The sequence below is a fragment of the Eschrichtius robustus genome, chromosome 1 (genome assembly GCF_028021215.1).
Source record: "Eschrichtius robustus isolate mEscRob2 chromosome 1, mEscRob2.pri, whole genome shotgun sequence".
In the NCBI taxonomy this organism is placed as follows: domain Eukaryota; kingdom Metazoa; phylum Chordata; class Mammalia; order Artiodactyla; family Eschrichtiidae; genus Eschrichtius; species Eschrichtius robustus.
This window is the reverse complement of record NC_090824.1, coordinates 6,705,291-6,777,379: the sequence shown is the minus strand read 5'-3', so window position 1 is coordinate 6,777,379 and position 72,089 is coordinate 6,705,291.

The following is a 72,089-nucleotide window of genomic DNA, read 5'->3' as shown; positions in this document are numbered from 1 at the left end:
CAGACTCATCTCACAAGCAAGAAAACTGCCTGGTTCTTAGAAAGCATTCAGCCAGCATTTGCAAAACATGGATAAGACTATTCAGGGGAAACTAACTCCGAGACCTCGTTGTTCCTCATTGCTTTCTCACTGAGGAACTGAGACAGACTCAGTTTGCAGGGCTCTTTTTTTTAAAACAATATTTAGGGCAGGTGGTACCCCACTGAAAGGCTAGCAGAGCAGTGAAGCTTACTGACTCTGACTCAAAGGCCCCGCACTATGGCTTAGGGCAAATCAATTAACCTCCATAAAATGTAGTTTCCTACCATGTAAAATGGACCTAGTGAGACCTATTCAGATTTGCCAGGGACATTTAATGAAAACAATGAAGTGCTTGCTATAATAAATATAGTAAATGTGAAATGAGCTGTCTCTCTTATTATTATTTTATAGGATACATATTACTAACAGGAGAATAGTCACAGATATCACCCTTTTCAAATTATACACACACAAAGGATCTAATGACTAGACTCCCCAATTTCCTCCTTCCTACAGGAAGTTTCTTTCCAGTTGAGAGGAGGGATAGGTGGGTCTACATTTTAAGGGCTGAGAGATCTGAAGGAGAAGGGAAGGCAGAAAAAGAGCCACGTGGATAAGGGACAGAAGACAAGATGTTTCTGTGTGTTTATTGTGGGGAGATGTGTTTAAGAAGAGTGACACTGCAGGACCGGGAGGCGGGGGCAAGGAGCATGCTCGTAACTGTTTCTATGGACTGTTGCCACATCCCTTTCAATAGGCTGCAGGAAAATGGAGTAGAGAATTGGAATCCTTTTAATGACTTCTGTTTCGTAAACGTTTTGGACATACAAAAACTCCATGGTCAAACTATGTGTGCCCAGCGCAAACAGGGTTATAGTTATAACCCATCAGTTTTGCGAATAGAGCATGTCTAGTAACAATAGACACTCGTGGTTTTGTGCCTTGGGATGGAGAACTCCTTATCTCAAAGGCCAGCAGTTTTTCACCCATCTTTTGTCCAACTGATATAAAGAGAAACCCTTCCCAGGCTACAGATTAATAGCAATTATCTCATTCAGTCTAAAAACAAAACCAAAAACAAACAAAAAACAAACAAACAAGAAAGCCCTTCTAACTCAAGCCCCCGCCCCCAACTGCAGTTCTTCATTGAGTGGTCCTCACCTGTCTGGGCTACTAACAGCTAGTCAACTTCAGGGATGGGATAGTAAAGTAGAATTTTAAGGAAACACATCTCAGTAAACAACATCTGGACAAAGCAAAGAAGAAACGGGAGTGTAGTCGGGCATCACCCGTGCAGTGACAGATTGCATCTTTAATAAGCAGGCACTTAATTAGAAAAGTAATTTGTAAGAGACATTAACGGAATGTGAGTATTCAACTTTGACCAACACACTTGCATTGAAGTCTAGGCTCCGTCACACATTGAGGTGTATGTTTCAAATCTGAGGTTGATGCCCCCAGTCCGTGAGCTCTCAGTGTGGACTCATAACTGTACGGGTTGAAGAATAATACCGAATATTTGCAAGCACTTTAAAATTTACATCTGCTCACTTCCCTTCCCCCAGCAGAGAGCTAATCAAGAGATGAAGAAAGACCCTGGGGGCTGAGGGAGAGGAGAGTGTCCCTTACCCACAGTCACGGTATACGCAGTTAGGAGACAAATCACAGCCTTACCCGAAGGATTTCCTCAGCGTTGCCAAAAGAGGATACCTGAGATAAGTTGTCAGTCAAGGGACAAGGCGAATTACAGACATCAAGGAAATGGAACAAAAACCCAGGCTGAAGTGCTACAACAAGAAATAACAAGAAGCCAAGGGGGAGGGGACAAGGAAGAGGGATGGACTGGGAATTTGGGGTTGGTAGATGCAAACTATAACGTTTAGAATGGACAAACAACAAGGTCCTACTGTACAGCACAGGGAACTATATCCAGTCTCTGGGGATAAACCATAATGGAAGAGACTATTTTAACAAGAACGTATATATGTGTAAAACTGAGTCACTTTGCTGTACAGCAGAGATTCACACAACATTGTAAATCAACTATACTTCAATTAAAAAAAAAAAAAAGAGAGATTTTTTTGGGGAAAAAAAAATAGCAAGAAGCCACAGGCCAGGACAGGAAGCTCCATCCAAACAATTGTTTTGAACCCTGGTTGCACAGTAGAGTATAGTTTTTAAAAACACTGATAGCAGTATCCCATCCCAGACCAATTTGGTGAGAAACTTGGTCATTGAGACCAGACTTTGTTTATTTAAGTTCCCAGATGATTCTAACGTGTATCCAAGGTTGAAGACCATCAAATGAAAGTATCTGAGGGTAGCATGGTGTGGACATGGGAAAGCAGCTGTGGAATTGGCCAGATCTAGTTTAATGTCCCATATTTGTAAAAAAAGGTTTTTTGTTAATTTTTGCTTATCATGCAAGGAAGGAGGCTTTAAGCAATTTTGTCTGAGCCTTATTTTCCCCATCTGTAATATTGAAATAATAATGTTGCCTACTTAAGGTTTTTACTAGTACTAAAATTCTGATATCCACTATGCCACTTAATCTGCCCTCTGGTAGAAAATTACTGTGTCAATTTCATAAATACGTATTAAACACTAAATATGTGCTCAGATATTCCCGGATGAATAAGACAGAAATGGTATTTATCCTCCAGAACAGCGGCTCTCAAAGTCAGCATCCATCAGAATCACCTTGAAAAAAGACTGCTGGCACCCACCCCAGAATGTCTCCTTCTGTAGGTCTGGGGTGTGACCTGATTATTAACTTTTCAAAGACATTTCCTAGTGATTCTGATGCTGCTGGTGAGAGGGGACGCCGCTTTGTGAAACATTGTCCTGGGAAATGACAAACTATTAGGAAGAACAGGCAGTTGAAAAATGAGATAAGTGCTATGAATAGAGAGTATCTGGGTGGCAGATGGGAGCCTAAGGAGAAAAGAGGAGGTGACTTGAACTTCTTCCAGGGAGTGAGGACATCAGGGAAGATCTCCTGGGAAGAGGTAAGGATGAGAAAGAGTTAAGGGACAAAAGAGATAGGAGAGTCTCTAGGTGGAGGGAATCGGAGAGGGAAGAGCATACTTGGAACACAGGGGGACCCAGAGAAGGTGGATGAGTTTGGGGTATGGATTGTGGGGGGCAAGGGTGCTGAGGGCAGACAGGTAAGGGGCAAAAATGGGGAGGGACCTTGATGCTTAAAAGTCATTTATGCAAAGGGCGATTGAAGGTCATTGAAGAGCACAGATGGTCAGGATTGTTATGAAAAGATCTCTGTGGTTGCCCCCTCCGGGGTGGGGAGAATAATGGGATGGAGATTGAGACTGGAAGGTCCCCACTCTGGGAGGGTGCTTGGGCTGAGGCTTGACTCAGACGACTTCTTGTTATTAAACGGAACTGGCCTTGTGTGAAAGATAAAGACTCTGGTCCACCAGACAAGGAAACTTGGATATCCAAAGGGGAGTTCCTTCTGAGCCTTGGGACCTCAAAATCTTCATGGATAAGTTCCGAGAGATTTGAGAGAAAAGCCAGGGAGGAAACCTGGAGAAAGCACATATTTCCACTTGGAAGGTGGCTGTGTGAGTTTCCTGCAGCTGCTGTAACAAATTCCCACAAACTTAGTGGCTTAAAAACTGTACACATTTCTGGAGGTCAAAAGTCCTAAAATCATGGTGTCACAGTACTGCATTTCTTCTGGAGGCTGTAGGGAATAATCCATTCCCTTGTCCTTTCCAACTTTCAGAGGCTTACTGGGTAACCCAGGACAATCTCCCTGTCTGAGGTTCTTAATTTAACCACATCTGCAAAGTCCTTCTTGTGACGCAAGGTAACATATTTATTTACAAGTTTTAGGAATTAGGAGATGGACATGTTTGGGGGCCTTTATTCTGCATATTGCGGTGGCAAAATAGTACATGGGTGATTGTTTGAAGGCACAATTTGCAACACAATGGAAGACAAGAAGGGTCAGAATGCTAAAGATTAAGAAAGAAAATTATAAAATGAAATGAAATCCCTTCCATGAGCCAGTTTTGTGTCTTTCTTTTTAAAATAACTCAGTAAGACAGACTTGAGTCAAAGTCTTCTCTGTAATGACTGATGGAATTATTTTATTTCTTCTTCATTTATTGAATGTTTTAAAGCCCACTTTTCCTTCCCTCCCCCCTTTCCTTCCTCCCTCCCTCCCTTCCTTCCTCCCTTCCTTCCTTCCTTCCTTCCTTCCTTCCTTCCTTCCTTCCTTCCTTCCTTCCTTCCTTTTCTGATGCCCTTTCAGTGGGCTCCGATTTCAAAACTTTAGAAATAATACACCAGTAGCTGTGTGACAGCTCTGAGATAACAAACTCATTTTCCAATCATACAAATGTTTTTAAAACTCCCTGAATCATCCCAAATTTTACTTGCATTAAAAAAAAAAGGAACATAAAATTATGGACTTTGTCGTTTCATTTCTTCTCCACACTGTTCTCTTATTTTTGAAGTTCACTTTCATGTAGCTTGAAAGGACTTATTTTTCCATTGGAAATTATCTCCTATATTCACTAAATAATACGATTTTAAAAATATATGTATTTAAGTCTTAAAACAACTATCTTTATACAGTATTTTGATGAATCCCCATGGTTAAGTTTCATGTGAAGTGTTTTTCCACTTCTAAAATAATTTTGCTAAAGAAAATAAGACAGTACTTTTTTCCCCTTCTAATCCAGAAGTACTTTTTGATATATGATAGGAGTGTGGCACTGGAATAAATCAGGTCATTTTAAGTTCTGTAAATTTTGAGGTAAATATGCACACACTTGCATATGTACAATGTCATTCCCTTTTATCCAGACTCCTCTGATGCCAAAATAGTATTATATCCATTTGTGAACAGTTTAGGAATTTCAGTTCTTTGCAAGCTAATGGGAAAGGATATCTATCTGTTGGAAGCATAGGATTGTTTGAACAGATGTGAGTTTCTCACTTAAGATGCACACCCAGAGGAAGTGAATTCCACACTTAGCCATGTTATAGGTAAAGAAAGAAGGCTATAAAGACATTTATCTCCCATACAGTGTCTCAAACAATGTACCAACCCCAGAATCTCACCAAAAAACAAATAGAAAATCATAATGGATGTAATCTAGAAAGAAGATATGTGACGTGAAAAACAAAAGACGAGATGCATCAAAAGACAAACATTAATAGAGGACAAAGAAATACGTAATAAATAATAATTATTGACAGTAAGGAAATGATTCTACAGTGGAAGCTTTCATAGCTACACATTTAAGACTGATAGGCAAAAAAAGGAAATAAAAATAATGTCTCAATACCACAAGGTTTTATTTTTATTTAAAATAAATTTATTTTTACTTGAAGTTTTTACCTGAAAATGGTTCATTGCCAAGTTTTTGGGTCGAGGTTTTCTAACCTGTGTGTGTCTTTGCTGAATAGTTTTCTATATGTTGTTTCTGACAAATCACGTCTACTTCACATCGCTAGTGTTTTTTCTTTTTCTTTTAATTTCTTTTAATTAGAGAGAGAAATAATTAATTTGACAAGAAATCAGAGTGTCGGATCTTCCTACTATTTTATAAATGTTTTCATTCTTTTACATTTATCTTATCTACATGTAATTAGACAGCATTTTAATGTTACTCACCTTTTTCAAATCATTCAGTGTGGTTTTCATGGAAACAACTCTTTTCCTGTTGCACTTAGGTTCCATTGATTTGTGTAATATTAATTAAACCATGTGGTTTACACCTGGTATAATCAGTTTTGAGGAGAAACATAAGTGGCGCTTTCTATGGGAGCAGAAGAGCAGAGGCACACAAGGCAGCAGCTTTGTCCCATGGCAGTGGCCTCCAACCTGCATTTTACAGAGAAAATGCAGAGAACCGGTTAACCTGGCAGGTCACTTAAGTATAGGTCAGCTGAGAAAGGCTCTGCTGTCCAACTGTAGCAATTACTATGAAATTGTAATTTATGTGTTTAATAATAAACTGAAGCTAAATTTTTGGTAAAAGGTAACATAGCAATAGTGAAGAGTAAATGAAAGTAAAAGGAGATTAAAGTCTGTGTCTTCCTCAGGTACATGGAGAACACAAAGATAAATGTAGGCTTTTAAAAAATTTTTATTGGAGTATAGTTGATTTACAATGCTGTGATAGTTTCAGGTATACGGCAAAGTGAGTCAGTTATACATATATCCACTCTTTTTTAGGTTATTTTCCCATATAGGTCATTATAAATGTAGACTTTTTCAGAAGGAAAAGTTAAATGTGAGTGTTAACATATGAAAGTAGCCATAAAATTTATTAAATGAATCTCTAACTTCTATACCAAAAGAGCAAAAGTGTCTTTCTAATACAAGACTGAAAAAGATAAAAACCTAATAACAGAATAATAAGAAAAAAAGCAAAATAATATAATTTCTTTGTGTTCAAGTATATATTAAGTACAATAAATAAATATAGGTTAGACTCATCTGTTAAAAAAGAGACTAAGATTTAATTTTTTATTTAATTCAACTGTGCTTACATTTATGTGTCATAATGGCCTTGTGGTTATATAAGAAACAATTCAGTTTTAAGAAATGCTTACTGAATATGTATACAGAAATGAAATATGTGTGAATTTGCTTTCAATTATTTCAGTTCAGACAAACAAAGAGGCTAAATGAAGTAAATACGGTAAAATCTTAGTAACTGTTGAATCTAGGTGAAGAGAGCATCGAAAGTCCATTGTACTATAACCTACTATTAATACACTTGATATTTTTATTAAGAAAAATCTTGAGGGATTCAGCTAAAGTGGTGTTCAGAAGGAAATACAAAGCTGAAAAGCATTTATTAGAAAAGAAGAAAGTTTGAAAATAAACAAGTGTTCAACTCCACCAGACTTTTTGGTCACCATTTAAAATTATAATTTGGTAAGTTTTAAGAAAATGCATACAACTGGAACACTTCACCGAAATTATGATATTAAACATGCAAGATTCAATATTTAAAGAATGTTACTTATCTCTCATTTAACCTATAAATTTATAATTTAATGCAATCCAATCAAAAGCCCAGTAGCATTCTTCAGAATATATGACAAATTGAGTTAAAAATTTCACATGGATAATAAATGTGCAAAATAGACAATATAAATTCACAAATTTTAAAAAATATGGTTGGATTTTCTCCACCAAATACAAAGATATATTATACGTTATGGAGCTTAAAATGACAGAGTATTGTCCAACAAATGATAAATAGATCACTGAACTATAAGGATGAGTACAGAAGCAGACCCTTGCTTATACGAGAACTTAGCATGTGTGGAGGAGATATGACTATCAATGGGTGTGACAGAAACTCTGCCAGATATTTGCCAAATCATTTCATTGTTTTCCTGGGCACAAGGGAACTGACATTCCCCATCTCTCCTTGCGTCTAGGAATGAGTCAGTGGAATATAGATGGAAGTGATATACGGCATTTCCAGATATGGCCCCTAAAATGTCCCAAGTGATTAGTCATATTTTCTCCACTCTGCATGATTGTAAGTGCAGGAATCCAAGATGGTAGAAGTTTAAGATGGAATGAACCTGATCTCTGTGACCTTCCATGGAGGGGGAGATTCCAAGCGGAGCAAGAAGCTGATCTGCATTGAGCTGTGTAAGTCAAAGAGAAACAAGGATTGTTACAACAGTTAGAATTTAATCCCTAATTAGTACAGTACAGGAAACAAATAACAATGTGTGGCATGGAGGAAATGCTCATCCATTATAAAGGAAAAAAAGAAAAAAAACAAACTACAATATAACTAGTATGCTCCTTCCTAGCAGAGAAAAATATTCAAGGAGGAATAAATACCCAATAATTTAAAAATACTTTTAAAAGTATAATAGGTGAATACCCTGTGACTGTGGAATGAAGAGGGCTTCCTTAAGCAAAGCACACAATGGAATAAAACAAGAATCTTAAAGAAAAAAATGACATTTAAATATATCAAAATCCTAAAAAGAAATCTCAGATCAAAAATATCAATGAACACAATACAAGACATAACACTAGGCACTAGGAGAGAAGACATTCACAATATATAAAACAGTATTATTATTCAAAATATATAAAGGATGTCTAAAAATTAATGTTGAAAATTCATGTTGAAAATCATGAAAAGGAAAATAAGTGAAAATTATCAGTAGAAGAGGAAATTCAATGGCCCATGCATTGAGGAAAAGATGCTCAGCTTCTCCAGCTATCAGGAAATACAAATTAAACCAGAATGAATTGCATTTATCACATGTTACATTGGCAAAGATTAAGTGATTTGATAATCCAAATGTTGGAGAACTCATCCACCACTGATAGGACTCAGAGTGCTGGAGACCTCTTGGAGCACAATTTAACATTACCTGGGACAGCTGGGCATGCCCAGCAACCGAGCAATACCAATTGTAATTGCTTTCCTAGACCAACATTTGCACATGTGCACAGAACCATGCAATATATCCAATGCATCACAGTTTGCAAGAGCAAAGGGATTGGAGATTACCTTAAAGTCTATCAACATGGGAATGGTTAAATAAAACATGGTATCTACATCTGGTGGAATAGCTCTTAAAGACACAAACAAGATAGATGGATTTCCTCCTTAATACATATCAAAAAATATAATATTTTGTGAAAAAACATGTTGCAGGACACAATATCTAGAACTCTCCAATCTATCTATTGATTCATGGTTAATTAATTACACAGATCATATACATTATTTTTTTCTTTGGATTGCATGTAAATGTAAAAGTATAATAATGGGATTACGCAAGCACACACTATTGTTGGAGTTCTAACGGATAACAGATGGCACGCTGAAATCGGGGGAATTTGAGGGGCGTTTAGTCTGGGACAATCTATATTTCTTGTCATTTTTTTAAAATTTATTTACTTTTTTTATGGGACAATTCATGAAAGTGTGGTCAGCTTCGGTGAAATTATCAAAATATAGTACAAGAGCTGGGTCTGGTAAGAGCAGGAAACTTGGGCCACCCCTAGGCCTGAATGGGTCCATGTAGGGAGTAGTTGCCGGAGAGGAGGTTGTATGGAGGGGGACACAGCCAGGCCATGGCAATCCTGCAGGGATGGAGCTAAGGGAACAAAAACTACAAATTTAGTACTTTTCTCCGGAAACCTTGATAAAATTCCTGTCTACACTTCCTTTCTCCCTTTTCCTTCTTTCCCAAGTCTGTACAATATGGATGGTTCATTGTTCTGATTCGTGATGAAATTTTTATTTTGGAATCTGAAAAAATAAATACTTCCTGCTGTTTCATTCTAATCCAGTATCCCTGTATTACATTGCATTGAAGGACTGGGAGACAGAAACGTGGGTTCTTCTTATCTTGTGTCTGCTTCTCATTAGACATGAGAAACTGAGCAAGTCATATCCCTGTTCTGGACCTCAGTTTTCTCATCTCTAAAATAAGGATGATAATAGTGACAGCAAAGGGTTCTTGAGAAGGTCACGTGAGATAAGATGATCCTTTGCCATCTGAAGCAGTGCTTCTCAGACTTTAATGTGTATATGAATCACCTGGGGAGCTTGTTAAAAATCAACATTCTGATTCACTGCACATAGGCTAGGGCCTGATATTATAGTGCCCATGATGTTGGTGCAATGATCATACCTCTCATGGCAAGACATTGGACATCGAGATGAAAGTGTTGCATCCCAAAACAAGTTTACGAAATCCTAATGGCAAACGGGTATCTTTACTGCTGGACTTTCCAATAGCTCAGATCTACTCGCTGTTCACAAGGACCCCTCAGGGAGACTGATAGTGTTCACAGAAGAATCTGAGAAAGGGTGGTCAACAGAATAGATCCCTAGCATGGAACTTACAGACACCCATGATTCAAAGCCTACTTACCTGGCCAGACTTAGATAAGTCAAAGCAGAGAGTAAAATATGCTGCATGCAGTGAATAGATTTCACCGTTTAATAATCAAGCCCTTAATTAAAAATAAGTAATTCATAAGAGTGATTAATATTAGGTGACTAAGTAGGTTTGTTCAACGCTCTTGGCATTTAAATAGAGGATGAAGATTAGAATTTCTTTCTTCTCCCAAAAAACATTTCTTTAAGAAACAAGTCTTGAGCAAATGCATTTTTTTTACTTAGTTTGAAGAGAAATATAATCCCTACACTGGAGGCCACTATAATGCTAGGCTACTGGTAAACTCATCCTTGGACAGGACACTTTTAAGGATTTACTTATTCAGTCAACAAATATTTATTTATAGTCTACTAAGTCCCAGCCACTGTGTTGCACGTGAGTTATACTGTGGCAAAGAACAGCCATGGAGCATATCACTGCCCTCAAGAAACTTACATTCTAGACGTCCAGACACTCACGTATGATATAAGTAAGCAGGGAGTTCAGTGAAAAAATAAAACAGGGTGATAGAACACTAAGTCACTGGGGACGTTGCTTGACTAGGAGGGCCTTCCAGAGGAGGTGTTCTTTAGGAGGAGATCTGTAGGATGAGATGTGGGAGCTTTCCAGCCTGGGAAAGGGTGGCAAGGCTAAATACAGTTTGGTTGGCTAGAGTACTAGGAAACAAAGAGGTAAGTGACATTGCATGAAGTTGGGAGAAGTACGTAAGCAGAGACCAATTTCTGTATCCTGTATTGTGCATCATAATGAGGGCTTTGGATTTTAATCTTACGTCCGTGGGAAGCCATTGGAGTGTTTGCTTTTTAAAAAAAAATGATTGACAGGTTTAAAAATGTATCCTGGTTCTCTGATGGGCTAGTCAGGAAGTGACCAGTTGGTAGACTACTACAGTAAGCACAGCAAGAGGTCATGGTGGCTTGAACCACCAGCCAGTATCATGACATTGGATTTGGGGATTGGTGGGGGGATTGGAGATGTAAGTGTGGTACAGGAGTTGGACTGGGGTGGGTTATTGAGAGAATAGAAAGCGCAAGGGACTCCTACCTTCTGATATTAACACTGGGGTGAGGAAGACTAGGGAGGGGAAGGCAATCCAGGAAGACTAGGAGGAAAATACGTTTAGGATGGAAAGGGATTCATCTTGAACAAAGTATTTTTGAGGTTCCTATCATATACCCAAGTGGAGAGGTCAAACGTCTAAGAGCTCATTGAAGTCTGAGAGCCTTTGGTTTATACAAGCTATTTAGAGTCATGAAAAAGAATGAGAAATTCTGAAGAGAGATTAGAGAGAGAAGAAAGAAGATGATCCAGACCCCACGTGGTGTGAGGGTTCACCATATCTGGAGGTTGGGAAGGAGTATCCTGTGTGCAGGAGGAGCACTGGGAGATGGTGGTGTCAGAGAGTTAAGTGAGGATAGAGTTTCACGAAAGGGGGACAGATCAAAGCATTGACTATTCAGCCAAGGGGCTGAAAAAAGGGCAAGCAGAATTGTGTCCCAGCCCTGGGTTGCGCTGAATGGTGAGAAAGCTAAGACAGTCTCTGCCTCAAAGGACTAACCGTCTGGAGGGGACATTCGTGTCCACAGGTGATGAGTTTGCATCTTCGAAGTTCAATGGTGATGCATTACCAGGGGTCGCTAGCCAGTCATCCACTCATGCTCTTCTGAGAAGGTAATAGAGATTTACTTCCTTCTACTACATTTTTTTTGCTTTTGTTTGTTTGTTTTATCTCTAACACTAGATTATAAACTCCCCAGCGCCATCTATAGCAGCTTCAGCAGAGAAAACACTCAATGAATGTTTACTGAATAATGAATAAAATATGTGGAAACTCTCGGAAAACTTTATGTTTTTAAATACCATATGCATACAGTTATTTTATTATTCTTATAGTGAGAATTGGTAAATTAACATCTTCGTGGGACCTAGCACGATATCTGAGAAAATACTATAATAGGAAGCAGATGACAAGCACCACAAATTTCCCCACCCCCCTCCCCAAATATAAAACAGAATTTGAGGCGAGGAAGAAACGACACACTGAATTGTTCCTTCCTCAACTACTTGTGCTTTTTCACTTGGGTTATTCCTCCTCCAGACTTCCCATCCCCTTTTCCAATGAAGGAAGATAGAGAAGAAGGAAGTGGGACATAGTCAAATGTGGAATGTGGCAGGAGAAGTGAGCCAGAAAATCCACAGAACTGTGTATCATACCAAGAACTGAGGAGTGGAAGTAAAGAGGCCAAGGGAACAGGAGCTAGTAACCTTGAACCTACCTCTTCATCAAATACTGCTTCCAGTTCAGATCTGCTTGCTGGCCAGCCCCTTTGTCAACACACCCTGATGGCCCTCCCACTGTGCTCACCCATTCTGCTCTCCAGGCAGCCATTGGAGTGGCCTCAGGGGACCCAAAGCTTCAGGTTGAAATAATAGATTTGACTGTAGAAGGTAAATCCAGCTACTCCTAAGGCACAAAACCAAACAACCCATCCCAAATAAAAGTCATCATCCACTGCTTCAGGACATGTGAAAAATTCAACTTGAGAGCTGAAAAAACACAACTGCAAAGTCTTTGGGAACACTGCAACATTTGCCACCACCAACAGAGGGGTCAGCAGACTGGAAGGTCTATGTAGGGAAGGTGCCAAGATGATGACTTGTTTATTGTGTACAAAGTGACCATGGAGATGTGGATAATCAACAGCAATAACAGCAACAACAATAAGTTTACAGTTTCTATAAACCGCTTTCTTGCGTGCTCCTCTATGATATACTTTGAGTAAATGATCATCATCTCCACTCTACAAATTGAAAAACTAAGTAAGAATGAGGAATGCATGTAAAACCATGATAGGCTTCCCCTAACCTGGTCTGTCCTACCACAGCCCCATCTCAGGCTCCAGGCACAGGCTTCAGGGTAAGGGTGGATGAGCATCAGTGTCTGGTGTTCCTAGTTGGAGACACAGTGTGTGGAAGACATACCTATCCTAGAAGGAAAGGGTGAATTTGAGTGATTAAACCAAGGAAGCTTACCAGAGACTGCAATGGAAGATGCTAAACAGGGACCAGGTGCTGTGGTGAGTCTACTGTATGGCATATATACTGAGCTTGGAAAGGAATGGAAACCAAGAAGGGAGACTCATGCAAAGGCAGGCCAGTGAAATTCCAGCAGCCCAGCTCCTCTGCTTAAAGACCAGGTGCACACCCTGGTTGAGAGCCTAGAGTTTGGAGCCCCTCTGCTCTGACTTTCTAGAAGTTCCAGAAGAGCTTCTAAAGCTTGTCATACTTTGGTTCCTCTGTATCTTTGCTCACGCTGTGCCCCTCACCTGGAATGCCTTGCCCTCTTATCCCTCTGGCCAACTCTTTTTCTTCTTCGCTGCCCCATTCTGCTCAGGTGGCGCTCCTCCCAAAAGCTGCCTGGGAACAGGTGATCTCAGCTATTTGGGCTGTTCCTCCACCTCCACGTTGAATGGCCTCTAGGTCAGGGCCTGTCCCACCTGGGGTTGTTGCCAAGCACCTCCAGCCTCCAGGTGGTTGGTGTCCTCATCCCCTTGGTGGCCCCAGCCCAGAGCCCAGAACAAGATTCTGCTTCATGAATATTTTTGCACTAAATAATACATGAATAAATGAATGATTTTAATGATCATCAAGTTTACACGAGCTTTCTAGACCCCAGCTAGACCCTGCTATTTTTACTATTTCTTTCACAACACTGAGATCAGAGGCGATACAGCAACATCTTTAAAATAACAGCTTTTGGTTCCAGATATAACTGGATTGAAGTCTCTATTTGACTATTAACTAGCTGAGATTTTTAGTTATTTAACGGATCTAAACCTTATTTGTAAAATGGATTACTATGAAGGGTATATGAGGCCATGGATGTCAATTATTTATCACAGAGTTGTAGTAGTAGTAGTAGTAGTAGTGGTAGTGGTAGTGGTAGTTGAAGTAGTAGAGCTAGTAATCGTCATCATCGTCGCCATGGTAGCAGCAACAGCAGCAATAGTACTATTGGTGATAACAATAGTAGTAGCAGTGGGAGCCATCACAGTAGTAGTATTGGTAGTAATATAAATAATAATATCAATAGCATTAAAGGTAATAGTAATAGTAGTAGTAGGCATAAGTATAGTAGTAATTATTAAGTTGATGGTTGAGAAACCTTGCTTGTTTTATTATCTCCAGACATAGACACGGCCATAGTTTTGACAACTCAGGGAACTATCAGGAGACAATCAGTCGCATAATGGAAAAAAAAAAAGTAAATGTTTTAAAGGGGTTTCCATTAATGCCAATCCAAAAAAAAATCAGATCTAAAATTATGATAGTGTTTGTAGAGTTTTCTACTTAAAAGTTCTAAGAAATATTAAAGCAGTACATCTGAAATGAGAAACCAAATTTCCTATTTCAGGGAGAGCCACGAGGGCTGCAGGACCGCTAGTGGGGTGAGGCAGCTGCCCAGCTTAGGATTCAGCAGATAAATGGGAAATTGGCTGTCCTGCAGGGCACGGGTTTATCCTCAAAGCTGGACCTAAAAGAATTCAGATCTCAGTGGTGTCCGCAGGCTGTGCCTCTCCCTCTGGCTTTCCAACTTGGCTCGTGCAAACAGTCTCATTAATCCCCGGTCAAGTGCAAGCATGCAAACGCTCGATGAAAGAAAATGAAAGAAAGGATGGTCCTTGGATCAACAGGAGCATGAAGATTTCCAGGATGCCTCCCTTCTAACTTTAACAATAGCCAGAGAGTGCTTGACAGAGCAGCAGAGGGTGACGTTTTTGGTCCTAGATGCCTGTGGCCCCACTCCCGCCGGCCAGACTCTTGGTTTGGAAAGAGCCTCTGGCATACTGATCTGATGTCGTTAAGAGACCTCTGCTTTCTAATGCAAGATGCATTCAAAATTGTTTGTGACAGTCATGCCTCCACCCTCGTAATTATTTAATTCTTCTGGAATGTGGAGAATTGGCATGAGGCACTGGACTGGGAGTCCATGACAAGTCAGCTTCCTTTTCTCTTGACACAGGACATCTTCCTACCTGGAGCTGCAGGAATGGGACAAAAGTCCATTGGAGAAGAGCTTGTTCGTTCTAGGTGGAGCTAAAATCAGACTTGACTGACGTACTAAGTGCTGAAATTACTTGTGTCTACCTGGGAGACAATCAAGGGACGGAGACCAAACTAAATGGGCTTGTGATCCTCTTTCTCTCTGCTTCTCTGTCTCTCTTTTTTTTTTAACACACTAAAACTGAAAAGTCAAATCCATTAAACAATTCATACTTTGGTTTTCAAAAGACAACAAACATATCCTCTGAGCAAGGGAAGCAAGTCTTTTCTTGCATCTGAGTTAAGGAACACTGAGTCTTTCCATTCAGGCCCTTCAAGGTGCATCAAGTTGAAGGGTGATCTAATCAGCTTTCAAGGCAAAAGGTGTGTTCATTGTCTGCACAGTTCTATTCAATAATTATTCCGCCATTGGACACACATAGACTCTTCATTTAACCTTGAACTTACATCTGCAAAATGAAATCAAACATCCTATTCAAAGAGCAAACACAGAGAAACTGGGTGCTCCCAACATAAGACTTGACCCTGTGTAGATGCTCAAAAGTATCTGTTAAAGGAAAGAGTGCATTTTACTAAGTGAACAAAACAATGATTCATAGAAGTGAGAGCAGAAAAGGAAGTCATAATAAATACAGTTTAGCACTCCCACTTCACCAATGAACTAGACCGACACAGGTGTAGTAACTGAGCCAAGGTCATACGGGTGTATCACGGCAGAATGCAAGAGTTCTCCAAAATCCTAGACTAATGTCTATTAACTACAGGTCAATGGATAAAGTTGCTGCTAACTAAAGGGCAGTTGGAAATTCCCCTTTCTCTCTCTCTTTATATTTTTTCAAAAAAATTTAATAGTGGTAGTAAGAATAGAATTAAAAGAATAGCCTTCTTGACTACTTCTCGTTTTCCTGCAATCTTTCAGAAACAATGATGCCGATGATACAAAAAGTGATGCTGGTCCAGTGGTGCTTGGAGTTCAGTTCATGGACTGACAGCCTCAGTACCCCTGGGTAGATTTTCAGCCTGGGTAGGCCCAAGGAATCAGTATTTCGACAAATTCTCTGGGAAATTCTGATTGATGCTACATTTTGAGGATCACTGATCTATAGACTGATGCCTGTAAAAGCACCCATAGCCCTGAACAGCATGCTGATGATTGTGGCAAGGGTTGTTGGTTGATTACTTATTCTCTTCTCCCTTGTCTATCCTCTAGTACAGAGACTTAGAGAGTCAGGTGTTTTCTTGCAGCTAGAGGTGGTCATGAAACTGAGTTCTCCCCATTGAGATGTAAGTAGGGATCTAGGGGTGTTTGGGAAAGATATTTCTTTCCTGATCAGAAAAAGGTACATGAGGAGAAACCTCATGTCTATGTCAACTTATGTTCCTGACTTTGAATGCAATGTGTGTGGATCTGATGCTTGTTGTTCAGCAGCTATTTTGTAGCCAAGAGAAGGAAGTCAAGAGAATGACAAAGATGCCAGCCTAAAACAGTGACTTTGAAATGCCAAACTATGTCAGTATATCCTTGAGAGAGAACAACTGTGTTTCTAGTTATACATATATTATCAAAGCTACCATTTTGCTCAGTTTGCCTCCACAATAACTATGAGTAACTATTATATGACAAAATGAAACATAAATTTCTGCATAACTTTGCATTAAAATGAAATACAATCAACTCATAGATTGAATGCTGGCCTGTAAAGAGGTACTAATTATGTAGCGAAAGGAAAAGAGGGAGAGAAGCAAAGAACGACAAGGCATGGGCTTGTTAAGGTATCTATTTCTTTTGTAGGGTGGTCGTAGGAAGCTACTCACAATCCGAGTAGCTTAAAGAAACAGAACTGTATTCTCTCCTGGTTCTGTAGGCCAGAATTCTGAAATCCAGGTGTCAGCAGGGTTAGTTCCTTCTGAAGGCCCTAGAAGAGATGCAGTTCTCTTCCTTTTGTTATAGATTGAATTGGTCCCCCCCAAAAGATGTTGAATTTCTCAGTCCCAGTACCTGTAAATGTGACCTTATTTGGAAATAGGACTTTTACAGATGATCAAGTTAAAATGAGGTCTTTAGGGCAGGCCCTAATCCAATATGACTCTGTCCTTATAAAAAGGAGAAATTTGGACACAGAGATAGACATGCATAGAAGGACGACAGTGTGAAATAGGGACAATGCCATATATAAGCCAAGGAACACGTGAGTCTACCAGAAGCTAGGAGAAGGGCATGGAAAAATACTTCCTCACCGCCCTCAGAAGGAACCAACCCTCCAGCACCCTTCTAGCTTCTAGTGGCTGCCAGCTGTCCTTGGAATTCCTTGGTTTGTAGATGCACCCCTCCCATCTCTACCTTCATCTTCACATGGCTTTCCCCTCTGTATCTCTGTGCCTCAAATCTCCCTCTCTTTTCTCAGGAAGGATTTGTCATCGGATTTAGGACTCATTCTAAATCCAAGATGAGTTGATCTGGAGATAGTTTTTTACATCTGCAGGATCCTATTTATAAATAAGGTTACATTCATAGGATTGTACATATCTTTTGGGGGGATACAATTCAACCTAGTACAAGGTGTTAATATTTTAGTAGGAAAATATAATTTAATGGTTAATAATGTGATAACTCTGTAAAAGACCCATTGTATACCATCTTGTATCCTCAATAACCATGGTGTCAGAAAAGGGGAAGAGGGAAGAAAAGTGGGACAGGACAAGAAGTGGTTGACTTTGACCTGTTCCTTCAGTCCAGAAGACTTGCAAGAAAAGGTTTAAGTTCTACCTTGTTAGATTCAGGAAAAAGTTTTCACATCTCTGAATCTCTCTTTCCACCTTACGGCTTTACTTAAAGCAATAATTGGCCCTGCGATTAGAAGGACAGAAATCAGCACAGCATGTGAATTTGCCAATTATTCTTCCTTGATATGGACATAGCCAGTTTCAGTTTTTGGTCCCATCCTAAGTATGACATCTCAGCGACAAAATAAATCAATTAAGTTGAGAGCTCCTGGAGGGTGAATAATAGACTGGGATAAAGATACCAGGGTTGAGTAAAAGCTCCACTTCTAATTAAGAAAAGGAGTATTCACAAGACCCTGCGCTTACGTGGCCTTTCACTCCTTCATCTGTAAAAAGCAGGGGTTGGCCTAGCTTGTGTTTCAAATTCCTTCCACACCACGATTCTTTTCCACACACCCCCTTTGGAATTTGGACAGGAGTTGAATAGTGTTTTTTGTTTTTGTTTTTGTTTTTCTTTAATGCATATGATCAGTGTGGAGATTTCTGGAGACCCTTGCTTTTTATACAGCTAAAGAGGAAAACACACACACACATTATACACAATAGCAGCAAGAGAACTTTTGCCAGCCTAACACACATTTATGCGGCAATGGCAGACACAGTGACACCAGACTGCATGTAGGAAAATTGACTCTGTCAATATTTACTGAGACAGAAATGGTAACGCAGGCTGTTTTTCCTTCCTTCACTCAACAAACATGTGTGGAGACCTCAGTCTCGGCCCTGGGTACCAGGCACTGGGGAGAGAACCATGGATGAGACATGGCACCTTCCTCAAAGGGCCCAGGGTCCATCTGAGAGATACACTGGATGGCAGAGCAAGGTGGCATGTGCGTTAGAATGGAGATAGGCTCCAGGTGCTGTGACAGCCCCAATCACAGCCTTGGGGACATTCAGAAAGGCCTCTAAGGTGCTCTGAGCCAAATCCTGAAGGTTGTTTGGAGGGTAAGGTGTGGGTTGCCCCGTTGCTACCTCAAGTTGCAAGGCAATTCGAAATCTACGGTTTCTCGACCTTTCAGTGAATCAAGCAGGAAGCATCTCATGCTTTCCTTTCGGCTGGGTTAAACAGTTCTGGATCTCTCCCAAAGTGTATGATTATCAATTAATTCCACCGGTTATCATCTTAAACCAGCACTTCCGATCACGTCACATCATTTCTCCAAAATGCTCAAGGATACATCCTAGCCTGGAGGATGACATCACCTTCTGGACTTTGCTGCTAGTCAAGACCCTCTGGTCTTTGGTTGACCTTTTCAATGTCATCTCATACCACAAACTGCAATAAAACATGACACATCATACCAAATTTAGGAGTAACTTCACTAATTTTAGGTGTAGGGGGCCACACAGGTCTTCTGGAATTCATATCAACCAGACTGATCTGTGTGGTTATGACTGTTTATATGCAGGGACTTTGTATGGGGACGAACCCCAGGATAAGGAGCCAAAAGATTTTATATCCTCACCTTGCTCTGCCACCTATGGGCCTGGGTCAGCCTCCATTCCCCCATCTGTAAACTGGAGGGGGCAATTCCTGGTCTGACTGCTTCCTGGTAGTGAAAGCCAAAGAAGCAATGTGGAGTCTTAAGTGTACAACCTTCTTCGTCAAGGCCGAGAAAGTTGAGTGTAAAGTAAGAGCCTGGACTCTGATTTCGGGAGACCCGAGTTCCAGTCAAGGCTCCCAAACTTCCTTTAACTCTTTGTCCCACCTGCCCCAGACTCGATTTCCCATCTAGAAACATGTGCAGTCTGGCCTAGACCTAGACCATAGATGATCTCTCAAGTCCCCCAGGATTACTGGAGAATTCTATACGTCTATCTATTTCTTTTCCATTAAGAGCCAACACTTCCTCAGTGTAAGTGATGTGAAATGTTTTGAAAGTGTGCACACACCAGAGAACTAATTTTGAATCCCACTGTTTGATCTGTGCATGCTGCTGGTCCTAGAGTTGCTGTTTCCTCATGGTCCAGGCTGGGCATGGTGCTGGAAGGCTACATTCAATGCCCAGCTGCGAGGACGGCCCCTGTTCAGAGTGAGGGTGTCTGTGTGGGTTAGTTGGCTATGATGTATACATCCCTCACTGCTCACCAGGGCAAATGGGCAGCCATGGGTAGACACATCACTGTGCTTGCCTGAGACCAGGACTTGGAGCCAGGGCTTTGGAGATGTGTGCCTGGACCCTCCATTCTCCAGGGCCCAGATCCAGCCCCTTGCTGAGCCAACTCGTGGTAGCCTCATGAAGGCTCTCCAGCCCCCACCGTGGAAATTGAATTTCTCTCTGAACACAGGCATTCTCCTAGATCAAACATTTTGAGCAGACTAAACATCTCTGACAATGAGCCCAAAGTTTCATAGCAAAGCAATTTCACTTGGTAATTTGTTCAGCACTAAATGCATTTAGTTCTCCTAAGTTCATCTCTCACTAAATTATTTTCCCAGGACCATTCATTTTTAACAAAATAAGGCTAGCGTGCCTACGCTATAATAGGACCTTTGCAAAATGAGTGCATATGTTACAATGGCTTATTTTCTGTCATGGAGATTTAATCAAATTCACTAAGTTGGAGGACTATAATAGAGATTTCCAATAATATATGTTAAAAGGGTTTTTATATGACATCTTGCAACTTGTGAATAAAATCAGATGGCGTGTGTGTTTGGTACTTCCACCAGATGCTGAATTAACTGACCCAAGGGAGTCCATAGAGTTCCTCCTATGCAAGCAGATCATATAAGCCAGCACGATCTGGACTGGTTTGTTTGATCAGGTTTCTAAATAGAGGTGCATCTTATCACAGGGTAGAAATACACATTTTCACTTGGGTTCTCTAAAATCTAAAAAGAATAGGAAATGAACATTGATTGCAAATGAGCTCCTTTAACGGTCCACTTCACCATTTACAATATCAGATGCATTGTGGCTTTCTTGTTTGTTCTTATTTTTTGACAAGCCATTATAATAACTCATTCAGGTTCAAAATACCTATAATTTTTTCCAAAGATAATCACTTATTAATTAAGTGAATAGAAAAAGGCCTGGCTCCTTTCTTTCAAATATAAATGGCATCTGTACACATTTTCCAGAAGGGCCTGTTACTTTTATACATATCATACCCCCATCATTCTTTCCCCACAGCTTGTATATTTGTGTCCTCTGCCTCTCATTGCTGTTTCTGTCTTTTCCTATATGTTAAATATTAAAGTGATGAAAGGTTATGAGGAGCTTTTATCTCTCTAAGGAGCAGAGAGGGACAAGGACCTCTGGAGTGACCTACTGAAAACATACAATACGTGAAGAGGATAGTGTTGTCTTCTCACTTATCTTTTTAGTGTAGCCACATTAAATTGCCTGAGCCACTTGCAATGGGACAGAGCAGAAATTGTTGAAATAGCAAGCCCACTATTTTTAAAGTTCAACTACACATATGTCCACAAGTGCATTTAATAAGTTCATCCTGTTTTGACCTCACTGGAATTACCTCCATCCATGTATGTAAAACCACCATATCACCTTTTGTTCTTTGTTGAAGACTTTTAATTACTGACCCTTATATTGTCATTTGAGAGATTCATAGAATCATAGCAGACAATTCAGCATGCTGTGACTTTACCACTACTTTTTCGGTCCTTTATTAAATATTTATTGGATCTGTACTCCATGCCAGGTGCATTGCTCAGCTTGTAATACATCAAAGCAGGTTGTGACTGTAAGTTACTTGAAGGTGATGATTCGATCCCTTCTTGTCGATTCCTGTGTCCACTGGGGCTGAGGCCATACGAAGTAAACTCAAACAAGACCTGAAGACAGTTCCCACTCTGCTTCTGGCATAACTTGTTTGTTTCAGAAAAGTGAATTAATCTCAGTGAAGCTCAGTGTTCTCACCTGTGCATGGGGATAAAAAAATAATGCATCACTGAAACAGAAAAGAAAATCAATTGGACAGCATTGATGACATTTAAAGTGATATGCAAAGCCTAATGCACCACTATAAATACTTATCACTGGGCCAGAGAAAGGTGTAGACCCCCATAAACAGCACTTTGTGGAGACAATAATTGGAATGAGTGATTATTCTAAAGACAAATAAGATATTAATCACCAGCACCAAAAGGCAGTCTGTTTAGAAGGGAGATGCACAAACTATGGCATTATTAAGTCCTTGATCGCAAACCCAACTCAACAGCTAAGTTCTAATTGTGTGTTGATGGTAATAGGAAACAGCCCGTGCCCTCAAAGCGTTTACCATTTAGAAAAAGAGTCAAATAAGATGTTCGTCCCCAACCAACCACAGGTGGGAATCGTGATTCTTCTGTTCTTTCATTCAATTAATATTTATTAAAGACTTAGTATGTGTCAGGGACTGTTTTAGGCCCTAAAGAAACAGTAAAAATAAGTCAAAGCCCACACGTTCATGTGCCCTGAAACTTAAAATCAACAGACACACATAATTAATCCTGGAAATACCAGGAAGGTCACAGCTAAGAGGACTTAAAACATGTGCACTAGTGATAGAGATTGATGATGCTTATGGAAAGCTCAGGGAAAGTTGAGGTTGAACGGTCAGGAAAGGCTTTATTGAGGAGATAACATTTAAGCTGGAACCCACCTGATGAGAAGGAGCCAGGCATCCATGGAGAATGGTAAGAAGGGGGCGGGACTGGGTACTGGGCAGAAGGGCAGCAAAGGGATGGACATGTTGAAAGAAATAATAAAAACAGCTTAGTGGGAGCTTAGTAAATGTGCAGCCAGTAGGGGAAGATGATGTTGAGGAGGCTGAGAGGAACTGCGTGAGTTAGGACTCCTTTAGTAAGCAGTTATTGTTAGTCAAATATGATTACATGCATAACTTTGCTAGGGTTATTCAAAACCAGAAGCCATCTTCGGATGGGTGGACAGCTCCATGGTCGAGATATGGCTTTAGCTAGACTCTACAGGATGGGATTATGTTCATATGGGAAGTAGTTCATTTTGCAAACCTGCCTACTCGGAATGCATCGAGTGTGTCTGACAACCACGTTTGACTTTAGACCAAAGTAATCAGCCACTTCCTTCTCCAACCCACATTGTTGTTGACCTGTAAAGATGCTTTTTCATGTGCACATAGAGTAAGTTATCAAGAACCCCAAACCGCTCACCCCTTCAACAAGGACGGAGGTGCCTGGAAAAAAGATGACAGCTGTAGCAGAAGGTCACAGACTTCAGGATCAGGCGGCCCTAGGTCAAATCCCAAGCTCTCCCCCTTGTGCTGTAAACTTGTAAACCTACTCCAGCTCCTGTCAGCCTTGGTGTGCTCGTTTGTGAAGTGGAGATCAAACTTTCCTATCAAGGTCAGCCTTCACCTCTGTCCCTTCCTTTGGCTAACCCTTCTCATCTTTGAAGACTGGACCCAAAGAAACACTCTCTCTACTTTTCACCTTTCCCTTGGCCCCTAAAATAACTGTCTTTCCCAGGCAGGGCTAAGTGTCCTTTCCTGGGCCCATATTGATTCTGGGGGTTACCGTTATTGTTAGGATAGCATTTACTTCATGATAAGGACATCATCCACATAAATTTTTGGTGGTTGTACAATGTCTTCTTCAGCTTGGTATTCTTTAGCATAGAATAGGCACTAAATATGCTTGCCCAACTGAACTGAACTCAACTTAGAAAATCTTTATATATACATACTTTCAAAAACTGCGATTTGTACTCAAATCAGTGATTGAATGAAAACACAATAATTTTGAATAATAATTTTGAATACACTAGAGCTGTGGCTCTAGTCACTTCTTTTGAATACTTTTTAAAAAATATACGTCAGTGCTTTAATTATAAGAAATTTAATGTACATGAATATTTTAGTGTGCTTCATTTCATTAATAAAAAGGCACTTAGGATTAAATTGCATAACTTGTACTTTTATTTCTCTACACTAGATTTATAGATAGCTACACTAGTTTTTCTATTGTTCAGAGTTTTTAATTCATTATGTCTGGGTGTGCAAGAAAAAAAAATCTGTAGTAAATATCTTGTTTGATTGTATCTCCTTAATTGCATGAGATAGTTCCTGCCTGGAACTCTAGGGATTTGCTGGAAAAAAGACCGATCTTCAGCATCATTAATGGATTTAATGTAGTAGGGGATTTCTCTGTCTGTGAAAAAACGTCCTCAGAATAGAGTCCAACAGCCTTAAACTAGGTTTGTGTTTCTCTCAGAAGTGAGCACCTGTGCAAGTTCCCCAGTGTATCCTCACCAAGACACAATAGTCTACCCATGGTTTCACATTGGGAAAAGGGATAAAATGAGTAAATGACTCTAGCTAAACATGGGTTCCTAAAACTGGCAATGTAAATCTGAACCTACTCAGCAATGCCTCACACAGTGCCTTGGTCATAGTAAAATCTTGCCAAATATTTGTTAAAATAAACAGAAAGCACCAAAGCACTGGACACCGGGGTCGTTCAGGGCAGAGACAAATATTCCTCCACTGCTCAAAGGCCATCACTTCATTCAGCTAGTGCCATAGCTTATTTTCTTAAATTATAACTCAGAGACCCTTATCAGTTATCTATTGCCAAAATAATTCTAGGTAACAGACAGCCACAAACTCCCAGGGGCATGCAATAATAAGCAGTGAGTGTTTTTCAGGAGTCTATGGGTCCTGGGGGGATCTGGGCATTGGGGTGGGCTGGTTTCTCTCAGCTGGACTTGACCATAAATCTTTAGTCAGCTGGTGGGTAGGTCACAGGCTGGCCATTCTAGGTGGTCTCAGCTAGGGCAGTGTCTGTACTGCATGCAGTTCCTCACACTTGAGCAGGCTAGCCTGAGCTTGTTCTCCTGGTACTGATAAGGGTTTGAGGGAGCAAGAAAGCCCTCAAAGCCTCAAAATCTAGGCTCAGAACTGGTACATAATCACTTCTGCTATGTTCTAATGGCAAGTCACAGGCCGGTCCAGGATCAAGGGAAAGGGAAACAGACCCTAACTCATGATGGGAAGAGATGCAAAATCTTGTTGCAGAGGGTGTGGAAGGAGGGAGGGGAATTGGAACTTTCCTGCAATCTACGGCGGTCACAAAGAAAAGCTTAGCTTATATACTTCACTATATCTTTTGAGGAAAACAGGGAAGAATGTGAAATATTTTAGAGAGCTTTTCATACAAATTAATGAGAGAAAGTTAAGCAACTAAGCATGAACTACTACATATCTAGAAAATGCAAGATCTGGAACAAGAAAGATTATTTTGTAATATAAAGTTACGCATAGTTTCTATATCAAATTTGAAAATTCCTAAGGGGCACAAAGAAGATAAAAAACATCCAATTCCCACTTCTCAGAGATAATTCTGCTAACATCTTTTTTAATCATGAAAATTTCCAAACATGCAAAAAGCACCCATGTGCCCTTTGCCCAGCTTTAGAAATTAGGGACAATTTATCAGTCTTGTTTCATTCATTCTCCTCCCATTTTTTTTTCCTTATGTTGGAACATTCTAAAACAAATCTCAGATATCATGTCAGTTTACCTGAAGTGTTTCATCAGTGCAATTTTCTTATAGGTAAGGGCAAAGCACACACACACACACACACACTCATGCTCTCAATAGATCACACTTAACAAGAATTCCTTAATATCATCAAATAGCTAATTCTTGCAATATCTAATTCATGTTCAAGTTTCTCCCTTGTCTCAAAAATACATATTTTTATAGTTTGTTTGAATTATGAGTTAAGCAAATGTCACACATTGAATGCATATTATTATCATAATTATCATAATCATTATTATTTTCTTGTCATATATGATAAGCATCCATTCTTATGGATCTGCAGTTGGCTGAAGGTGGACTGATCCTGTTGAGCTGAGCTGGGGCTCCGTTCACACTGGGGCAGCCAGGAAGTTCTGCTTCCACTGGAAAACCCGTGGTCATCTGGGGGTCAGCTGATCTACAGAGGGCATCCCTAATTCATCTAGATCTGAACAGAATCAAGCTCCAGAATGAGTTAATAGAAGGACTTTAGAGAAATGATGACTGTTCCCTAGACCTCAGGCTGCTCTTTTCAAACAACCGACTGGAACAGTAGCCACATGGCAGGGTTGTGATGCCAAAAACTCAGTGCTGAGTTTCAACCAGTGCTGAATCAAATCTCAGAGACAGAGTTTTAGGTGAAGTAGAAAAGAATAGCTTTATTGCTTTGCCAGGCAAAGGGGGACACAGCAGGCTCCTACCCTCGAAAACTATGTGTCCCCACCTGGGAGGATTTGATGAAGAGTTTTATAGCAACAGTTCAAGGGTGGAGGTGCTGATAAGATTAGGGTGTGTGAATTATCTCTGCAGTCCTCTAATCTGGTCTCAGGTAGGCTTCTTGCTGAACTTCTCTGGTATGAAGAATGTTGAAATCTTCCATTTGCTGGGTTTTAATTCTAGAAAGAGCTTAAAGACACTGTTATGTGTATCACTTGAGGGGAGCCAGGACCCTGCCCCAAGGCTGCACTATTTTTTCTTGGCTGCCCCTCCCTTGTCTTTGCATCCCTTCCCTTCCTGGATTAGCAACTGTTCGGATCTGCCCTTTGGAACTCAGGGAAAGCCCTGAAGGCTGGAGTCCTTTCCCTACAAGAAACAGGGGACAGAAAGCTTCCACGCACAGGAACCCCACAGGGTCCTGCTCGGTTTTCATTGTCGTGAGGGCAGAATGGGTGTACACATGTGACAGTGCCTGGAAATAAGTAGCTGGGCCATTCCTTCTCTTGAAGTAGGGTCCAGGAGATAGTACTGGAGTTCTGGGTTTTCCAGGCGATTGGTCTCAACACGGGACTGTGGTGGAGGGTGGGGCAGCCAATGAGGACCTCTTTCCCAGCATCTGTTATCTCAGAGGCAAGTCAGCTAGAGAAGCTCTGATTCCACCACTCCCTTCTGCAGATGGGTCTCCAGGATTCAAGCCCTGGGGGATTGGAGGCCGTGTCTAAAATGGCCTCTCTTCCTTGGAACAGAGCACAGTTTCATTGGGGCAAGGTCCAAGCTCAAGCTGACACAAGGAATTTGCTCAAGGGAATAGATCTGGGGTGGCTCCCTGACTTCCCCTTTCAGGCCAGATTTGCTGCTTGAACCGATGAGATATGCTTGAGAAATTATTTGTGCCCAGGCGCAGCTTACGAGTACAATGAATAAGTAAGGCAAAGGTGCATCCTGCCAGGTCCATGCCTCCTGGCATCCTGAGGGTACAAACACCCGCCCCCCTCACCGGGCACGTAGGTGGGGCCTCTCCTGTACACACCTTTGACAGCCCTGACGTTCTTTGTGGAGCTGCCAAATTGTTGCTGTACAACTAGTTCTGTTGGCAGGACCTGTGTCCCAGGCTTCTGTGCTTGCCTACTCTTGACAGCTTGGAGCTTTCCCTGGTGAGAATGGAGCACCAGGAGACCTGGCTCAGGACAACTTCCCAGCTCGGGAGGGAAGTGGACCCAGGGGTGGTAGATGGGTTTCATCCTTCAATGACAAAAACAGCTCCGCACTATGGTAATCTCCTGATCATCAGGGATTCAAAAGCTAAATTTTCTGTTGTATCTTATCATCTTGTCTGAATTGGCTCACAAGAAACTCAAACGAATCTGTTTATTTGCTACAAAGTGTGATGAGCACCATTTTCCAAGACATAAGACTGTTGCCTGAGATAACATTTACCTCTAAGAACTCCCCATTGGTGGCAAGTAATAGAGGTCATGAAACCAAGTGGGACTCTATGGGGTTCCCAGGCACAGAGGCATTTTTGTCCCCCATTTGTTGTAGGCAAGACTCCAGCCTCCATGACCTTCCCTGAGTTCTAAAGGGCAGATTTGAACAGTTGCAAATCAAGGGAGGAGCAACGAGGAAAACACCTGAGGCAAGATTAAAGGGACCAAAGAAGCTCATCAAGATTAGGAGACCACCTGAGACGCTGCACACACCCTAATCTTGTCAGCAACCCTACCCTTTTGAAACTCTGCAGAAGAAAGAAGAATGCAAGACTATTACTGCCTTGATCCTTATCGCATACCCCCGACCACCGACTATAAGACCTCTCCCTATTCCCCAGGGAGGGGGGCACAGTTCTTGAGGTGCTAGCCTGCTGTGTTCCTGTCTTTGTCTGGCAAAGAATAAAGCCACCCTTTCTTTCTCCTCCAAAACTCTGTCTCTGTTTCTCATTTCAACATCGGTGTATAGGGAGCCAAGATTTTGGCAACAGTCATACATTTCTACAGACTACAATAGCAATAGGGATGTGGGGTTTGCAACGGGGCCTTGGGGAACAGAGAGGAGGGACATCAAACCTAAAACGGAGGACACAGTAGAGGCGTCCCAGGGGAGGGAAATCCTCACTTGAATTTTAAGAACAAAGAAAAGTCCTCAAAGCAAAGAAAGGCGAGCATTGCAGAGAAGTTCAGAGAAAGGAAAGAGTATGTGTGGAGACTGTGAGGAATGAAAAGGTAATGCCATCCTCTGTTGAGAACTATGAGAACTTTGTCGATGGAGTATAAAGTGGATGGGGAATTTCCAGTGATTGATTATTCTGAAGATGTAGGGTGAGGGCAGCTCATGGACTTCTTATCTTACCCCAAATTTGAACTCTTACTCTGTGGGTAATGAGGCTACCAAACAGAGGAAAGAACCAGATTTTCTATTTAGAGTGGGTTTCCCCATTTAATAGATCAGAAAATGGAAAAGCACAGAGCTTAAATGACTGCTAATGTCAAGTTAATAGTAAGTACAAAAGCCAGGATTTGAATATGGATTGCCTCAAATGGGAAAGATTATGTAATCAGAACCTCATAGACACGATTAAATACAACTGGGTAACCACTGAGTGATGTAGAAGAGAAAGATCAAATTCATTCGTCAACTATAAGATAAAAAATTTAAATAATGAGCCCTATTTAAGCCTATTAAATTAACATGTAAAATGAAAAGGTTCAATGAAACTCATAATCTTGTACATTAATGATGGCCATACACTAGGTGACACCCTTCTGGAAAGCAACTTGGCAAAAGCATTAAGTCTTAAACATATTTATTCTATGACTCTCAAGGAAATCATGTGAGATGGTGGGGGGAAACCTTTGTGCGTAGAAGACTCATTGCAATCTGATTTAAAGCATAAAGTTGAAAACTAAATATTTTAAAATAAAGAATAGTTAAAACTTCACAGCCATAAGATGAAATAGTTTCCAGCTAATTTCGATTGTGAAGACTTAACAAAATAATATAGCAACAGACTTATGTGTAATATAGGTGACAAATGCAGGATATAAAATTAAATATGAAAGAAGTTCAAGATTGTCCCAGGATGAATTGGTACTGGAAATAAGCCATTTTAAATAATCGATTTGGAAAAGAAAAGAATAAAATTTCACAGTTAATAATGGAGCAAAATAGATTAAATTAGCAATTTATCTTGAAAAACAAAAATATCATTATGAAAATTAACTTATTTATTTTATGTATATAATATATATAGTTTATAATTATAAACCCATGTACATTTTTAAAGTGAACAAAGAGTGAAAGAAGGGGGATGTGTTTTCCATTTTTTAATAAAATCAACTGATAGCATGATGAAATAAGCTTCATATGGTACTTACCTTTTATGAGAAGTTCATGAAGAGGTCACTTTTTGCAAAAATATTCGAGATTTGTAGCAATTTTACCAAGGACCTCTCTTAATACTTTTCTTATTTAAGCTTGCTCACTAGAAGCATGTGTCATTATTTATTTATTCAGCAGATGTCTATGGAGTGTCTATTGTGTTTCAGTCATTTTTCTATAAGCTGGGGTGAAGGAGTAAACAGCAACAACAACAGCAAATAGACTAAGCTCTTGCCTTCGGTAATAATCTAGAAAAGAAAGGAGGACATTAATTTACTGAACACACATTGATTGACCATCGGCTATGTTCTGACCACACTTCTAGGTGCTTGGAACGCATTAGAGAACAAGAAACCCAAAGATCTCTGTTGTCCTGAAATGTATTTTCTAGCAGGGCTAAAACATATAAACAAATATAGCATCACATATGGGGACAAACAGAGTAAGGCAGTAATGTGATGTTGACTAGTCTTCCCCTCCCAGACTCTACACCTGACTTGACCAAAGTCTCCACCACTTCCATCAACTTTAGGACATCTTATATCTTTTGCAAGACTTGTAAATTCATTTTGCAAATGACATACATCCTCTTTGCTTTGAATTGATCGATTCTTCCAGAATCTCTCAATCGGTGAGTTAGTGTGAGATTGACCAACGAGGATGGTGACTGGCCATTGTCAAGCTTGTAAATGGGAGGCATGTGTGAATGAGGTTATACTTTGATAAGTAAGCACTCCATCAGTTAAACATTTTCATTTTAGTGATGGTTTTGTGTTCTGGGCCACCGAGCAGGCATGGGAAATAACATGAATACTCCTATGGGAGTCTTCTGTGTATGGGTGCATGGAACCAAGAAGGTAAATCATAACTATGTACCTTGTGGATGGAAAGACTAAGAAAAACTGTACTCCATTCACTTTGGTTTTTCAACATAATGTGGCATGTACACTGGAGATATTCAGTAACAAATAAATGAGAGAAGTTGCCTTATGTTCCTAGGAAAGCTCTCCAAAACCCATTGTTTTCCCTCAGGGATTCAGACAGGCTGACCTTCTAATTTCCTAACAGGGAGTTCCAAATGGTTAAAAAGGTCCCTATTTCCAAAATATGGTAATATGTAAGTTCCATCTTCAAAAGTCATCCTGTTCAATTAATGGAGGAGGACTAAATCAAACTGCTTCTCTTTCCTGAGGTTTCAATACATCTATATAGGATGGGTACATTTTTTTGCATCTTCCAGTTGGTGATTTAGACATTTCCATTAAGCTTTAGAGGGTTGTTTTGCAACTTCCTATTATTTTTAAAGGTATGTATTTCTCTTACAGGAATTGAGAGGGGAAACATTACATGATGTCTTAATTAGAGTCCTAAATATTAAGGAAAATTAGAATACCCCCAAACTTTGTCACTTTCATGTTTAAATACATTCTAAAATGTACAATTTCATACAGCTGTAAGGATTTTTCTTTAACATTAGTTAAAATCTTTAGACAAGTTCCTATTGTCCCGAAAATAAAGTCCTTTCAGTACGGAACCCTGTGCTGCATTTTCAGATGGCGCTTTCATGATCATCTCCACAGAATGACAGCACTCTATGCTTTAGCCAAAACCAACTACTATCACCGTCTGGTCCCTGGAAGTGTCCAGAAGGCCCACCCCTCCATCTGTGTGCACTCCTTTCTTATCATAATTCTCATCTCCCAGCTCCACTCTTTCTTCATGGTCCCATTCAAATGCCACTTCTTTGAGGTCAGTTTCCTTATCCTTTGCCATCTAAAATTTCAGCTGGGGCCCTCCTCTCTGCTTCTAGGGCATTTTGTGTGAATTAAGACAGGCCATTCCATGGACTAGTGAATTAACCGACACTTTCAAACCCAAGCTTCAAACCTGACTTGCTATGGGACCTTGAGCAACTCTACTTAAACCCTCTGTACCTCAACTTCCTCACCTGTAAAAGACAGGCAATAGTAGCTCATAGCTCACTGGATTGTTGGTGCTAATATCAAACATGCTGATATGTGTAAAGTACTTAATACAATTCTTGGCACAAAATAAGTCCTATGAAAGTGTTTGATTTTAAAAATAAACAGGGTGCTAACGTACAGAATTTCAAATGGATTCTTTTCCCTCTCTTTGTATATATATATATATATATATATATACACACACAAAGAAGGAGTCAGTAATCCTCAGTGGAAGTCCTGCTTTTGAACGTGGCTCCCAAAGTTACAGGGATGCTGATAACTTATATGTATATAGGTGTGAAATGTTGTTACAATTACTGAGAGCAGCCACGGGCATGGTGGTCCCATCACAGTGTTTCCTAAGACACACTTCTGCTCAGAGATAGATGGAAACCCTTTTCTACTTGGACCCTAATCAACAAATGGCTCTTCTCATCAACATGTGTAGATAAAAACCACAGCATTGCATCAACCCAGGAGTGCTAGAGCTTCCCTTCAGAGAGAACCCTGCTAGGGAGCAGGGTTGATGTTCCAAGAGAAAATTCAGGGTTCTCATTTTTCAGGGGGAAGAAAAACCTCATTCTTGATCTATCAATACATACCCAGCATCCAGTGGGGTATGATTTTTACATGATAACTTCGGCAACTAAATGTATCGACACTCTGACATTACATAGCAAAAGTCAGATCAATTTACCAATGTCAGCAGTGGCAGGGGACGAGAGGTGGTGACTATAAAAGATGACTGTTTGATAATACTGTGTTCAGGACTTCACATACATTCTTTGGAAAGTGTAGAGATGGTTGAGCTGTGCATTGTGACTCTGAAACAACGTAGAAGTAATGCCAACAAAACATTTGAGCAGGGGCTGCAGGAAAGACTGACCAAGGACAAGGAAGAAAGAGGAGAGATTTGAGGAGAGAGAAGAGAGAACTACCATAAGGCCTATCAAATAAAGCACTGAATGCAAATCACTAACAAAAGGCACCGGAGGAACACTACACCTTGGAAGAGAAGTGGTGTGTCCTTGAGCCCGTCCATACTCGCGGATACCACTGCACAGCACGCATGCTTCTCCTCCCATCTGATATAAATGTGCCGTGAATACTCCAAAGAAGACAATTTCCCTTTATTTGGCCTCTACAGTGATCTCCAGGAAGCCCCAGTGGCAGAACTTTCACAGCCTCTGTTCATGCCTCTTGAAACCTGTATTTAATCATAGACTAAGCATTGTTCTCCCGGGAGGTCAATCGTTGGACTAACGATCACACGTGAGAAGAATCAGTGCATGCCTTGTTTTTGCAGTGAAATATATGAAAAAATAAATAAAATGCATTAATATTTTATTAACGACCATTAAGAGCTACTAGAATAGACTATATTATGCTAGTAATAAAAGTGATCATAACATCAGTACAACAATAGTAAAAAACAATTGTTTTCATACATTGCTGGGTTTCTCCACGTCAGGCACTGTGATGGCGACTTTATAACCAACATATGGGGAAGGTGTCTGTACAAGACGGCTCCCCTTTTTTTGTCTGTTCAATGCTTTTTAGACACTCTTGACATTTTGAGAGGGATTTCTGGCCTTCTGGTACCCTCTTTCCTGCAGTAGAACAAGGCTATTCACTTCCCATGCCTTTGCTGCAGCCAGTACCCAGACTTGGCTTTTTTCCCCCAGATATGCCCCTGGCAGGCTGTGATGGTTATTTTTATGTATCAGCTTGATTGGATCACGGGATGCCCAGATATTTGCCTAAACATTTTTTTGGGGGGGGTGTCTGTAAGGGTGTTTCCAGATGAAATTAGAATTAGCATCAGTGGACTCAGTAAAGCCGATTGCCCTCCCCTGTATGATTGGACATCATCCTATCTGTTGAGGGCCTGAATAGAACAAAAAGGCAGAGGAAGGAAGAATTCTGCCTTTTCTTGCCGGATTGTTTGGCTGAGATATTGATCTCTTCTAGCCCTTAGTACTCCTGGCTCTCAAACCTTCGGACTCACAGTGAACTATACTACCAGGTTTCCCGGGTCTCCAGCTTGCAGATGGAAGACTGTGAGACTTCTCAGCCTCCATAATTGCATAAACCAATTCCTTATAATAAATATCTTCCTGTACATACAATAGAACCTGTTGGTTCCATTTCTCTGGGGCACCTTGGCTAATACAGATGCCGAGATGGGAAGTAAGAGACACACAGAAGGAACAATTACACCCACCGCGTTTTTGCCAGCAAGGCTGCCAGCCAAGACTAGCCTTTCAGAGAAGACAGCTATTGGTGTCTTCGTGGCTTCACTAGCAAGTCTAGTAGAACTGGGTTCCTGGCCAACATGCAGCACCACCATCAGAGCCTGCAGTGACCTTTTCCCATCAGGTCGGTTCTGGAAACTTAATATGAAACCCGGTTCTGTAGATTTCCCAACCATTCTGCAAGATACTCAGCAGCCAGTCTCTTGTCTGTATTTTTTTAATTATGCCAAATGCACGTAACATAAAATTTCAATTTACCATTTTAACCATTTTTAAGCCTACAGTTCAGTGGCACTAAGTACATACATGTTGTTGTGCAACTATCACCATCATCATCTCCAGAAATATTTTCATCCTGCAAAACTGAAGCTCTGTCCCCATTAAACACTAACTCCCTATTCCCCCCTCCCCACAGCGCCTCACAGCCACTAGCCTACTTTCTGTCTCTATAAATTTGACTACTCCAGGCATGTCATGTAAATGGAATCATACAGTATTCTTCATTTTGTAACTGGATTATCTCACTTAGCATAATATCCTCGAGGTTCATCCACGTTGTAGCATGTGTCAGAATATCCAAATGGCAGAATAATATTCTGATGTATGGCTATACCATGTTTTATTTATCCATTCAGCCATTGATGAATGGATAAATAAAACTACATTTTGCTTCATAGTGTGTATGTACAACAGTGCTCATGCCTACAAATGTAGAAAATATTCGTAATGGTTAATTTTATGTGTCAATTTGACTGAGCCACTGGGTGCCCAGCTATTTGGTCAAACATTGTTCTGGATGTTTCTGTGAGGGTGTTTGTGGATGAGATTAACATTGAAACTGGTAGACTATTTATTGCTAGACTAGTATTAATTAGATAACATATAGTTACATATAATTATTATTTTATTCTATTATTTATATAATAAAATATCTATTGTTTCTCTTGCTCTGGACAACTCTAACTTATATGGCATCCCAGTCTGTGGTTTGATCATAGTGCTTGTGTCAGCCTCATAAAGTCTTAAGGTAAAAAAGTAATAAAATAAAAAAATAAAATTTGAAGTGCACAGCAAAAACACAAAACAAAAAACAAACAAAAAAAAGGACCACTGAGGTAGAGGAATCAGAGACAGAAACCTGGAAGAGTACCTCCTTGCAGAGTGACGTTGCCAAGATTCTGGTGAGTGACTCTCCTTAAAAACTCTTGCCTTAGTGTGTTTGCTTGCTAGAGCTGCCATAACAAAGTCCCACAGACTGGGTGGTATATACATGAGGAATTTCTTCTCACGGTTCTGGAGGCCAGAAGTCTGAGATCAAGGTGTCATCAGGGTTGATTCCTTCTGAGAGCTGTGAGGACGACTCTGTTCTGTGTCTCTCCTAACTTCTGGTGGCCTGCTGGCAGCCTTAAGCAACCCCTAGCTTGTAGAAACATTACCCTGATGTCTACCTCCGTCTTCATGTGGCGTTCTCCCTGTCTTTCTCTGTGTCCAAATTTCCCCCTTTTATAAGGACACTTGACATACCAGATTTGGGCTCACCCTACCTCGATATGACCTCATCATAACTAATTACAACTGTGATGACGCTCTTTCCAAACAAGGTCACATTCTGAGGTACTGATGGTTAGGATCTCAGCATATGGATTTATAGGGGACACAACTCAACCAAAAACACCTTGGTGAATGTTGTTTGTTTCCGAGCATGTGATACTCAGCTATCTGAGCAAACTCACACCCGTTCGCATGTAAGGAATCTCCCCCCATAGTGCCAACTGCAGACGCGACCTCAGCAAGGCCCAGCAGTAACACAAGTCCTTCCTCCCCATCCCCTCTCCTGGCCTGGGGCTGGATGCAATGCTGCACATGCATTATTGATAGGCCCCAAGCTTGCCAAGCGTTCTGGCTGTGTGTGTGTGTGTGTGTGTGTGTGTGTGTGTGAGACAGAGAGAAAGGAGGCAGACAAAAGGCGTGGACAAGAATGGCACCTCTCGCTGCTAGGGGTTCTGCTTTCATTAAGAACATGTTCTGCCTGTTTTCCAAGGGCGCCCTTGACAGTGGCTGTGAAGCAGTGGAGGGTGGAGGTGGCTTTGAGCTCCAGCAGATACACACAAAGCAAAGTGTTCAAGTCCTTGGTAATCTGCTTTCAAAGGCCCAGTTCAGCAGTGTCCTTCACACCCCCTCACTGGCCCTGCCTCACCTCAGCGCAGCTTGGAGGCTGGGCACCCTCATATTCCTGTCTCGCTCTCCCTGCCTTCCCACCCCCTCCTGCTTCCCCTTAATGTTTGCAGGTCCTCCTGGAAGACCCAGGCACTTACAGTTGTTCAGTGATTAAATATTTATAATCAGGGCAATGAGTGAGGTGTTGAATAATAAATGCTAAGGTTGAAGTAGCCTTAGATAATTTCTACAGATTTCTTCATCCATGGCCTCTTTGATTTGAAGGCACATACACACACAAAAAATCCTTTAATTAACTTTTTTTTGGGTGCAGCTGTGACAGTCGATAGGCCTTTATCTCTGTTTTGTTCATGAACCACTGCCCAGCCATAGGGCCTTTCTGCTGTCAACCCCCCGGCCCCCCAGACATGGAGATACCACGTGGTGAAGTGGATCTTGCCTCATTCGTTTCTGAACACTCCAGGGGGCATGCATTTTTTTTTTTAAACTCAAATCCCTAAACCACAGATTCACTGTAACCATTCTTGGTTGTGGAATAAAGCCACTGAGGCTCACAAACAACAGGAAAGCATGTCCCTTTTCATGGACCCGTCTCTAATGTTTTAAGAACAATTGCGTTTAATTCCACCACAACTCTCTGGGGAAGCTACTGGTATTATTTTGAGTTTGTAGTTGAGGAAGCCAAGGCACAGAGAGTATAAGTCATTTGCTCAAGGCCCAGAGCTGGTAGATGTTGGATCTCGGATGGAGGCAGGCACCATTCCAGGAAAGAGGGATAAAGAGATGGATCAGAAACAGCCTTTGCCCTGGTGGAAATCTCAGAGCCAGAGGGAAGAGATGTCTGAGCACATAGGAAGAGAGTGAACCACTGTGGGGAAGGTAAATGGAAGAGAAGTGAGCAGAAGATCAAGTGATCGGTTCTGTATGGATGGGTCTGGGCAGCTTCACAGGGAAGACATGGGAGCTGAAAGTAAAACTTTGCAGGGAAATTTGCCTGAGGATGAGCTTTGGGACAAACCAACTCTTCCATCTTTTGAGTGGTTCCAACCTGTCCGCTTGAAATCCTTTCAGAGAGAACCTGGTAAATAGTGTTGCACTCAAACCATCTTTTCCTTTTTGACTCAGCATTGTAGTCCTGGATTCAAAAAGCACAGAATCAGAGAGTATTTCAAGATAGTTTCACATGGTCATTGTGACTAGTAGAAAACTCTTATTACCTGATCGATTGTTTGTGTCTCACCCAAAATTCATATGTTGAATCCAAATCCCTAATGTGATGGTATACGAGATGGGGACTTTGAGAGATGATTAGGTCATGAGGTCAGAGCTCTGATGAATAGGATCTGGGCCTTTGTAAGAGTCCCCTAAGAGCTCCCTTGCCTTTTCCACCATGGGAGGACACAGTGAAAGATGGTACAAATGAGGAAGAGGGTCCTCATCAGATATCAAATCTTCAAGCACTTTGATCTTAGACTTCCAGCCTCCAGAACTGTGAGAAATAAATTTATGTTGTTTATAAGCCACTCTGTAATACTTTGTTACATCAAAGGAGCTAAGACATTCCTCAATCTATATAGTGATAATATCAGAAATCACCTAAAAATTTTTTTCAAGATTAGGGACATTCTCTCTACAGAAAAGAATGCTGGAAAAAAACAATCATCTCTTCTCTAATGCAAAAGGAAAATTATATTCATAACCAGAGCCAAAGCCTTAGGGACACATATTTTCATATCTGCTTTTATGTCTATTCTGATTTTAAATAACCACTTTTTTCATAGCATGAAACGGTAGCATAGAGCCAGGTTTCACCATGTTTGTAAATGGGTCCATAATCTACCATATGCTGTATTCTGTCAAGTTTTCAACAATCTCCTGTTTTTCTTTTTTCTTGTATCCTTTGAGGGACATCGGCAATTCCTTTGGGAAGCTGGGATGTTACCTTGGGTAATTGATAGGGGGGCAACCTGCTGGGGGAGAGACTTCCATATCCTCAACAGTTTACTTATTGTTGGGACAGGAAGTTATTCCTTTTGGCATTAAAAAACTTCTCTCTGGCTCTCTTAATGCAGAACGTTGAAAAGTTATATTCTTGAGTGTCATCGATGATATTCTAAATAGAGGGAGATCATAAATTCACACGTAAGCCCTATTTATCGAGTGCTTCTTCAGGCAAAGCACCTTCTCAGAAGTCTCTGATCCATTATACCATTCAACTTCTCCACAAAATTTCATAGGTGAGAGATCTGGATCTCAGAAAAAGTTCAGTGACAAGCCCAAAGTCACAAGGATGTAAATTTAACCTCAGGCTTTTTGAGTCCCTGATTCTAACTAAAGTCCTCCTTCCACCAATATGCACTTACGTAAACATAAGACATAATAATGAGAACTTGGATATGTTTCTTTTTAAGAGTCAAGGTGTGGAAAGTCTTATTTTTCTAGAGCAGTATTTTCCTAAACTTATCTCTATAGAACGTTAGTTTTGTTATGAATTTGTGAAAAAAGCCTTCTCTCAGACAAGTTTGGGAGTTGCTGGTTTAAACAATGTTAAGCCAATTTCTTTGCTGTGGGCATTCACAACGCTTTTAATATACTGTTGTGCACTGTGGATTGCCAGGTTGTTAAATTTGTTGAACAAATATGTATTATGTGCAGAGCAGTGATGGGGGCCCTGGGGGAAAAAAATGGTAACTACACCCGACAAAATTTCTATCAGAATGGAGCAATGTTGATCAAGTAATTAACACATCAGCTCACTTCTCTTGCTATTCTAATTGCCTTTTACTTCTCCCTCAATGATTTTCTGTCCCAAAACATCTATAGGCATTCAGATCTATTATTATTATTATTATTTTACAGATACTGAGATTTTAACCTCTTTGAGGCCACGCGACTACTTCTTATACCTGTTCAACTCGTAAGTACCTATCACAGGAGCTTACAGAGTAGACTATATATTAAATTTATTTGATGGAACTTTACAATAGCAGTTAAGAGCACAGGTTTAAATTCTGTAGTTTCCTCTTGCTAGCCATATCAGGTGCATTAGTTAATGTTTTTAAGTCTTCGTTTCCACCTCTGTAAAATATGGATAAATACAAACATTTAATAGGGCTATTGGGAGTGCTTCGTGCGTGCCTGGTACACACTAAGTGAAGGCCACTTAATGAGGCCTCCTTAAACTCCCTGCTCAAAATTGCAATCTCCTTCAGCCCCCATCCCCAGCACTTCCTAAAGCCCAATGCAGCTCCATTTTTTATCACAATTCTTATCACCTTCTACCATACTGTATGCTTTATTTCATTATTATGTCTGTTCGTTGTGCATCTCCCCCATTAGCACATTAGCCCCAAGAAGCAGAGAACTCCGTTTTGTTCATTGATGTGTCCCATGATCAAGATAAGAGCTGGGCATATAGAAGGTGCTGCATTAATCTGGACAAAGACTAATTGTTTTTCTAACAAGGAGTGAGCAATTGCCTCACAGGGCCGTCGTTCTGGGCCTCCAGGGTGAATAAGCAAAGACCAGAGTAGAGAAGAGCTGTAAGTATTTCCAAGTCTCCAGAACCGCCTATAGTTAGGAACTAATAATACTTACCTGCCCCTCTATTATAGGTAGATATTATTGAGACTGCATTATGGTTGAGAAAACTAAGAATCAGAAAGAAAGGCTAAATAATGTGCCCAAGTCTATGGAATGAGTTCCAGGCCTTGGACTTCAAAAGCCATGCAGTGCCATGCTGTCCTGAGTGTTGATGAAATGGTAGGAGTAAGCAGACGTGGGAGAGAAGAGTGAAGACGGATGGTGACAAGGGACCCACCTATGTGATCAGTGGGAAAATGTTTTAAAAGCAGCACCAGGTTGCCTCTGATGACGGCTGCATGCTCCCTTTTATCAGGGGCTCTTTTCACACAGGCTCTTGGTATTTGGCTGTGTTCGTTAACCTGTAGGAGATAGTAAACCCAAGACATCACACATGAAAAATCAATACCCATGTCAAAACTCTTTTGCTAGGGAAGAGCCATCCTTTTCAAGCACAGTTTGCTGGCTACAAAATAGTATTTCTAAAGCCTTATTCTTGGCCTGGGATGCCCAGAGCAATCGCCCACCCTGCTGGCTCACAGCGAGTGGGGAAGGGCTCTGTGTTACCACGTTCTTTGTTTTATCCTCTTCCCAATGAGGGAAAGAGAGTAATTGCTAAGTCACCAAAGTCTGCAGAGATTTATCACCAGGTGCCAATGCTTGCTGATAGTTCAAGACATCCTGATCCTAACAGAGGCCATGAAAGAGCATTAAGCAGGAAGCCTGGGAAGGTAAGGATGAGTGCAGGGCGGGGGAGCTGGCACCAGGTAAAGATGAAAAATGCCTCTCTGGGAGATTAATCTTTCCCGTAGTCCACTGTTAAAGTAATAAAAGGTTTATGATTCATTTCTTCCTTGATAATGGAGGAGACAATTAGTAATTACTGGATTTATGGTATTTGTTATGTTAACTCAACCAATAAAGTATCCAGCAAAATTGTGCATTGAAGCACCCTTGTTGTAGAAAAACACGATGAAAGCTTTAAAAGAGAAAGCAGCTGCGTCGCGCATCACATACATTTATTTACAGGCAGGAGGGGGATTGGACAATGAAGATCTGGGGCCTAAAGATTCTTAGCCTTTTCACCCCTCTTTCCCCACGTTATTCCTTCCAGAATTAATTCAAAGAAATAAAATCCAGCCTGCAAGGCTACAACTTTGCTTTAATTTGCTTTCGCAGGAAGATCTGTGCCCTCTTCCAGAGCACCATGGGTTACCCCTCTAGTGTCTCTGGAACGTGAATTTTACATGTATTTGTGTCATTGTTTGATTGATGCGTCTCCCACCTTAGGCTAAAAGGAACCTGAAGTCAGGGACTATCCCCCTGACACTTCCCGTCTCCCCTGAGCACAGTGTAAGGCACATCGCTGGTGACTGGGGAATTTTGTGGAATAAAATGGATGTCTTAAAAAGACTCACCCAGTAAAGGTTCCACACCTTCAGAAATGTTCAGGGTGAATGCTTTAATTCAGTAAGTATGACCATGGGTGTGTAGCTTAGGGAAAACTCTCTAAATACTTGACAATAGAATTATTTAGGCAGATCACAGTGGCTATCAGGCCACATTAAAATTACAATATACAAATACTGTAGAAATACAGTAACATTCTCACAAATGATATTAAATGGTTAAAGTAGATTATAAAAATCTATACTTGGAATAGGTATGCACAGGCATTAAAACCAAATGCTAGCCCAAGTGCTTACAATATAGTAGATACTTTATGAATATTTGTGGAATAAATGTAAAAAATACGGAAAAAGGAACACTGGTATTAAGATGGCAAGAATACATATGTGTATGAGTTTAATTAACATTTATATTGTAAACCTATGTCAATTAAAATAAATGCTTAAATGAGTGACATTTCAGCTGGATATTTCATTACCTGTCTCCCATTTTGTTTGACAACTGTAGTTAACTATTGGGTCCCCTTATTGAGAAGGTTAACTTATATAATTTGGAAGAAGGAAACTGACAATGCTTGGCCCTTGCTATGTACTTTGGTTCCTGTGACTTCACAGTTTAGTCATCTCACTCTCCCCAGCGGAGAAGGTCATCTTAAGCATAATCTCACTCCTTGTTTTCCTCTCAATGTTGAAGCACAGTGGGTCTCAAGAGTCCACTAAGTTGTGGGAAGAAAATAACCCCACATTCAGAATTTCAGGTCCCTCCCTCAACAACCAAGTGAGAAACAAACTCAATTTAGAGTCAAGTAACTTTCCCAAGGTCAAATTATCATGATGACACCCTTAGGGCATATACATTTTGCTTCCATTGAACCTGAAGATTCCTCAAGTCACACTTTGAATGGTTGGAGCACTGCATGTTTGAAAGCAAAAACTGTGACCTTTATTTTTGAAAACTCACGAGTGGGACAGAGGGAGATAAACAAGGAAAATAAGCTGATTTATTGAATGTCAAACTGACCCAGGAATAGAGTGATACATTCCCCATCCTGATTTACGTGGTTAAAAATGGCTGTTTAAACAATCAACTTCCACTGGCCTTGGCTAGGTTCCTCTGAGGCCCATGAACTTGGCTGTTAAAGTCATTATGCACCAACTGTGGCCCATAGGCTAAGTCCTGTTGGGCAACAATAGAGAAACACATTAACAAACATGTCTGTCAAAAAGCTAGAGTCTTTACAGAGTATTGAGTAGAGTTCCCTGTACTATACAGTAGGTCCTTATAGTGGGAAGCAGCTGCATCCCACAGGGAGATCAACTCAGTGCTTTGTGACCACCTGAAGGGGTGGGATAGGGAAGGTGGGAGGGAGACACAAGAGGGAGGGGATATGGTGATATATGTATACATATAGTTGATTCACTTTGTTATATAGCAGAAACTAACAGAATATTGTAAAGCAATTATACTCCAATAAAGATGTTAAAAAAATAGTTATCTATTTTATACTATTTATAACTATATATAAATACTTATCTATTTTATAGCAGTGTGTCTATGTCAATCCCAATCTCCCAATTTACTCCTCCCCTCCTTTCCCTCCTGGTAACCATAAGATTGTTTTCTACATCTGTGACTCTATTTCTGTTTTGTAAATAAGTTCATTTGCACCATTTTTTTAGATTCCACATATAAGTGATATTATATGATACTTGTCTTTCTCTGTAATGACCTATATGGGAAAAGAATCTAAAAAAAGAGTAGATATATGTATAGGTATAACTGATTCACTTTTTTGTACACCTGAAACTAATACAACATTGTAAATCAACTATACTCCAATAAAGATTTTTTTAATTAAATTAAATTAAATTAAAAAAAATAAAAGTAAAAAATAAAATAAAATAAAAATAAAGCTAGAGTCTGCTCAGACGCAAAGCATCAATAAACTGTTAATTTCTTGTAGGTTGTTGTCCCAATGTGGATCCAAGAAAGTAGCATTGGACTTAAGTTCAGAAGACTTAAGTTTTATATATTAAGACAGTTTAGTTCTCAGTAGCCACATGACTTTGGGGCCCATGGCTTTGAGTCTGTAAGTCTCAGTTTACTCATCATTAAATGAAGATAAAATAGCACCTACCTTGTCTATGGAATCAGTGGGGACTGGAAGATTTCCATTATGTGAAAGTGATCCTTTTCGTGACTTAATGTCCATTAGTAGCAGAGAGAATTTTAAATCTCATTTTTCAAAGAAGAAAATGAAGATCACAGAAAAAGTTCAAATTTGAGCACCCGTTAAGCTAACGAAATCAAGAATGCATTTCGTTATCCCCAGACCAGCTTCAGTGACGCTGCTTAGCTTGGCACAGGTAGACTGAATCTTGGTGTTTTGGTAACCTTTAATTATGAGTCTGAGTCATTGGAATGTTTCCTGAATAAAGGAAAAAAAGAAATGGATTTGATTGCTCCTAGCTCAGGCAACAAGAAAGTGGACGTTAAGGGAACCAGAGCTTGAGCACATCTGTGACTTCGTTTTAGTTCTTGCAACACCGTTGGGAGGTAGATGTGAGAAGATGGAGAACCAGAGGGAGTTAGTCTGGCTTTACACAGTTCCATGCCTAGCAAATGGCAAAGATGTATTTTGATACAGATCTGTCTGCCTTCACACTCTGTGTCTTTCTCTTCTAGCTCCAAAAGTGAGCTCTTGAATGCATTTCAGCTCTCTCTATGATGCAGTCTTTTCCACTCTGTCCTGGAAATCCTAGCAGTGCTATGGGCTTCCAGACTCCTCTATCCTGATGTTTCAGACTCCAGGTTGCCCAGCTACCTGCTTCTCAAGTGGAGTGAAGCTCAGCTCAACCTAGTATGATTGTCTCAAATTCTCAGTTGACTGTAACAGAGGTCACGAAAGTGCTTTTTCAAGTGAAAGTCACTTTAAATGAAAGTTCATTCATTTTAAATGAAGAGATGGGTAAGAACATGAGAATTGGTGTTCAGAACCCTTCTTACGTATGCCCTTTTCCATGGTTCTTTTCCTAAGTTCTTTAGACCCCCCTGAGTTTCAATTACCCCCTCTAAAATGATTAAAAAGCTTGGGATGTGGTAAAAGGGAAGCCTTGTGCACTGTTGGTGGAAATGTAAATTGTTACAGCCACCAAGGAAAACAGTGTGGAAGTTCCTCAAAAAATTAAAAAATAGAACTACTGTATGATACAGCAGTTCCACTTCTTGGTATTTATCCAAAGGAAATGAAATCACTGCCTCAAAAAGATATCTTCACCCTCATGTTTATTGCAGCATTATTTACAATAGCCAAGAAATGGAAACAACCTAAGTGCCATCAATAGATGAATGGATAAAGTTGTGACATATATATAAAATATTATTATATATTATAATAATATATATAACATAATACATACAATATATATTATATATACATATATTTTTATATATACACACACATACATAAATAACATAATTCAGCCATAAAAGAAGGGAATCCTGCTATTTGTGCAACATAGATGGACCTTGACAGCATTATGCTATGTGAAATAAGTCAGACAGAAATACAAACACTGTATGATCTCATTTATATGTGTTACCAAAAAAATCAAACAAACAAAAATAAACAACAAAAAAAACCCTAACTCATAGATACAGAGAATAGACTGGTGGTTGCCAGAAGTGAGAGTGGGGATGGAGGGCAAAATAGGTGAAGCTGGTCAAAAGGTACTGAAAAAAAAAAGCATGGAAAGTGCTTTAAATTGCTCCTTGCCCATAGTTTTTACTTTTTCACCTACTATGAGAGATAACTTTAGACCTTAGGCTACCAAATCTTTACTTTTCTGCGCCTCAGAGGTCTGATTTGAATGAAATGCTTTTTTTTTTTTTTTTTTTTTTTGCACAAAAATTGCTATAGTAGGTTAACACATATCTGCGTCTTTAATATTGTTCAGTTGAAGAAACACAGCCCAAAATGTACAGGTGATTTTGCCAAATGCCTTTCCAAACAGTTTGAAACAGACGTGGATCCAGACCTCCTAAGGTCCTCCAGCCCAACTAGGAGCCCTGGGGGCTTAGGGAACCCCCTCTAGACCAGACGTGTTTGCCCCCTGCCCTCACAGGCCTTTGGGGGCATTGTTTATGCCGTCTCACCCCAGGCCCCAAACTATCCTTTTTGCTTGACTGGTGTAAATACCATTCCCAGCAAATTGCAGTCAGGTCTGGAGAAGCTGCAGAGGGGAAAAGTTCAAAGCCAGTTTTTTCCTCCTTTGAAATTTTATGTGCTGAAATGTGAAATACACTGTCAGAAAAGTAACACTTTTACGGGGCCTCCAGCAACAGAACATCCTAGAAATAGTCCAGGAGCAGGTAACAGTGAACGCCCTGCCAGTAGGCTCCCGCACCTTCCCTGGAAGTCTACACATCTCTTCTCAAGTTCACGAACACTCCCACCCCTTGGGGAGAGGGTCACACTAGCTTCTTTCTCATTCAGAGTTGAGGACCATGAGATCTCAAAGCACACAACGTGTTGGCAGAGAACCTGGAAATGGGCTCCAGGAAGCCCGTGTCAGGTTGCCTCCTCTGACTTTATAAAAATAACTCTCTCCCCTGAGCCTCATATGTGAGCAAAGTAGTTCAAGTGATGGATTTTCATGTCAGCTTTTTAAATCCAAATGAGAAAAACATCCCCAGTCTGAGTTGGTGTGTGTGTGTGTGTGTGTGTGTGTGTGACAAAGAAGAACAGTGGCAATGATGTAAATGACAAGTGGGGAGTAGAAACTGATGCAGCAGACATGACCCTCTTGGCTGTGGTCTCCCCTGTCATTCGACAATTTAACAGACAAGAACTTGCTCCAATCACAAAAGTGGAAAATGATGAAATCAGGAATAAAATTAAATTACAATTTACAAACTGAGTTGTATATGACCCAAAGCTCTGTGCTCTAATCACTGTGCCATTGTTGTATCTTTTGGATCATAACATTTTAGTGCTACAGGGGGCCCGTCACAAAAGCTGTCTGGTCCAACTCTGCAAAAATTCCCTTTCCAGTATACCTGTACCTAAAGTCTCCCTGGAGTCCCCGCAGGGATGGAGACACCACCTGTGACCCTGTAAGGTAGCCGACTGTTAACACATCCGTCCTTATTCTGGACCCAGACCCACCTCCCCGTTCTACCATTCTGAGTCACAGGGTAAGTATATATCTCTTGGCCACAAAGGCAACAGGCGTTTGATTTATTCATCCACTAACTACTTATTGGGTTCCTGCTCTGTGCCAGACTCTGGGTGTGGCTCTAGAGACTTAGTCCCAGACAGAAAGAAACAGTCCCTGCCTTTATGGATTTCAATGGTTCAGTATTTCAAGATACATCTCTTACTCTGAACACGGCGTCAAGTCTGCTGGACAAGGCCGGGATCTACTGTCAGAGAAAGGAGGCCTGTAAGGTGAGGGCTGGTCTCCAAATTAAGGAAAAAGCTCAGTTGTAGGAATGTTCAGTCAAAATTGCCCACTGGCTGAACTAGATTTTTTTGAAAATTACCAACTTAAATGAGGCTTGACTGCAACGCTATAGAGAACCCAATGGGCTGGGTTCACAAGGAAATTATATGAGGCCACTTTATAGAGCGAGGAGGAGGAGTGGAGGCTGGCAGCTGGGTCAGCTTTGGCAGCGTCATTTCTACTCATCGGGATGCTCTCTTCGTTGCCTACACTCCATTCCCTCCAGCGCTGGGTTTGCTTGTCCCATCCTCTCCTGGACTCCTGTGGGAAGATCGAGGTAAGTGGCAGTGCATCTGTAATCTTAGCTGTCTTCCTAGGGTACAGACACATAGTCTTGACCCCACCAGCGTCCCCCAAAGTCCATAAACTAACCTTCTCTTGAAGCCCTGCTAATCTGCAGAGACTTTTACCTCCATCCAGAGGTTCCATGTAAAGGGGAAGAAGTCTCTGCTCAGATGGTCCTGCAGCAGATCCTCTCCCCAGTGAATGGAGAGCTTGTCCACTGCTGATGTCCCTTGGGACAAGAAGGGATTAATCCAATTAAGCAATTAGACTTAATTAAACAGTTAAGCAATTAAGAGCAGAAGGGAATCCCTGCTGATGACAGAGGAAGAGCCTTTCTACTGTTGCGGAGAGATGAGAGAAAATAAATATTTCCTTTGAGCCCAGGGAGGCACAGGAGAGCTTTCCCAGAATCCACAGATGTAATACCTTGGGAGGCAGAATAGGAGATGGCCAACTGCCTCTACTGGTCCAGTCAACAAATATTGCTTAAGTACCTATTATATGTCAAGCAATGTACCAACCACTATTCTGGCTCTCTCAGATTTTAAAGCCTAGCAGAGAAGCTATGCATTAAGCAAATAGTCACATAATTAATCGATTGATTGGCTACAAGTGAGATCAAGATTTTGATGTATAATGAATGGATGCTGTGTGCATGTTGTTATCAAGGAGGGCTTCCTGGAGGAATAAAGAACTGAATACCTGAATAGGAATAATCAGTAAAGAGGAGAACTTGTGGGTAAATCAAAGAATGCATGAGAGTCCAAGGTGAGACCAAAAGCAGACTATGTTGGCCTCAGTGGGATAGCCTAGAGGCCCTCATCTGGTCAACTAGAAAAAATGTCCAGAGAAGAGGCATAAGGAGTACAGGTCTGCCATGCCAACTGGAGAGGACAGGCCTGTCCTCATCTTCCAGGAATTAGCACCACATGGTAGGAAGGACACCATCTTCTCAAGCCAGCACACTTGAGTTTGATTCCTAATTCCTCCACATTTTAGTTGTGAGACCTCAATTAATTTATGCCAAATTCTCTCATTTTCATTGTCTGTAAGATGACCATAATTACTTCTTTCCCAGAAGCTTGTTGAGAAGATTAAATCAGTCAACGTATGTAAAAGCTAGTTTTGTACTGTCCACTGAAAGGGCCTAGAAATAGTGATACCCAGTAGCAATGAGCACTCCTAGAACCCAGATTTTGGTTTCTAGGTATCGTCCTCCAACAGAGGAAATCAGTCTGGAGAAATGGCTGATTCAAGGACTGTTGCAAGGAAAGTGCATGATGAGCCCAGATCATCCTGTGTTCCCTAAAAAATAAGGACATGTTCAAGAAAAGACAGGGACTTCTTAAATGGACATAGGAACCAACATGAACTTTGTCCTAATGGCCCAAACTAGAACAATTTAAACAATAGGATATATAATGATAGTGATGGGCTCTAACCCACAGGACAAAACCAGAACCCATGAATCCATACTGATGTAAATATTTGAATAGGGCTTCCCTGGTGGCGCAGTGGTTGAGAATCTGCCTGCCAATGCAGGGGACACGGGTTCGAGCCCTGGTCTGGGAGGATCCCACATGCTGCGGAGCAACTAGGCCCGTGAGCCACAACTACTGAGCCTGTGGCGTCTGGAGCCTGTGCTCCGCAACAAGGGAAGCCCACACACCGCGATGAGGAGTGGCCCCCGCTCGCCGCAACTAGAGAAAGCCCTCGCACAGAAACGAAGACCCAACAGTTAGCCAAAAATAAATAAATAAATTAATTAAGGAAAAAAAAAGAATCCATTTGTCATTCTCTGTTATGTTAAAAAATATATATATATTTGAATAAATAAATACATGGAGGGGAAGGGAAAGTTCTTCCTAATAAAAGAATCCCAATTTAGAAATATATAAAAAATAATGTAAAATTTTTAAAAATCACCTTTTTCAAACACTGTAGTAAAAAGTGTTTCACTCAAAAATCCTCAGTGGTTGCTAAAAGTAGTGGGTGAAAGAATGATGAGAGACGGGATATTTACATAGTCTCAGAATCTGGTGCCATGAGACCTTCACTGATTGCAACGGAATAAAATTAGTGACTTTATTAGCAGAGAGATCTGGCAGATGCCACTTGAGCCCAGTGACCAAAGTGATCAGAAGTGAGACACATTTATCTCAGGGACACTTGATACTGAGAAGAGAACTAAATCACTTTTCTCGTGTTTCTGCAAAAAATGTATAACTTGAGTCTAATCATGAGGAAACATCAGACAAACCTAATTTGAGACAAAACCAAATCTACAAAATAACTGACCAGGACTTTTCAGAAGTGTCAAGGTCACGATAAACAGGGAAAGACTGAGGGAAGATTGCTGCAGATTACAAAGATAAAAGGACATGGCAAGCAAATGCAGTCTGTGATCTAGAATTGGATTCTAGAACAGAGGAAAAGGGAGATGGACAGTCTTTGAATGAGATCTGCAGATTCCTTAATAGTAGTATGTGGATATTGATTTGCTGTCTTTCATCACTGACTTGTGGGTGCGAATATTTGGGGTAGTTGGGTAAAAGGTGTATGAGAATTTTGTACTCTCTTTTGCAACCCATTTATAAACCTAAACTCTCTCAAAATGAAATCTTTAACATTTTTAATTAAAAAGGGAAACAAACTAGCTTCGTATTCGTCATATGAAAAGGCGCTCAACAAATGGCATTTATCGTTATTATTAACAGGAAGGATTGATTGCTGGGGGAATCTTCAACCTATTGTCCCTGAGAAAGAAACCTTGGCCTCTGAAGGGCAGAGCCAGGAGGCAAAGTTGTTTTTGTAACTGCTGCAAACTTCAAGGTTGTTGCGTGACTATGGGGAGAAGAAAAAATGTGCTGGATTCTGGAAAGAATGGCCCCCTTTCTTTTCACAGAGAAGAAAAAAGTACAAACAACAAAATTCAGAGAGACAATAAGTCTTCAACAGCCTGTTGCTATCAGACAAGCCATTGTTAAGGCCTGAGAGCTCAGGGCCACAGCCTGAAAAGAGATGCAACTTCCTCCCTTCCTGGTCGATGCCCTTAGAATCCCATTGTCTCTGGGAGAAATAAAACTCAGGGCCGAGAGAGGGCAGAGCCTGGTGCACACCTGTGTGGGAGAAGTTCAGAAGAGGAGCACCTCCACCCTGCAAATGACGTAGGGCCTGGAACCAGCGAAGGCAGGAGGTGCCACTCCCCTCCTGTGACCTCAAGTTGCACGAGATGACCTTCCTTTTGTTAGAAACAAAGTGGGCTCCAAGGATGTCATCCTGATGTGATCATATATTTGATCCTGGAAAAGTAGGGAGGCAGATGTCTCAGGGGCCACCTTGGAATTAGGCTCCTACCCTGCCCCAAACAATTGATTTTTACCCCTGCCCTGCCTCAAACAATTGATTGTCTCCTGGCAGCTCTCAGAATAAGAATAAATTCTAAAGTACTTAGGAGGCTCACAGGGGCTTCTGATCCAGCCTCAGTGCCTATCTCTTCCTCCTTGAATATTATGCTCCAGGAATAAGAAACTGCTTACAGTTTTATGTGCACATCTTAAAATCCCATGTGCCTGTGACATTTCAGTTCAGAAACCACCTCTTCCTAGAAGTCTCTCCCAATACCTCATTTCAACCACTCTGAAGAGCATAAATCATTCCCTGCTCTGTGGGCACTTCCCTACTTCCTGTGGTACACTCACCTCAGCATTATGATTCGTTTGAATGTCTGTCCACTCCAGACTGTGAGGTCCTTGAAGGAAAGGACCTGGATCAATTCTGTCCCTGTGTCCCCAGTATTTAGAATAGTACTAGAGACTATAAGTGTTTTCTAATTTCAACTGAGAAGTGCTTGAGTATGGAATGCATTGGAATTTAATGAACAGTCTTTTCTGGTGCACACATTAGTTGTTAAAATTTATGTATTGATCAACTATAAATTCAAATTTCCCTATTTCCCAAATGATGAAGTATTTGAAATGAAATGTTTATAAAATTTAATGAAAATATGACACATTATTTTAAAATGCCTAATAAAGAGGAAATATTTCACATTTAAAGATATCATTCATTACTGTCCGTAAAAATACATCTGCTCAAATTGATTTCTCACTTTCTGTGAATAGCTTGTTAGAAGTAATTGACTGCAGTTTGATGTTATATTCTTACATCACAGGGTGAATAGGACTGACGTTACTGATTTTTATTCTTGCAGGACATTTGGTTCTTTCCAAAATAGTCACTGAGGCATGTGGACCACACCGAGGGGCCCTTGATATTCAGTCCTGTCCAAAATGTGCATGGAGACATTTGACCCATGATTTGTTAAATAATGCAAACATTTAACTTCATTAAAATTTGCTATGGCAGGCTTCTAATGCATTGTCCATTCTGTGATAGCCGTTCAGTACCAATGTACAAACATTCCAAGTTTCTGGTGGAAATCTTGGAGCTTACGGTCTCCTGCCTCTGCCACAGTTTTCACAGACGTACACTCTCTCAACATAATCCATTAGGTCATCTACTTTTTCTTCTGCATTCTCCACAAGGTATTCAAAAATTTCACTTACATCTTCCAAACTCACAAATCGAAGTCCAAACAACATGGATACACACTTACAGGTACTGCCGTCTGTTGTCATATACTTGCCTGTTAGACCCAAAGAAGATATTTTTCACCACAGTGATTGTGAAAAATGAAACCAGCATATGTGTGTTTTCCTTTGCAACCCTAAATATGAACCTCCATGAAATTCTGATGTAAAAAAATATTTTACCCAAAGAATTTTCTGTAGTCAACTTTATTTTGAGTGTAAAGCAAAATAAATATATTGTCAGATATACAAGGTCTCAGAACAAAAATCAACCTCAACCTAATCAACACCAAAAGAGCTTCAAATTATGATCAACAAAATTAGCTAATTAAAACAGAAACTCATAGGCAACAGAAATACACGTAAGTTCTCTGAATGGGTACAATTTAACTCACATACCCTTTATTATGAAAAAATTTTTAGAAAGATACACTAGAGTCAACTAATAATTTATTAATATGATTATGGAATTTAACACACATGTCAAAAATCATTCTGGAAAGAGTCACTATGCAATTTAAAACAATTTCCCATCTCATTAAATAGTGTTTCCATCTACCCACTTATTCATGGCAGAGATCAGGAAGCCATCCTTACCACCCTTATTCAAATATTTACCAAGTCTTGTTTAAATTAGGTCCTAATTACCTTCCTTATCCATTAATTTCTTTCTAGCCCGACTGTCACCTCACCTGGCCACCATCATGTGTTTGGTGGACTTTTACATCTTCCCCACAAGTCCCTCTGCCCGGGGTCTCTCCAACCACCATTCCCTGTAGCTGGATTGATTTTTCTCAGGCAAATATGTAAGTCCCTCCTGTAAACTCTTCAATGGCTTCAGCTGGCTCTTGGAGAAAGGTCCACATTTTTGCAGGACCAACCCTTTGCCTCCCAATTCTGCATTCATCCATTCATTCATCCTCTGCTCACTCTTTGATGAATTAAACTTCTGCGTATGTGATACTGCCTGTTTGCCAGAAACTACACCAAGCACTGAGGCTTATGTGAGAAAACACTAAATAATAGCTCCTGCCTTTGACGATATACAGTCTCAGGGGTGGCCCAGACCAGCAAGGACATGAGTTAATAATTTAATAAATGCTATAATGTGTGTTTACGCATTTGGCCACAGTAGTGTGAGGAGAGGGTTGTCTGGGAAGTTTTCTCTGCAGAGATGGACAATGGCAAAAAGTTTGGAGAACAAGGAACCCTGTGCATTCAGAGAAGGGGATGGGGTGAATTAGAGAAGCAGGTGGGCACCAGATTGAAGGAGACACCAAACACCATTCTAGAAGTTTGGGCATTTTTTTGTAGTCAACGGTGATCCAGCAGAAGTTTTGTCATCAGGGGAACCTTCATAATCAATTTACCTCTGATCAACCCATTCTTTCAAGGTCCTTTTTGTCACTTGCTTGCTAAACCCTCTTTGGAGAGACTGATATATGTCTCTTTTCCTAAGATGACTGAGTATTTAACCCCTGTTGACTTTCAACAGATTTGGAAGCTGCTTGCCACAAAATTCAGAGGGGTTGAAATAGTCCAGAGATGGTTAGAAGAAGCTGGGAGAGGAGATGTCCCAAAGTCACCTTGTCATTATATTCTACGCAAGGTGATTGGGAGGGTCCAGTAGAAATCCAAGCACTAAATTAGACTTGAAAAGGGATTTTAGTGCTTGTTTTTACAGCGACTGTGACTGCATGCCTTGATTGACCTAACATGTCACCGGCTAGCACCACTTCCACGGAGAAGAGGGGACACTGCTGCAGTGTTTGATCACTGATTTAATACGAGTCGGACATCCCTCTATTGCCCTGGGTTCATTATGCTCTATCACCTTAATAAACGTCCTCGTCCTCTGCCTATTCAGCCGTGGCTTGGTTCTCTGACTTGAATTGTTTGGGACAGCAGGGTCTCTCGTGAGTGACTTGTCGAGTTATATCATGGTACCTGACCTACTTTATACAGGTCTCAGACTGCCGTGCAAGCAGCACGAGCCCCATAAATGTCCTCTGGACCTTTGGGAGAGAAAGAGGAGACTCAGAGTCCCAGAAGGGACTCTCAGGATCTGCTATCCTAACCCTACCCTTTCCCCACCTTTTATACACGACTCCCAGCAGCTCCATCATTGAAGACTGGCCAGCTGGCTGACACTCATGCATGCATCCCTGATAATGGGCAACTTCCACCCATTCACTCAACAAATGTTTATTGGTCACTGGTTCTGGGCCAAACCTTGCCTTAGGTATTGGAAGTATAACAGGACAAGATGGGCATTGTCTCTGCCAGTCCAAGCGACACTCTAGGTAGTTAATGCACGATTGTGTAAGCTCAGCTGTAAAGGGACAGGGTGGGGGATGATGGCAAGATGGGCAGAGGGATTGTACTTAGGCAGAGGTGTTAGAGGATGATTCCTGGAGAAGAGATTCTAAAGTAAGGAGCTGAAGGATAGGGAATTCCCTGGAGGTCCAGTGATTAGGACTCCACGCTCTCACTGCTGAGGACCTGGGTTCAATCCCTGGTCTAAGAGCTAAGATCCCACAAACCACACGGCACAGCCAAAAAAAAGAGCTGGAGGAGGAGGATAAATTCGTCTTAAGCAAGGGGTTGGTGGGGGAGGGATTTGCAGCAGAGGGAAACTAAGTGCAAATTCCAAGTGAACAAGGAAATCTTGAAGGATTGTAAAGCTAGGATCCGAAAGCAAGGGAGTTGTGTGGTCTGTACCCTGAAGGGTCTCATGGGTCATATTAAGAAACTTTGTCTTTGCACTTAGAACAATGGGAAGAGTTTTAAGCAGAGGATGACGTGGTGAGAATGGCCTTTGATGATCTTTTTGCCAACTAAAAAGAAATCTTCTGATCGAATTGTTACTATAGGCAATTTTTGTTTTCCTGTGTTTCACAGAACACCACAGTGGCTGGGGCCAGGCACCACTAGGTGTAAATCCTAACTTGATCTCTTACTAGGTGAATCATCTGAGGCAAGTTTCCTATCATTTCAGAGTCTCTTTTTTCTTACTCATCCATTTACTAATTTACCTTTATCTGACTGAGCGGATAATCACGCAGGGTGGATCAGAATTTGCACAGCCGGTGTTTTCAAAAGTTCCGCTGGGAAAGTTCATTTTGATTCAAACACAAACAGTTCCTAAATACCTACTCTTCCCAGAGCTCCAGAGATTGGAAAATAAATAACACATCAGCTCTGCCCCCGGGACCTCACTGACAGAGGTCACACATGGGAGGCTAGTGGTCCAGAACCACCAAGCAGAGGTGTTCTGTTTGGCTGGCTCAGAGCAAGACAGTGAATTGGAAATAGGGCCTGTGCTGTCTAGATCCTCAGACGTTCCACCACTCCCCATATCCATAACTACGATTCATCACCTTTCTGGCCCAGGGAGGTGTTTGAATCTGTGACCCTGGACAAGTAATATTCACGTAGAAGGAAGCACAGTTTTCTGTGTGAGCAGAAGAAAAAGAAAGGGAGAAAGTGCAGTAAAAACAAACAAAACAAAACAGCAAAAACATACAAACAAACAAACAAAAAAAAACACATAGCAGAAAGGCACCAAAAGTATGTGGTCCTCCAAATGTGCAACTGTCCTAAACTTAAAAAGAGTCACAGCCTTGAGACACCCAAGCCTGGCCTAGGTCTGTTGAGGAACACACTGCTATATATAAAATAGGTAACGAACAAGGACTTACTGTACAGCACAGGGAACTCTACTCAATACTCTGTAATGACCTATATGGGCAAAGAATCTGAAAAAGAACGGATATATGTACATGTATAACTGATTCACTTTGCTGTACACCTGAAACTAACACAACATTGTAAATCAACTATACTCCAATAAAAATTTAAAAAAACAAAGAAAAAGAGAATGTGAACACCCATGGTAACTTTACAGCTCAGGCCAGGAGAGGAAACGTGTGGATGGAAAAGAGCTAGAGAGCAAATCAAGGACAAAATATGAGCATGCCAAGTTCAAGGTGCAGGTGCCTTTACACTTGGTTTTCCTCCGCCGGCCCCTCTGTCTCTGCCTAGTTCTCTGGGCTTCTGCTTAGGCTGCACGTGGCCTGGGTAGCCCTCCATGACCCTGCAGATGGGGTGAAGGGTCTGCCTTCTCTGATCTCCCAGCAGGTGGGACCACTGTGTATGCATTTCCCATGGCCTGTTTACACCTCTGTCTTCCTGGGCAGCCCTACCATTCCTCCTGGAGGGCAGGGACAAAGTTGTTTTTGTTGCCATTGTTTCCTTTACTGCTTAGCAGGGTGAGAACTACTATTATGTGTGCAGAACAGATAAGAGATAATATTGAGGGAAAGAAGGATGCAGGACATACTTGTGATGTGGTGCTACCCCTTTCTTGAATAAAAGCTGAAAATAGCTCTAACAAGATAATCTTGAATGAGCTTAAAATCGGATTTGCTAATTGGTTTGTTCAACAAATTTTTACTGATCAAGGTTTGCAGTTTGGGAATACACTGTGGGAATATAAAATTATCTCAATCAGGCCAGCCTAATGGGATACACAGAAGGCGGAGAGGGCAAGGGAGGGGGATATTATGGGAAGAATTTCCATAAGAGGTGACCATACAGCTGAATCTCTTAATAATCACAGAAACCATATATTGAAAGCTTTTCTAAAAAAGAAAATCAACGTAATTTATATTACAGTGTAATGAGGTGAGGTAATCACACATGTGCAAGTAATCCCTTTGCAAGGCAAGTACCCTGCAGGGCTATGATCCTACAATATTTCTGCAAAAGAGAACTTTAGAAAACAGCGTGCCCTCAAATCACTTCGGGAGCTTGTTAAAAATGCAGGTGCCTGGGCTCCACCCGTAGAGCTTCTTAGGCAGAGTATCTGGGGAAGGCCCAGGACCTGCATCCAGGTGGTCATCAGAACACACGTCTGGAAACACAGCCTTCATGACTATGAAGTCAAGCTTCCTCCTTGCACAAAGGAGTAAACTCTGGCTTAGGTACTTACTCCATTCAGGCTGCTGCCATGAAAATACCATAGACCGGAAGGTTTATAAACAACAGAAATTTATTTCTCACAGTTCTGGAGGCTGGAAGTCCAAGATCAAGGTGCCAGTGTGGTCGGGTTCTGGTGAGAGCTCTCTTCCTGGTTACTGACTTCTGACTTCTCCTTTTATCCTCACACGACAGAGGCAGACAGGGGCAGCAAGCTCTCTCATGACTCTGATAAGAGCACTAATCCCAACATAAGGACTCTACTCTTGTGACGTCATCTAATCCTAGTTACCTCCCAAAGGCCCTACCATGACATTGAGGGGAGGGGGAGGGCTTCCACTTATGAATTTGGAGGTGACACATTCAGTTCCTAACAGGTACTTTGTGTAACTTGCCCACGTTCATTTGCTGCTCTGTGGCACATCTGGGGCTCTAACCTAAGATTTCCAGCTCAAAGCCATGTTCACTCTCCAGAAGAACAGTTAGCTCTGTGATCTGGTCTACCTTTACCTATGAGCCAGATGGAGGGGATGTTACAGGGGAGAAATGAACAAATACATATTTAACATAGTGCTGCATGGATAAAAAAATGTATCCAACTTCTGTGATCCCCAAAGAAAATGCTCTAGAAAAATCACCTCTTAATGCTGCTATTTATTCATTCCTACATTCAGCAACAACAAAAATCTGGCCCCCTCTTCCCTTGTGGCACAGTTCTATAGACATAGAGGGATTTCATGATTTAGTGTGGAAAACTGAGATGTGAACGAGCAGCGTGAAATTCCTAACACACAGAATAGTGAAAAGCACAGTCTTCCAAAACTGAAGATACCCAATTATCTTGCATTCACAGTGGTGAGGACATAGTGTATACAAGTCAGAGAGAGCATAGGACATTTAAGATTTACAACAAGTTGATCTAGGAGCTGTTTAGCTCCAAAAGCAAAACATGGTCTCCACTGAATTACAAGTCCCTCATATCAGTGATCTGGGCAGAAGGTCTATTCTATACCAACCCATTCTTCTGAAAAGGTGTTGGAGGGTGAGGGTCAGGCCAGATGCAGGCTCTCTTGTTGATATCGGAGTCAGTTGGTCAATTGAGATAGAAAATGAATTTATTAGAGTTGCTGTGTGGCTCTGCTAGTCCTAGCCGCCTCTGGGTATCTCCTAAAAGCCAGAAGTGGTCATTACGTTTGGCTTGCTTGTTTTGCATTACTTTTCAATCAAGCATTTTTTATGTGCTGAGTTTCGTGCTGAGGACTTTATTTACATTATCTCATTTAATCCTCAAAACCGTCTCCTTAAAGGTTGGTTCTGCTGTTTTACACATTGCAGATAAGAAAACTAAACTAGAAAAGGAAAGGGGCTTCCTAATATTGTATGGCTAGTAAATAACGAATCAGAATTCTAATTCCGACCTGGGGACCAACACACTAAGATGTCAGTATTTTTGCTCATTTTCTCAACTCCTTTTGCTCTAAACATCCTAAGACTCGGTGACTAATGTTGGTCTTTTGCATTGATGAGCCCTTTGAACTCTCCCCCAGAACGTTGGCTTCAACTTCTGCCTCAGCTTTAAGCCCGGTGAGTTCTCCTGACTTGATATCTCCCAGCTTCAGGTATGAGACCCTTTCCTCCAGACCCAGCACAAATCCTTGCCACTTGACTGACCCTAGGTATCTGCTGGAGGTGGGAATTAATTTGCATAGAAGTGTTATGAATAAATTAAGAATTCAGATGAATCATGAGTTTCTGACCAGGGACAAGTCTTGCGGACGTAAACATTTGTTAGTTCAGCTAAGGGAGAAGAATTGGAGTTCATGTATGCTTATTCTCAACTACGGCAAAGATGCGGGGCATTAAAAACCCACCAACTGTGATGAAGTAATCGCAAATATCAGGGAAATGACCTTCTGCAAGCATAGCACATAAAGAATTGGAATCCTACCTGTTGGATGGTGGAATGCCTGGACCTAATAGTCTCAGAAAGCAAGACGACAGTATTTTACAGGCAGGCAAGAACCAACGCCAAAGTAAGATAGATGATAAATAGATATATATTGAAATATATTCCATAAGTTTGAAATTTAGAAAAAAGGTATCATGTCTTTTGCTTCTATTTCCAGAGTATATGCAAACGTTTTCTGATTATAGTACTAATACCATCTTAAAATGAGATACTTAAAAGAATGCTGCTAACAATTTCTTCTCTGGTTGGCAAATAATAATAATAACAATAGTACTAGCAGCAGCAGCAATAACAATAATGAAAGCAGGTACAGTGACATAAGTAGGATTATACTGACGGCTCTAAATACAGGACCTTATTTAATCCTCCCAACCCTGTCAAATAGATGTTGACCAAACCCATTTCATTCCTCTCCTGGATACTCAGCTAAACTACATTTCCCAGATTTCCTGCAGTTAGGCTGGGCCATGAGATTCATTTCTGGCTATTGGAATATGGCTGAAAGGGACCTGCACCACTTCCAGACTCGTCCTCTAAAAGCCATGCTGTGCTCCTCTGTGCTCTCTCACTGTGCTCACTGGCTGGTCAGATGGAGAGAATCCACTGGGGCACTCTGAGTCCCTACAGCATGGCAGAGCCACCAGAAGAACTGAGCCCCAGTCACCCAGCAGCTCCAGGAAGTAGGATGTCCCTGATCCGCTTCCTGCTTTGCTCACCTCCCTTGGACTGTGGCAGGAGCAAGAAATATAATCGGTTTTATGGGATTTTATTTCTTGAGATCCAGGGGTTGTAGTATACTAGTTGCACATAGTATTATTTTCCCAAATAACACATATTAATAACTTCATTTTGCCAGTGAGAAATCCAGTTTTGTTCAAAATCTTGCATCTGGTAACTGCAGAACCCAGGCCCGACAGGCTCCACCCCCATGCTCATTCCAGCACCTCAGACTGTACCACCATACACATGTGCCGCCTACACATTTCAGGTAAAATGACCAGGTCACACAACTTTGCCATCCCATCTGGGGCTCCTCCTGGAATTCTCAGTGGCACAAAGGGAAAGGCCTGAGGTCAGGGTTGTGGGATTCCTACTTGGCCAAGGATAATTCTCAGCTGGTCCATTACCAGAATCTCCTTTCCCTGGCTCTCAGGCCAGGTAATGGGCGGGTAAGTCCCAGAGAGAGGCCAGCCCCACAGCACGCCAGTGGCACTGGATACAGCTCAGGGAACATCGGACTCTTGGCAAGGAGATGTCACTGGGAGTGACACAGACCGATTTCTTGGAAGGACATACTGTGTCGTTATCTCAGGGACAGAAAAAGTCATCTGTGTACGCAACACTGGGGTGTGTGTGTGTGTATGTGTGTGTGTGTGTGTGTGTGTGTATGCATATATGTGCATATATATGTATGCAATATATATATGCAAATATTGAGATGTGTGTATATATATTAATATATGTGTGTGTATGTATATATATGTATGAACACATATACACACGCAATCAGCCTGGCCATGACATCATTATACCACATATGGGTATGTATATATGATGTTTATATATATATATATATATATATTTATATATATATATAAAAATATATAGATCATGTATTGGGTTGGCCAAAAAATGTGTTCGGGTTTTTCCATAACATCTTATGGAAATATAGATCTTATATATGGATCTATATTTTATATATATATATGAATTTGTGTGTGTGTGTAAATATTATGTCCATGACAGTTTGCACATAAACATTACTGTGTATGTATCTGTACATACACATATAATATGACCACACTGCTAAATGTACACATATGCAAATATACAAAACAATGTACATCCACACATCTTTACATATTTGTGTATATGTACATTCATAAACATATGCATCCAAGGTATTAAAAACTCCTCCAAACAAATGGAACCATGGCTTATTTCTCTCAGAGTTTTGAGAACCACCAAAAATCCACATGAAAGTAAAGATTGGGATTTCAAATAAACACAAATGTGCTGTTAATCCAGCGGCCGGTGTGAGAATTATTTAAAAACCCAGTGACTCATCAGAATGTCCCCTTAATTTAGAGAAGAACTGAGCAGGGGGTTGTCTGTGGCCGCCAGGAATGGCAGTCCGCACCCAGCTGGCCCTCCCCTGACCACCCACGTCTGCTCTCCATGCAACCGATAGATAAGTTTTGACAAGTTCTATTAAGTACAAAGACGGCCACCGGGGCAACATGTGGAGTTGATAGAGGGAGAGGCAGAAAGGCAGATCACAGTGTGAGGCCTGCTGATGTTGACAGAATTTGCCGGAACGAAATGAGTCCGTGCTCCCCATCATCTATTACCGAATTTCAGTAAGGCCTTTGGCACCCACAAGGCTTAAGAGGGCAAGCCTCTCCTTGGTTTCCTATTTCTGCCTCCCGACTGCCAGCAAATCGAGGATTTCTCAGAACTCTAATTGGTGGTCTTTATTTAAGCTGAGTCTCCAGTGATGCCAAGGAAGAAGGCGTGGAGTGGCTGAGGCCATGACCAGCGGTGTGGATTTCATCCCTTCCCACCCGCCCCGCCCCCCCTCCTCGTACCTGCTTTCAGAAGCTTCCCTGGGAGCAGAGTTGGCAAGCACATCTGAGCTGATCACTCGCGCCTCTCTCACCATCTTGAGTGCATCCTTGTCATCCTCCAGAGCCCTCCTAAACAAGGTTTGGCAACGGCAAAAACAAACACTATTGTACAACATCTTTGGACGCACTTCCAAAATGCAAAAGCGATTAATCAGTAGTCTCCCTGAGACTCTGCTCTGTGTGGCTGCTGCTTTTTGACACAGAGCTTGGCTTTGATGGGAGCCTAAGAAGCCTATGAGAGAGCCCCAAAAGTGGTAATGGCCTTCAATTATTTACTTGTTTAGAAGACTGGGGAGTAGATCTTAAGCTGTAAGCACAAAGATGATCCACCTAAGGCCCTCCCAGCAGTGAGGTCTTTTACTCCCTGACTGAGCGTTCTGCTTGGAAAAGGAAGGGTACTTTCACCAAGTCTGGCCTGGATCCAGAGGTTTCCTGTGTATGCATGTGTGTGCATGTGTGCATATTTAAACAAGCTATATTTGGGGTATCTGAATATCTTTGAGCCTTGTTTAAAGACTGCTGTTTCTAATTACTCGACATCCAGGCTGCCCTGCTAGTTTCTAATGGATGGGATTTCTGTGTGCTGGATTTTTATGTCATTTCATAGAGAATCAAGATTGTATGTTCTCTGAGAGATTCTGTCATTTAGCAATGTATTCTCAAGACATGGTGTGATCAACTTAATAATTGATTATAGAGAAAGAAGTCACTTGTAGCCTAAGTTACTCTCAGCCTTGAACTTTGTCCTCTGCAGCTTATTATACACATGGAAATATCTTGGTGGAGCCATCATGCCAGGAAATTTACAACAGCAGACACTCTGCCCTTTATAATCCACGGCTGACAATTTAAGCACTGGTTAGGCATAGTTGCTCTCCTGAAAATACTGATGAGTAAAGAGATATGTATATGTCCAATTCACACAGGGTTTCCTTAAGAAATAAACTGGGTTCAGATAAAATGGTGGGATATTTTTGACCCAAGTTTGCATAGATCTCTTAGTTGCGTTCCTTTCCCATGAGCCCTTTTTTGTATGTTTTTGTATCTCAAGATTATGTTCAAAAAGTGTCTCTTCCACAGAGTCTTATCTAGTTTATTTTACTGGATGTGGTCTCTTTCTTCCTGGAATTCCCACGACACCTAATTTGTGGTCTTCTTCTCTTGAAATCGTTTTCCTCGGTTTTGTTTTTTAACACTTGTTCTGAACTGTAAACACTGAGAGAAAGGTCCAGGTTTTGCTGATTTTATTGTTACTTAGACCATAATTGTTGCTTAGCAAATAATTGTTGCTTAGCAAATATGGATGGATGGGTGGATGGATGGATGGATAAATGGATAAATGGATAAATAAACACTTTTCTCTTCTGTCAGCCTAGATCTATCTCAAAACAATAACCTGTTGTGATACAAATTTTTGTATCTGTCTGTACTGGGTTGAATAGTACTTCTTAAAATTCACATACATCTGGAATCTCACAATGTGACCTTGTTTGAAAATAGGGTCTTTGCAGATGTAATTAGTTAAGATGAGGTCATACTGGATTAGGATGGGCTCTAAATTCAATATGACTGGTGTCCTTATAAGAAGAGAAGAGACACACAGGGAGATTGCCCTTTGAAGACAGAAGCAGAGACCAGAGCCAAGAACACCAACGTTTGTCAGCAACCACCAGAAGCAAGGAAGAGGTAAGGAAAGATCCTTCCTTTAGAGCCTTCAGAAGGAACGTGGCCCTGCCAACAACTTGATTGTGGACTTCTGATCTCCGGAACTGAGAGAGAATACATTTCTAGTGTTTTAAGCCACCAAGTTTGTGATACTTTGTTACAGCAGCCCTAGGAAACAAATATACTCTCCAAGAATCTATCTTGCAGATGAAGAACTAACTATATCCAGCTGGGCTTTAACCAAGGACCCAAAACTGGAGTGGATTCCCCCCTGGCAGGAGAGCCTGTTATTGCAGTGAAGCCTAAGTCATGGAACTGAGTGGTAACCTTGAACAGCTGATGCCAGGAGGAAGGAAAGGCAAGGGAAAGCAATAAATATAATAGAAAATATGGAGGAGACCGGCTTGGTGCCCAAGTTCAGGTTTAAAGTCACCAGATGAGGACCAAAGCAATAGGCTGAGGTCATGCTGGCTAGATTCCATGGGCAAGGGATGGAAAGGAGGAGCTCCAAGAGAGCCTTGGACAGCAGGGATTTTGACTCTTGCTGTAGTTATTGGCTGGGCATAAGACATGGTGGGTGGAGTAGCCTTGGTTAATGGACCAAAGATGAAGCAGAGAGAATCCTAAAATTACCTAAAAGTCAAATTCCACCACGGCATTTTCCTTTCTAAGTATTTGGCCATTCCTGTTTTTACCCTGTTAAACTTACTTTCAAACAAAACCTCAATCAAGGCTACAATTTAAGTCCTTCCAAATAATCCTTATGTGATGTACAGTTTAGGAAAATACCATCATGGGCTTCACATTTCTTCGATTTGTACATTCTGGGCAATGTGAATAAGACATTAAGGCACAGTGACCACGAAACCTCACTAATTCAGAGGCATTATCTGAAGGACCTTCTGACTGAATGGTGAGAGATTGGATCTAGAAAATATTTTTAAAGCTATCCCATTTTACTTCCTTCAAGGACAAGTACTAACCAGAAGGAGACTGGCATTCAGTTAAGTAGTGGCCCTCAGAGGATGAGGTTTAATGAATAGATAAGAATGGTTTGTAATTAGTCCATCATTTGTTTGTATTGCAAAGTGTGCTTGTGAAGTGCTTGAGGATGCTTGAAAACAGTGTGTGCTCTTAAGTAGTTGGAATATTTCCCCAGAAATTTGTTTATACAACTAATTTGTTTAGTACAGCCATTGCTTCAGCCTCCTGTCTACTTATCCCAATTTTCACATGAGAGATGGGCATGGTAATGAGGTCTCCCTGGGTTTATAAATCAGCATAAGACGGAGGGAGGGCAATTCCCAGGGAGGAGGCTGAGACAGTGGCATTGGCTTTCTATGGATAGTGTCCCTCAGTGAACTGACCATCAAAAGTCATGTTGGCTGGTGTCAATCACAGACAACACCTACTTAATCTTCATGATCTCCAACATCCTCTCCAAAGGTGATGTGCAAATGTACAAACGTACGTTCTGCTATAATCTTGTGAAAAATCAATGCTGAATTTAGGGTCAGAAGACTCGATCTTGAGTTTTAATCCTATTATCAGCTGTATGTCTCTTGGCATATCATTTAATCCCTCTTTGTTCTCTTCAACTAGACGGGGAATATTTAATGAGATAATATATATATGTTCTCAGTAATCCATAAATCGTTTCCAAATTTAAGAAGCCATGATTATCCCATCATTAACAAGCAGACCCACTAGATACAACGTTTCAATGAGTCAAAGTCTAAGTATCGTGCTTAAGCTTCCAAAATTCAAAGAGAAGTGTTTGTTTTATGGGTCAGATAGACCTAGTTTGAGTCCCAGTTTTATTTCTTGATAATGTGTTTTTGCTATGATGTTGAGCTTCTCAAGTGGAGACGGAAAATAAGTGCTTAAAAAAGCTGTGCAGTTCTTCACACAGTGACTACCACATAAGTGCTTAATAAATACTAGTCAACATATTATAGCCCCAATAAATTCTTGAATCTCTTAAGTAAACAGGCATAAGGAAGTTCACTACAGCATTATTTGTGGTGGCAAAATGTTGTAGGCAATCTTGCAGTCCATTACTGGTAAAATGGACAGTCAAATGGGGAAAGGGGGTTATAGACCACAAGGTACAAAGCAGCAGTCAAAATCAACAGGTCAAATGTACACCTGAAAGGACATCTTGAAACACTTGAAACATAGTGAAAAGAGTAAAAAAATGAAAGGGAATGAATGAATGAATGACAAGGGGGCAATGATGTGCCATAAACACATTATAGGGAACGATTAACTTGACCTTCCACAATTGAAAAATAAAATACAGTACATTAAAGGTATGCTAATTATTGTTATTATTATAACACCTGAAGAGTCCAATTTCCTGGGAATACAAAAAAAAAAAAAAAGCACTCCTTGTATTAGTTTCCTGAGGCTGCTGTAACAAATTACCACAAAAGTGTTGCTTAAAACAACAGAAATGGACACTCTCACAAGTCTGAAGGCCAGAAATCAGAAATCAGGTGCTGGTGGGGCTGCATTCCCTCTGCAGGCTCTAGGAGACTCTCAGTTCATTGCTCCCTCCAGCCTCTGGTGACTGCCGGCATCCCTTGACTTGCGGCCACATCACTCCAGTGCCTCTGTGGTCATGTCATCTCCTCCTCCTCTGTCTCAAATCTCCTCCTGACTTTGCATTATAAGGACACTTGTTATGAGTTAGGGGCTGTCTGAATAATCCAGGATAATCTCCTCATCTTAATATCCTTAAATTAATCACATCTGCAAAGACCCTTTTTTTTCAAAAAAGGTTACATTCACAGGTTCTGGGAATTAAGACCAGAGCATATTTTGTGTTGGGGGGGCACCATTAGGCCTTCTACATGCCGTAATAGGGTCTCAAATGGTAACAAGTCAAGCCCAATTTGCCTACAATAAAAGGAGATTCAATCTCTCCCTCCCATTTGGAGCTATCCTCTATGGAACGCTCAGGAAACCCCCAGAGATGCTGTGCACCCCTCAGAGCAAGCCTGGTTCCTCTCCTCAGGCTCCTGAAGAAGGACAATCCAGGAATTCCTGGTTGCCCCCAGTATTCTGCTGGTGTGCCTGCAAGATGGTGCCACGAGGAAACCCAGGCCCTCCAAGACTCACAATGGCTCCAGCGAAGGCCAAAGTACCTGCTGTCACCTCTAGCATCCGGATGATCTAAGAAGTCCCTAAAATACCCTGATTCCCACTGCTGTTGTCCTCAACATAATTGCCACTCTCTCACAGAGACCTTACCTGATGCTCACCTTCTGTCCGCCTTCCACTGTACCCCCTCCCAGGTCATTGCATGTCCTTCACTGTTCTTAATCCTGTTATATATATATATATATATATATAAATATATTTAATGTGTGATTTTTTTAAAATTTATTTATTTATTTTTGGCTGTTTTGGGTCTTTGTTTCTGTGCAAGGGCTTTCTCTAGTTGCAGCGAGCGGGGGCCACTCTTCATCGCGGTGCGTGGGCCTCTCACAGTCGCGGCCTCTCTTGTTGCGGAGCACAGGCTCCAGATGCGCAGGCTCAGTAGTTGTGGCTCACGGGCCCAGTTGCTCCGCGGCATGTGGGATCTTTCCAGACCAGGGCTCGAACCCGTGTCCCCTGCATTAGCAGGCAGATTCTCAACCACTGCGCCACCAGGGAAGCCCCCGACTTTTTTATTAAAACTACATAAGGACAGAGAGAGAATGTCTGCTTTACCCAAAACTGCATCAGCAGCAGTTAGCACCATGCCCAGTACATGGTTGGATTGATGGAATTCCTGGAGAATATCTGATGTTTCAGCATTGTGATGTTCAGCCAGTTCAGCTCTTCCCACATGACTTTTTCACCTAAGGTGTGCCCTCCACTGCAGGGGCACTAGTTACTTCACGGCTCATTTTTCCACATACTACGTTATGGCCAGATCCAGTAATAGGGCTTAGTAACAAAGCTCTAGAACGACCTAGGTTTGAATCTTGCCTCCTCCTTCAACTAATTTATTTGCACTGAGCAAGATAAGTGAATCTTCTCAGCCAGTAAGCTTAACCCAGAACCTATTACCTTTCAGAACAAAAGGTAAATAGTAACTATGCATTAGGGCTTTTGAGAGTTGGTTGTGAATAAAGCATTTAGCACAATAATTAGCATCCGCAATCAATACTAACTCTAACCATCAACTATCCATTTATTATTATTTACATACTGACACTTAAAATATATTTTCCAAAAAAAAAAAAATAATAGGTACTGATCTTTAACACAAAAGTACTCATTCATTTAAAACTTTAAGTGACCTGGAATGAATCACTTAACCTGAGTCTCGGTTTCCTGATCTTCAAAATGAATGATTTTGACTAGATCAGCGGTTGTCAATCACTACAGTGACAAATTGTCCACCCAAAGGCTGTATTTCTTGTACAGCCTTTTTATGAGTGTAATAATTGCTTCATATATTTTTTACATAATGTCTTTATTCAAATATATATTTTCTTATACCTTGTAAGGATGTTGTTACTATCCTCTTACGTCTTCTATTAATTCCATTGATCCAATTTTTGAGGAAGGTGGATCTTCCCAAGCATTAAAGACTGGGATAGTTAAGTAATTATTTCCCAAGTGACATCTTCCAAAGGAATGATGCTGATTCACTTATTCAATGACTATAGATTATTTAGCCAAAATAGGGATCTCAATCTACTAAACAATTTAGTAAGGGCATCTGCAAGTATAATATTTTAAATTTCAAATGAACTTTCTGGAGAAAGTAGTATGTGGGAAAATGTAATGTTGGAAATAATCAATCAGGATGCTTCTCACTTCTGAGTCATGCAACAGTTTCTCCATCTAAAGCCTGAAAGAGAGGATCAATAGCCTTGTACATTAATATGCTAGTTACTGTATTCATCGTGACTCCTGTTGTTAGTTCTATGGGATTCCCATATTTGTATATGATACAGAAATACCCAGTTATGGTAACTCTATTCAATGTGTTCTTAAGGATCTCATATTTCAAAAATAAATGAACAAGTGAATGAACAAATAAAAAAATTGTAGCAGTTATAGGTAATACCTACCCACATTCGCAGAGTTTACAAAGAACCCACTCTTGCATTACCGCATGGGAGCTTCCCAAGGATAGTACGGAGTATACAAAATATAGGAGAGAGGATCAGAAACATACCCAGATTGTCGGGCACCACACAAGTGGAAAGCAGAAGAGGTGGTAAGCAGAAGACGTCAACCATGTGATCCTAACTTCTAGATCTGTGTTCTTTCTATGTCTACCTTATAATTTGTGAAGACCAATCCAATTCATTTTATTTATTTAATGTTTTGATCAAATTATTACACATATATACTTTTAAAAAGTTAAATTGTGCTTTAAACTCAGTAACAAAACCAAAGCAATTCTGGGTACCACAATTTTACACTCCATAATCAGCTCCCCAGAACAAGCATTTTCAACTTTTAACCTGTTCTTACTGGTATTTATGTCTCCATATTTCTAAATAACATGCTTGTACTGCTGCCATTTCTTGAAATGCTTTTCAATTTTTTGACATGATCTCTTACACCATCCTTCCTACACACACTTCTGCTCTCTACATTTTCAAAATATTATTTTAGTATAATTTTGAATTAATTCAATACCTGGAGTTCCTGTTATGTCTATAAAAATAATGTTCACAGCTGAGCCACTTTGAATCCTATGATTGTATTTCTTGTACAGCCTTTTTTTGAGTGTAATAATTGCGTCATATATTTTTTTTATTTCCTTGTCATTTGTTTTTTTTTAATGTACCTACCAATAATTCATCCCCAAACTTTCTGGCAGAACTATGAAACTCCTCTCTGTATGGTCAAATACATAAGGATATATGAATATATCCTGTTTCTATAGATTTGCCATTTTGGACATTTCATATCAGTGTTATTTTTTTTGAAGCATTCATTCTGGATCCCTTCTTTCATTTTCTTATCCTATCTCTCTAATTATTCACCTTTGTCTGTTTGTTCTCCTTCCTGAAGGTTTTTTTTAAATGACAGCTTTACTGGGATGTAATTCACATACCATATAACTCACTATTTTAAAGTGTATATTCAGTGGTTTTTATTAGTCATATTTGCGCTACCATTACTGTCACATTCTAAATTCAGAATATTTTCATCCCCTTAAAGAAAAAATGGGTACCTAATAGCAGTCATTTATCTATCCCTCCTTTCCCCAACATTAGGCAGTCACTAATTTACTTTCTGTTTCTATAAATTCGCTTATTTTGGACATTTTATATAAATGGATTCATACAATGTGGGTCCTTTTATGAATCAGGTCTTTCACTTAACATATGCTTTCAAGGTTCATCTATGTTATATCATGAACCCATAATTCTTTTCTCTTTTGGCAAAATAATATTCCATTGTGTTTATTTATTCTTCAATTGGTGAACATGTGGGTTGTTTTCATTTTTTGGTTATTATGAGTTATGCTGCTATGAACATTTGTGTATGAGTTTTTCTTGGACATATTTTTTTCAGTTCTCTTGAGTCTATACCTAAGACTGTAATTGGTGGACCATAAGATAATTCTATGTCTAGCATTTTAGGGAACTTCCAAATAGTTTTCCAAAGTAGCTGAACCATTTTAAAAGTCCACCAACAAAGTGTGAGTGTTCCAATTCTTCCACATTCTCACTAACACTTTTTACTGTCTATCTTTTTAAAATTTCAGCCATTCAAGTGATTGTGAAATGATATCTCATTGTGGCTTATTTGCATTTCCTTAGTAACTAATGATGATGAAAATCTTTTCATGTACTTATTGGCAATTTGTATATATTCTTTGAAGAAATTTATTTTCAAATCCTTTGTCCATTGTTTAATTGGGTTATTTTGGGTTTTTTGTTGTTGTTGTTGTAGTTTTTGTTTTTTTGAATTGTAAGAGTACTTTATATATTCTGGATACCTGTGCCTTAACAGATATATGATTTGCAAATAATCTCTCCCATTTTGTGCTCTGTTGTTATCACTTTTTGAGTGTCCTTTGAATCAAAATGCTTTTTTTTTTTAAATTTTAATTAAGCCCAATGTATCTACTTTTCTTTTGGTGTTAACGATTTTGGTGTTATATCTGAAAAATTGTTACCTAATCCAATATCACAAACATGTGTTCCTGTGTTTCTTCTAATAGTTTTATTCCTATAGTTATTACATTTAGGTCTATGATCCATTTTCTGTAAGTTTTTGTATATGGTATATGGTAGTGGTCCACCTTTATTCTTTTGCATGTGGATATCCAGGTATCCTAACTTAGTTTGTTAAAAAGGCTACTCTTTCCCTCACTGAGTATTTTATCACCTTTGTCAGAAATCAAATGACCATAAGCATAAGGGTTTATTTCTGGACTATAATTTTTCTTCTTTTGATCTATGTTTATCCTTATGCCAATATCATACTGTCTTGATTACCATAGCTTTCTAGTAAGTTTTGGAATTTGGGGAATTTGCATCTTCCAACTTTGTTCTTTTAAAAGATTTGTTTGGATATTTTGTGTCTCTTGTGACCAAAATATTTTCATGTGAATTTTCCACATGAATTTTAGGATCAGTTTGTCAAGTTATGCAAAAAAAAAAAACCCAAAATTCACCTGATATTTTGATAAGGACTGCATTGAATCTTCACATCAGTTTGTGGAGTATTGCCATCTTAACAATATTGAGACTTCTGATTCATGAACTTGGATGTCCATCATCTATTTGTCTTCTTTAATTTAATTCAACAATGTTTTATAGATTTTATTGTATGAGTCTTGCTCTGTTTTGGTTAAATTATTTATATTTGTACTATTGTAAATGGACTTGTTTTCTTAATTTTATTTTCAGATTGTCAATTATTAGTACATACAAATACCATCAATTTTTGTATTTTAATCTTGTACCCTGAAACTTTCATTAATCAGTTCTAATAGTGTATGTGTAACTTCCCTAGGATTTTCTATATACAAGATCATATTTTCTTTGAATAGAGATAGTTTTATTTCTTCTTTTACAGTCTGAAAGCCTTTTATTTCTTTTCCTTACCTAGTTGCCCTGGCTAAGACCTTCAGTACAACGTTGAATAGAAGGATTAAGAATGAAAATCTTTTACTTATTTCTGATCCTAAGGAAAATCTGTCAGTCTTTTACCATTAAGTATCATGTTACTGTGTTTTTTTCATAGATACCCTTTTTCAAATTGAAAAAACCTTCCTTATACTGCTAGTTTGTATTATTATTATTATTATTATTATTATTATTATTATTATTATTATTATCATCATCATTAGGTGTCCAACCTTATCAAATGCTTTCTCTACATCCATTGACAGGATATGTGCCCTCTATTCTATATTCTATGGTGTGTTACATTGATTAATTTTCATATGTTAGGCCAACCTTGCATTCTTAGAATAAGTGTCACTTGGTCATGTTGTATAATCCTTTTAAAATACTGCTGTATTTAGTTTGCTGGTATTTTTTGAGAATATTTTTATTATTTTCTAGTATTTTTGATACTACATTAATAAGATATATTGGTCTATAGCTTTCATTTTCATGTGATGTCTTTGTCTAGTTTTGGTGTCAGGGTAATACTGGCCTTATAGAATGAATTGGGAAGTGGTTCCTTCTATTTTTGGAAGTGTGAAGGATTAATAGGTTTATTTTTCTTTAAAACTCATGGATTCACTATGAATTTATCTGGTCCTGGGCTTTTCTTAGTAGGAAGTTGTTTCATTAACTAATTTGATATGCTTACTTTTTCCAGATCTATTCAGATTATCTTTGTCATCTTGAGTAATTTTTGGTAATTTGTGTCGTTCTAGGAATTTGTCTATTTCATGTAGGTTATCTAATTTACTATATGCAATTATTCATTGTATCTTACGATAATACTTTTTATTTCTATAAGGTTTGTAGTAACATCCCCACTTTCATTCCTAATTTTAGTAATTTGAGACTTCTCTCTTTTTTTCTTGGTCAGTCTAGCTAAATGTTTGTCAATCGTGTTGATTTTTTCAAAGATTAAATGTATTATTTTTCCATTCTCTGTTTCATTTATTTATGCTCTAATCTTTTCCTTCCTTCAGCTTGTTTTGCATGTAGTTTGCTCTGTTTTTAGTAGTCTCTTAAGGTGGAAGTTTGATTACTGATACAATATCTTTCTTTTTTTTATTATAGCCATTTATCACTATAAATTTTCCTCTAAGTCCTTCTTTGGTTGCATTCCACAAGTTTTTGTTTGTTTGTTTGTTTGTTTATTTATGTATTTTGGGCTGCTTTGGGTTTTTGTTGCTGTGCGTGGGATTTCTCTAGTTACGGCAAGCGGGGGCTACTCTTCATTGCGGTGCGTGGGCTTCTTATCGCGGTGGCTTCTCTTGTTGTGGAGCATGGGGTCTAGGTGCGCGGGCTTCAGTAGATGCAGCACGTGAGCTCAGCAGTTGTGGCTCATGGACTCTAGAGCTCAGGCTCATTAGTTGTGGTGCATGGGCTTAGTTGCTCTGTGTCGTGGGGGATCTTCCCGGGCCAGGGCTCGAACCCGTGTCCCCTGCATTGGCAGGCAGATTCTTAACCACTGCACCACCAGGGAAGTTGCCCCACAAGTTTTTGTATGTCATGCTTTTATATTTATTTACCTCAAAT